The sequence below is a fragment of the Eleutherodactylus coqui genome, chromosome 8 (genome assembly GCF_035609145.1).
Source record: "Eleutherodactylus coqui strain aEleCoq1 chromosome 8, aEleCoq1.hap1, whole genome shotgun sequence".
NCBI lineage: Eukaryota > Metazoa > Chordata > Amphibia > Anura > Eleutherodactylidae > Eleutherodactylus > Eleutherodactylus coqui.
In genome coordinates, this window is record NC_089844.1 from 121640402 (window position 1) to 121712490 (window position 72089).

Here is a 72089-nt window from a genome sequence, read left to right on the forward strand (position 1 = left end):
ATTGCAGGGAAGGGCTTATATATTTAACCCCTTCCCGACAATTCACCCCGCGCACGCCGGCAGCCCATTGCTTTCAATGGAGCGGCTGTATTGCCTCTCCATTGAATTCAATGGGCAAACATCGTTCTTCTCTGCCACAGCTGTTACAGCTGTGGCAGAGAAGAATGATTTGTCTTCTATATGTTCTCAATGGGGTCGGCGCTGCTGCCGCCGGCCCCATTGAGCGCATATACAGAAGAGAACAGGAATCGCAGATCGCAGATAGGTGCGATCTGCGATTTTTTGTTCTATAATTTATCGGACGAGCGCATAAAAAGCGCTCATGTGTCCGATACCATTGCAAAGCAATGGTTTTATAAAATCGCCGGACGCATGCGCATGTGCAAATCGCGGCTAAAAACGCCCGTCTGACTAAGGCCTAAGAATTAATAGCTTTTTTGTCAATTAACAAAAACTTCTACATGAATTAACAAAAGTGGTCTAAATCAAATCAATACTTGCTGTGACCACCCTTTGCCTTCAAAACAGCATCAGTTCTTCTAGATACACTTGTACACAGTTTTGAAGGAGCTCAGCAGGGAGATTATTCCAAACATCTTGGAGAACTAACCACAGATCTTCTCTGGATGTCGGCTTGCTCAAATCCTTCTATCTCTTTATGTAATCCCAGACAGACTCCATAATATTGAGGCCAGGGGTCTGTGGGGCCATATCAACAATTCCACGTCAAGAAATCTACGTACAGGTTTGCCGATTGAAGAAGACTAAATCCTCATGCACATCTATGGCCATGCAATTGCATAGAAATCCACAGCTCAGTTGTGGATTCCTGCTATTGCTTTGGAGGCGAAATCCAACACGGATTTGGCCCGTGTGAAGATGCCCTATTGGTTGTTTATTTTTTAAGCTATTAACTATCCAAGGGCACTATTTTCTAAATGGCGGAGAAGCCCTATAATGAATCAACCACCACAACATCCATGACACTTGAAATTCAATATCAAGGATACAAAATCTAAGCAAATCTATGGTTGCTATCTCACGGGACCTTTGTAGGCCATGAGATAAATAGGAGAAGGACTCTGATGCAGTGCAAATGTTGGGGGCTTTATGAATATTTATGCATCTGTCACCAATATTACTTTGGCCACTGGGGAGACTTGTTAGATAGTGAAAGTCATTAAAATTATACATCTGACAGACTCTCGTGAATGTCAAGGGTTGACTTTTTATAAGCGACCCTTAATAATCCAGAACGTTTTTAACAAAACTATGTATTCTTATCTAAAATTAGCCAAAAATGGAACTTTAGACCAGGATTCACATTTTGACAATGGAAATGAAAAACTCACATGAAATAAAATCTTTTTTCTTAACTATCTGCCCTGTAGAATCCGAGAAAGTATACAGGCCCAATCCCTGTATAGCAAAATGGTAAATGATATTCAGGAAAGAATAAATGATCATTCAATTTCTAGTGATAGAGAAATGGTTGCCACTAAAATTAACCCCTTGTGGCCTAAACCCTTTCACAGCTAGGGGGTTTTTGAAACCTCTGATAGTCAGGACACTTTTCCCACTTTTGACATGTACAAATAACGCCTAAATTCTAAAATAAACACTTCATACTAGCCCCCATACCCATAGATTTTCTGAAAGTAGACACCTGGCACACTGTCAAAATGCCACTCAGCGTTTATATAGGCAGGCACCTTCATGTAATTTTGTGTGAAAGAGTACTTTTGATTAAAAATGCATAAAATGTCATATCTGTGGCTACAAGTCTGATGGAAATAGAAAATTAGATGCCTAACACCTGCTAAAAATAAAAGTTTAGGACGTGCGGAATTCCTATATACCACGTATGCCTATGTCTACATGCGCACCTCTTCATTCAATCACAAGAACTGATGAGACCAAAAATCTGGCTATGTTCACACTGTAGATTTTGGTGAGGATTCATGGGAAAATTCGTATGCGTTAGGGCTTGGGACGGCTTCTGATGACCGTATTTACGCGTGTTTTTGCACGTGTAAAATATACACGTGCAATGTGCAGAGATAGAACACATTGATGGCAATGGGTTCATTCTAGTGACGGTGTTTTGCACGCATGAAATGCAAAAACATAGGTCTTACTCTATCTTTCTGCTTATTGCGCAGCAAAGGGCCTCATAAAAGACGATGGGAGGTGAGCAAATGTGCGCTCAATGTACACGCAAAAGTCCAATATGCTGCGCAATTCTGTGGAAAACAGAACACATCTGGTCCTCATTAGGCTAAATAGCCTTTTAACCCTTTCCAATCCAATTTGTATTCTGGTTTTCCTAGGGGGCTTACTCTTTTTCTGCCATTATATAACGATGCTATCTGCTGGCTAAAGCCAGTACTGCATGAGGTGACACATTGGATAGGCTCCGACAGCAGAGAGGCTGGCTATATACAGTAAGAGAACCCCGACGGACGTCTTTCAACATCTGAGCTGCACAGCCTTAAATCATAATGTCTTAAGACGTCAGACAGTGGATTGGAAAGGGCTAAACCATGGTGAGGGTGTTTTGCACTTGCATTTGAACTGGACTTGCATGCACAAAAAGTACAGTTCCATGCACTGATATGTGCGCATATCAACCTCGTTTACTGTGCAAATATGTTGCCCTGAAGCTTGTGCAATTGCACATACGGTTGTCTGAAGCTGCCCTTATTCACACAAGCGATGCGTAAATAACGCACACGGATATCAAAAGAAAATCGCAGCATGTTCCATCCTTGCGTGTTCCCTGGGAATGTCTTGCCCATTGTTTTCAATGTGACCTTAAAAGCCTTCACATACCGTGCAATATGCATGTGAGTGCGATGTTTCCCATTGATGTCAATGGGAAACACGATCCTATCACGCACGTGACGATAGCAATATCACAGAAACAGAGATTTTGAATCAAAAACGCTTTGCATCGCCGTCAAAAACGCACATAAGCAAGTGCAATATTAGGCTAAGTGTCTCGGACCGATAACGTGCTTGCCCGTGTGAATGTAGCTTCACATGCAGATTTTAATGCGGATCTTTTCCCTTCCATTTGAAGAGGTGAAATCCACTTTGAAAATCCGCAACACTGGCATACTATGGATTTACAATCTGTACCATAGGTTATACTGTACTCCAGTTAGACTAACAAGAATTGGAGCTTCTGGGTCAGACCTCAGTTTCAGGTGTCAGTCTCCAGAAGGTACTTTCCTGTGCTTAGTGAGGTCTTGTCTGAGAGTTGCCCCATTTTGGAGGGATGTTCTTCACTTTATAGGCAACAACTTAAAGGCCCATTTACACGCAAAGACAATCTTTTAAAAGATAGGTTTTGAGCGATCGTTTCGTATGAAGTGCTAATGGACACAAATTCATTTGAATGGAAATGAGCTGTATGCTGAGAACAGCAGGTGGTCTGTTCTCTGCATTTAGTTCCTTTGTTCTACCACAGGCTGCCATGGGCTGTCTGCTGAATACAATGTAATCTGCAGCTCCCGTGGAGAATACAGCACCATGGACAGCAAACACAGCATGCGGTCTGTGTTATCTTCTCTCTGGCTGAACGATGGATTTTATGCTCACCTAAAAAATCATCGTTCAGCTGAAGAGTGAAGGATGGGAGCATTTATACACAACGATTATCACTCAAACGACGGCTTGTGAGCGAATTTTGAGCAATAACCGTTGCGTGTAAACGGGCCTTTAGTTTCCCTGCAATATTAACCCCGCAGGTCTATCTCCTAGGTCTCATTGATAAGGCTGTTGAAGGGTCTTATGATAGGATCTTCTCTCACTATTCTCAGCAAGGAAAATAATCATTATGGCTTGGACGTCTCCTGATAGCCCAGGGCTCGAGCACTGGATCCAATTAGTCAATAAATATCTATATATTAACTAAATTGGAAATGTTCATATAAATTTGAGGAGGTCTTGTCTTGCTGGTTTATGCTTGGAAGTACAACCTCGTAGTTTAGGGTTTGATGCCCTAGAACATTTCCTTTTGCTGGGGACTCTGTAGTTATATGGGTGTGTATCAGAATGATTTGGTGTGTGTGGTGTGGATGTATTGTTGTTCTTATGTCACTTCACTTCTGAAGTTTCTTGAGACAAGCAAGTGACATTACTGCAAAAATTACAAAAAAAGGCATAAAAAATGTATTTGTGGGTTTTCTCTGCAGCATGGCGATGAGACATACTGAAATCCTTTCCACATCAACTGAACTATAATTTGCTATTTATTTCCCACAACCAATTCTGCAGTGGAAAATCAGCACATACCCTTAAAAAAACTGTCACATCCTACGAGCTCAATGAACTAAACTTACAGGCTCACAGGAGAGGGGACTCCAAGTCTGGGGAGTGATTTTTATACTCACCTGTTCCTTCGCTGCCCACCTGCAAGGCCGCCGCTCAGCGCATTCCTTCACTTCATTTTGTGAAAATGTATGAATTACGAGGATTAATCACCTTGATAGGTGAGTCAACCTCCGAACTCTATATATTTTCTCATGCTTCGATTGGCCTGACGTGCTGTTGACAGGTAATGTCCACCTTCATATAACTTTGCGTCAAACTGACTTCTAATTTAAAAACAAAATCCATTAATTCTTACATTTGCACCTAAAACTCACCTACAAGTAAAGGTTTAGGTAAAAAAAACAATGCAAAAATCATAGATCAAGGTGTGCAAACAGGACCGGTAAGAATCAGCCATGGCACACAAACTCTAACAGCCTACACACCCCTTCCCTATATCATCGTGGTACATGACAAAGTGACAATACAGTTAGGACTCAAGCGCTCAACAGTCGTCCCATCTAAAAGTATCTTAACCCTCTCCAATCCACTGTCTGACGTCTTAAGACATTATGATTTAAGGCTGTACAGCTCTGATGTTGGAAGACGTCCGTCGGGGTTCTCTTACTGTATATTGCCAACCTCTCTGCTGTCAGAGCCTATCCAACGTGTCACCTCATGCAGTACTGGCTTTAGCCAGCAGATAGCGCCGGCAGAAAAAGAGCAAGGCCCCTAGGAAAACCAGGATACAAGTTGGATTGGAAAGGGTTAAGTTCTCTGAGAGCTTTTGTAGACAAGCATCTCCGTGTGCCCAATGGACTTCACACGGATAGCATGTAAACCCATAATAGTCAGTTGTGCTATCCATACATGTTTCATTAAATGAATCATTGGTTTATGTGAAAAAAGTCACAGCATGCACTATTCTGGTCCGTTTGCAGATGGGACAAGCCCATTCAAATCAACCAATTGGTGAAATATGGACAGTACATAGACCGCATCATAGATACATGCTACAATTTCTCTGATGTGACGTAGTGGACAGAACTTGAACTCCGTGTCGGTAAATAGTGGATCAACTATTGAAACAAGTTTGCATAAGCCCTTAGGCCAATTTTACACAAGCGTATTATGGGCTAATTTACCATTATGATACTCTGAGTTGGAGTGTGCCCATAATATGCTCATGTGATACTCGCCCTAAAGGGATATTCCCATCTTGACTTTTCATAGCCAAGATGGGAATCTGCTGCCAAAGTTATCAGCCCCTCAACCAGCAACTATGAACACAATCAACAGCTTCTGTTTGCGTAGCTCCCATTGAAGAGAGCTATGAAGTTGCGGGAACAGCATAGTTCTCTGTGCTATGCTGTTTCCATAGCTCTCGTTCTCTTCAATAAGAGTTATGCAAACAATAAAGCCTTGGTTGTTTCCGACAGAGGGTTGGGGTTTCCCATCTCGGCCATAAAATGCTGAGGTGAGAATACTCCTTTAAGGTAAACTTATTCTTCAAGATTACGGCTTCCTTCAAAAGAGCTCCTTGACCATCAGATGATTACCATTTGGTTTGACAGAAGGAATCCCAGCAATCAGATGATATTGTCAGGTCAAATTCACAGAGTAGAAGTCACTCTTGATTGTAGTCTTAGCTAAAAAAAGAGATTCATAAGCAGAGCAACCCCCTTGATGACATTCGTATGAACTCATAGGGTATATTGACATGATTTCTCTTCATCATCAATAACCTCGAAACTGCTGATGAGGAGATAAGCAATCTTAATAAGAACTTGTGTAATTCTTCTGCCTGCAATAGGCGATGATGGCAAATCTTCTCTGTATAAGGGGCCAACAGTAATATATCAACATGCAAGATATTCCATATGGGGCAATACTTTTAAATATATTGAACAATGAAGAAAAATGTTGCAGCAACCCAGTTTTTGTTACTAACCTTAATTTTATTAGTGCCATAAAAAAACTAAACTAGAGCCTATTCATATGCTAATGTATGTATTTGTTCATAGTGATTCCAGACCTGATGAAGGGCACACGGCGCTCAACATTGTGTGTTCTCTATGTTTGTGCTTTAATAGACTGGCCTCGGGGGAGAGGCAGTAAAATACTGTAGTAATGTTGTTTTAAATAGCTTGCACTGTGGTGTGTTTCCGCATCTCATTACATATAGTCAGACGGAACTCGATTTACTTGTTTTAGTTTCGATCACAATGTGCCGACAATGCAAATTTGGGGATTACATTTTTCTATTTTGGACACTTCTAATATTCAATTACATCCCCCGTTATTTCCGAATCAATAACGTTACATTAACGCGTTTGCTGTAAAATAGTGACATCTGCTGGATTGAAATAATTGGCGGTGGTGTTCATATGGAAATATCTAATGAAAAATCTATATGGACACAAGGGCCCGTTCTCTGGGGCTTGTACATTATTCTGGCGCCTGTTGTGTGGAATGCACAAATGAGCTTCTGTACAAAAGGGATCAAAGTGCAAGTCTTGTGTTTTCCCAGTCCTATTGTTCGGTGCATGTCACAGCTACAAGCGCAAAGCTGGCCATAGACAATAGAGAGGACTACGCCGCATACATGACCATTTTGCTAATGACAACCCCATGTTGCATCACACTATGTCTTGAATACCGATCACGATGCCATAAAGTTAAATATCCACAAAAAAATGTTGACCGTTTTTCAAATTTTTTAAATTCTCCATCTACTCTAATCTCTCATCCACGGTCCAAGGTAAAAGCCATGGTCAATAAGGAATAGGCAGAAAAGTTTTGCACACTTTTCATTAGTTATCTGCTTGCATCTAAAGCTCTGATGGACATTTTTCTCTCCGACTTTGGGGTTTTCAAAAATCCGTGTACATATTGCAAAGACAACCCCATGGGGATCAATAGAACTGATTTTCAGATTATCACAGAAGTTTCTACAACTCATATACCTATATAATGTTGATGGACGATTTAGAGGTTCCTATAGATGGTAGATGCATTTTGACACTTTTTTGGACTATACTAAATAATTGTAGCCAACCTAAAATGAGGTTAGGGAGCAAAAGATGCTTATTCATATTAGTTGTACTTACCAGAAGCATTTAAGGTCTGTTTAGTTGGTCATTACCATCAGTGGTGTAGAATTTTAATGGCGCAGCAGTTGCAGTAATCACCGCTTATCCCAAGTGTCTGGTACATAAGGGTACCACCTCTAGGGTACACCTCTAGGACTTGCTGCCATGGGAAAAACAGGGGGTTCCTTGACCCACATGAAGCTCAGTTAGGTGACTGCCACATTCACACAAGGAATGAATGAGGAGGTGGCCGTGAATGTGCACAACTCTTTTTATTCACTTTTATGTTGGTTAACAAAGTTGAACATCTGGAATATTGTTTAAAATTCTGTTTGTCTGCATTTGTCTCCGGGGAAAGTTGCAAGTAGCTGGTTTTGCCAAAGAGATGCTAGTAAGTCATCATTTTGTTGAAAGGGAAATTAACCACTTTTAATTGCCTATTGAAAGCATGAGGCCGGGTTCAAATCTGGGCTGGAACATCTGTTCAGAGGTTCCGTCGCAGATCTGGCACAACAACCCTAACAAGTAGCGCTGCATGCAGCCCTTTTTGTTCCGGTAGTATGCTGGGCAGTTGAGTGTAAACAAAATGGGTCCATTTGACGCTGCTCAGTTCCATCATAAGAGGGATCCATTCGGCCAGGGATTTTCCCTTTCCTGCTCCCCGAAGCGGGCACGAAAGCAGAACCCCCACAGCAGATGTGAAAGCTTGCCTAAGTCAGGACATCCAGATGGAGAATCACATTGTGTACTGGCCCTCTGCTCCAGCTGACAGATGAGGGTACTGAACAGAAGACTACCATCTATCATAGTCATATGCTTTAATAAGGCGTATAAAGGGATGTCCAAAGTATAGTATGTACTTTAAAAAAACAAAAACCCTGCTCCATAACAATTCTAATGATATATTCTCTGAATGACCACGTATTAGACACCGACGCTTCACGACTGGAGCTTCCCTAAATGGGAAATGATCCCTGTCACCCCGGAAAGCAGCACAAAATCAAGTGACAAGTTTTCTGTGGATCAGTTTCAGTGTGAATCCAAATTTCCAAATTAGAATAGAAACATTGAGTGATTGGAGTGACTTCCAACAATGCCTGACCATCAGTGCTAGACTAGCCAGGGCTAGGATTTCACTGTCAATCTTGTGGGGCCTTCTCATGAGACAGTGTGGAGACTATACAGAGAATGATGTGATTGAGGAAAAACATCCAATGAAAGTGGATATAACCAAAGTGTCAATGAAAGTGTGTCAGAGGAGGATGTCAAGAATCACTGTAATGAAGAGGTGGTGTACTGTAAAGCAAATTGTAACTGAATACAATGTTGGTGCTCCAACAGGCATGCTCAAATGCACATTTGTTGTTTCTTTGACCAAATGGGCTATAACAGCAGACAACCAGGTCGAGTGTCATTGCTGAGATAAAAAGACTAGTAATTATTAGGCTGTGCTACATGGTACATTCATTATGATCCCCACACATCACACACACACAGCTCTGCTACATCCATCCTGACCCCACACATCACAAACACAGCACATTACACACACAGCTCTACTACATCCATCCTGATTCCGAAATATTACACACACAGCTCTACTACATCCATCCTGATTCACACACATTACATACACAACACATTGCACACACAGCTCTTCTACATGGAGAATCCATTATGATCTCCACGTAGCACACGCACAGCTCTACTACATCCATCTTTATTTCCACACATCACACACACAGGTCTGCTACATGGTATATCCATTATGATCCCCACACACTACACACACAGCTCTGCTACATCAAACTTGATCCCCCCCATATTATACACACAGCACATTACACACACAGCTCTGCTACATGGTACATCGATTATGATTCCCACACATCACACACAGGTCTACTACATCCATATTGGCTCCCACACATCACACACAGCTCTACTACATCCATATTGATTCCCACACATTACACACATGGCACATTACACACACAGGTCTACTACATGCATCTTTCACACACTGCTTTGCTACATCCTGATTCCCACACAAGACAAACACAGCTTGACTTCTCCCACAGCAGTGACGCCACCGCAGGTCCTTTAGCTCACCGGATCTCTGTGGTGGTGGTAGGTCGTTGTCTTCTGTCAGGACTGCTGAGTTGTGTCTGAGATAATAATACATTAATTGTATTCTCATTTTGTTATTTTTGTCCTCCCCTTTTCAAGAGCCCTAACTTTGTTGTTCTTCTGAGAAGCACTCACATACAGACTCACTGACAAGTGGTCATTAGTAGTTTGAAAAGGCAAAAAAAGTGCAAAAACTGGATTTAGGCCACTGCAGATGGGCGGAAATTCCACGGCAGGATTTCCCGCGGAATTTCCACCCTTGGAAGCTGCCATAGGATTGCGTTAGCAAACGCAATCCTAGGCAGACGGCTGTGGTTTGTCCACGCGGCAAACAAACTGCAGCATGTACTATTCCTGTGTGGGGCTCGCAGAACCCCGCACAGAAACGTCAGCGCCTGGCCGCCGGCTCCGGTCTGTGCATGCGCCGGCTACCCGGCAAGCCGGCACATCAAACACCCGGAGCCGCGGACGCGGGTGAGTACACGCTGCTCTCTGCAGGCGCTTGGGTCAGGTCCTGCAGCGAGAATCCTCGCAGCCGAATCCGACCCGCCGGTCTGCAGGTGGCCGTAGGAGCAAAATTTTGCCTGGTCAGATGATTCTCAGATGATCTCCTCGCAGCATGATAGCGATATAATATGAATGGGCTGAAAGTAGAAGCAAGGGCATACAATAAAAAGAATTTGCCCCTCCACCCAAGGAAAAAAAAAAATTCTATAACACAAGTTTTTAAATGCGGTAAACTTAAAGATATCATACAGCGGCTCAGCTTTAGAATACCTCTAAATACTGTGTTTCCCCAAAATGTGAGACCTACCCCTAAAATAAGCCCTACCATGATTTCTTTTTTGGGGGGGGTGCTTGAAATATAAACACTACCCCGAAAATAAGCCCTATCTAGCTACGCTGCATTTAAAAAAAAGCAATACTTACCTAGCAGGCGCCATCCGGGTCCCTCCCGCTGGTCTCTGCAGTTCTGGCAGGCTTCCTTGCAGTTCTCAGCACCAAAAGAACATTGCTTTCTGGTAATGGGTTTTGCAAACTGCTAGGCAAGTATAAGACATCCTCCGAAAATAAATATAAGACAGGGTCTTATTTTCAGGGAAACACAGTAAGGAGTTACCAAATAATATATTTAAGTACCAGCTGTACACGGTGATAATGATTATAGTTCTGTTACCCCCAGTGATCACTTGTGATATAAACTCTGCTTGGTGTGGTCTGGGCAAAGACCACCACTGAGATTTCTTCCAGCAACAACTCACCTCTGCAGGTCTCCTGATCCTATTCCCACAAGCCCTAATTAACTTCTGAGTGCACCCTCCATAGTAATAATATGCCCCCTGTGGTCCTACTAAATAATAGTGCCCCTGCTGGGGTCCTAATAAGTAATTGTGCCCCCGCTGTGGTTCCACTAAGTAATAGTGCACTCCTGTGGCCCCACTAATTAATGGTGACTCCTATATTGCCTCACTAAGTAACGATAGCACCTCTGTGGCCCACTAAGTAATGGTGACTCCTCTGTGCTCCAGTATAGGATCCTCTCTTTTGCCTCCTAAAACTGCGTCAGTTAGAAAATTCATTAGATACACGCACGGACTGCTATCTACTCTACCGTTTGACACTAAAGGCATTGTTGCACAGCAGAAGCTTGCTCCTCTCCCAGCTCCAGCAGTAAAGGTACAATGCATGCCGGAGCCGGGAGGAGGAGTGAGGTCATACTGTGCGGGAGCATACGCAGCATCAGATGAGAAAGTAGATAGCAGTCAGTGCATATATGTACATGTATGAATACCTCTCTGACCCCAGATCTTAAAGGGGATGTCTGAAATAATAAAAAAAACATGTTCTCCATGATAGAAAATATTAAACAAGCTTATACTCACTGCTCCCAGGTCTTGTATCTGCAGCGTCCGAGGAGCGGGCCATGATGGGGTAGAGAGAGAGTGGGGCAGAGTTTGGGCCTTGTCACGATGGCTCTACCATCTCCCACCTGGAAGGTAACCAGTGACACGTTCAAGGGCAGGTTAGTAAAAGAGCAAAACCCAATATTGTGTTACCTTAGCCTCTTTTGTCACGGGTGATGCCACCATTTCTTCTGCCACAGGGGAATTCCTGGATGATGGAGTAAAGCCATACACAGGGGGTTCTTTTAAGACTCAGTCTCCGGAAACGGACGGGCGACTGGTGGCTTTACTTGTAATAACTTGTTGACAACTCCAAAATACACGCCAGCAGGAAAACACTGCAGACACATCAAAGTGGTGTGACAGGGAGGACTCATGGGTGAACAGGGGAAACCACAGTCTCGTTATCTGTAGGTGCTGATCCCGGCAACACCCTCTCTTTTCTCCAACACTATGCTGGTCAACACTCACATTTGATAAACAAGGGTGCGCTGCATGGCGGTTCCTCACTCTCTCTCTCACTCCTAGCACGGGAAGGTTCCATCCATATCTCCTAGGTACGGAAGTCCCAGGGCAGGGGGTAGACTTTTTTCCGCCTCTTCCATTCAGGGCCGCACAGGCTGAAGGTGCCTGTGTGGTCCTCTTGCAGAACTCTTCTCCTCTCTCTTGCAAGCCCCAAACAGAACCATCCAGAACTCAACTTGCAATCACATATATCACACAAAATCACGTGACAAAACAAACAGATACATTTTCCAGACAGTCAGCTCACATAACAGACACTTAACCCTTTCAGTGCTGCAGCTATGCAATACACATCAATCATGCAACACAAAATATACTGACATTACATAGACAAATGCATGCATACAGTTATGGAGGGACCCCGTTGACTGCAGCCTGTAAACACAGACTCGGCACGGAGGAGGGAGATAAAAGGAGATAGGAGAGGTGAGTATGGTATTAGTGTTTCTTGACGCCACTAGAAGTGTGGGTGGTGATAAGATACACTCAGGTTGACAGTCATGGAGCCGCGGCGGCACGCACCTTTCCCCGTTGACCTGGCTGTAGTCGGAAGTGGCGGCGGACATTGCAGGGAGGTGGAGGGGGGGGGGGGGGGAGGCAGAGCGCCTTCGCCGCCACCCTCCCTGCACTCTGCATTGGCGACTGAGGAAGTGCCGGCGGCACAGCGCGTTCCACGGTCATGTCGAGGTAGCTACCAGGGGGAGCTGCAGCTGAACAGTACTGTGGCTGTGTTGTGTGAGCGGGAGCAGGGCACAGCTGCGGGGGACACATCTGCCAGCGCTCCTGGCTGCTTCGCCAGCAGGGGGAGTGGGCACGGGACTATAGTGTGCCAGGGAGGGAGGGGGGCTGTCAGGCATAGGCAAAGCACTGTCCAACTATTTGTGGCAGCGATGGAGGGTTAGGGTCAGGGGTAGGTGTAACAGTTTGCCTTAGATCTATAAGACTAAGTGGTACACTTTGCCCTCATCCTAACCCTCCATCCCTCTCACAAAATTACTGCACCTGCTGCTATAGTTTAGTGGGCTGCCAAGACCTACAGCCCATCAAGCTCTGCATCCAATCAGCTACAGGGGGCGTCACCCACCCTGTCAATCTTGACTCCACCAGTTCTTCCTGGTGTCGTCAAGATACACTAATACCGGTGAGTATATGCTTGTTTATTATTTTCTCTACTGGAGAACATGTAACACTGTAAAATAGTATGTAAGGCCAAAAAAGACATATGTCCATCCAGTTCAGCCTATTACCGCCCAATGTTGATCCAGAGGAAGGCAAAAAAAAACAATGAGGTAGAAGCCAATTTCCCCCATTTAAGGGAAAAATCCCTTCCTGATTCCAATCAAGTAATCCCTGGATCAGCAATCCTTCTGAAGTAATTGGTGACTATAACATATAATATTGTAACACTCAAGAAAGGCGTCCAGGCCCTCTTGTACTCCTTTATCAAGTTTGCCATCACCACGTCCTCAGGCAACCCCTTAATCCTGCAGAGCATAAACTGCCCAGAACATGCCTGTACCTCCATCTAATTTGCAGCAACTACAAGAAACTACCCTGTCCACATAGTCCAATATTCCTGGAGAACGATTTCAACACCTAGTGGAATCTATGCCATGATAAATTGCTGCAGTTCCGAAGGCCAAAGTAGGTCTGATGTGCTTCCTCTAATAAAGTCGCCATTCTGTGTACAGTAGATTGCAGTATAACAAAAGCGTCATCTGATAACCTTAACATCGTCTAACATGGTAAATATTTTATGCAGTTTAAACAAAACAAAATTAATGATGTCGTTAGTTGTTTTGGAGAAGCTTGTTATACACATGTACACATGCAGACAATACTGTAATCTGTCTACAGCCTGACACATTATTAGGATTGTTTTGCACAGCACTTCAAATGTGCAGAATCCAAAATCAAAAAATCAGTTTGTATAAAAGTGATGAGTAAAATAGATTTAAAATATAATTCTGCATTTATTCTCAAATAATTACAGAACAGAATCGGCTCCAAATGTTCCAAAGCGAAAGGTCATAATGAGTACACTGAGATGTCACTAGAGCTAAATGCATAGACAGGGCCTAATCTGATGTGTATCTGATGGATTGGTCAGATCAAAAACATTTCCCTCTTTAACTTCTGCCATTTGTAACATTATTTTTTGTTCAATGTACAATTGCAAGAAAAAGTAAGTGAACCCCTTGGAATAACCAGGATTTCTCAATTAAAAAAATAATAAAAGGTGATTTGATTGTTATCTAAGTAACAATTACAGGCAAATACAATGTAACTAATAACACACAAACATTTGTACCGTTCTTGTCCCTTACTGACCATCCACAGTGCAGGGAGAAGATGTAAACAAACCCTGTCATTTAATAATCTGTAGATCCTCCCTTAGCGACAATCAGGTCCCCTGAATGTTTCCTGAAGCTACAAATAAGATTTGAACAATGTTGAGGTGCAATTTTTGACCATTCATCCCTGTAAATGTGTTTCAATTCGTCAATATTTCTGGGATGCCTTACATTCACAGCTGTCAGGAAATGAACATGCTGGGACTTGAACCCTGATCTTCTCTAGTGTAACTAGCAGCTTTGACCATCATGCTACCGGAAGCCTTATTGTTCATTATTTACCTATGTGCTTTGTGCATCCTGGAGGTTTTAAATGGAGATTAAATATTGTCCCGTATTTCTCCTGAGGGTGCCTTTACATGGTGCAATTATCACCTGAATGATCGATGATAACAGTGAATTTGGGTGGTTATCGTCCCGCGTACTAGTGGCCGCCAACAGGAAATTGCTCATTTGTCGGATTGCTTGGATTTTAGCAGAACTAAAAACCAAGCGACTGTTGGGCCATATAAACAGGCAATCATTCATCTATGAAAGACTGCCTGTTTACTGTGAATGCAGGCGGGTGGGACGGAATGTTCTGCGACCTACTCTGCCTCCATTCACAGAAGGACTATCGCTCCTGGTATTCTGCCCGTAGCAACAGAAACTAGGCAGGACAGAGGCTACCTAAAATTAAATGATGGAACAAAAGTCCCAATGAAGTGAATGGGGACATTACAGAAACATTTGTGTATAGCTGAGGAAACAGAATCATGCCAAAAACATGCCAGTGTAAACAGCAGCTTATTTACTGCTGGCATGATCAGCAGGGGTAACTCATAAGATCAGTATCAGCTACAGGCATTGAAAATATCAGGGGCACAATAATCAGTGGGGCAGATTTACTAAACGGTTAAGATTCAACGACTTAGGCCTCTTTCACACAACTGTATGAATTTTTACGTTCGGCCGTATGCGCCAAAAAATCAATCGCATTCATAAAGAATAGCCACAATCAAGTCTGATCTTTAGCCGCGAATCTTCTGTCATTCACACGGACGGCTGTAGTGTATTGGCAAAAAAAAAGCTGCAGCGCGGAAACCCCTCGATCAGCAGAAATCCTGGGAATGGCTGCTAATGCTTAAATAGAGCCAGCTATCTTCTTTTCCCAGCATTGGACGCAGCAAAACTCCCTCCCCCTCCATTTTTTTCAGCTTCCATAGAAGTCTATGGGAGCTGCCAGTGTATCTTGGCAAAATATAGGGCAAGACCTATGTTTAGACGCAGCATATAAAATAGCTGCGATGAAGTCCCAAACAAAATTAGCGTTGTCTTGTCCATTCACACACGCGGCTGCGGTGTATCAACGAAAATATGCTGTAGCAAGGAAATCCCTTGATCGGCAGAAATCCTCCGAATGACTTTTAATAGTTATAAGTTCTAATGGTTAAAGAGAGGCAGCTGTAACCCTATCCCGGCGTTGGACGCAGCTAAACTCACTCCCTTTTCTTTCAGCTCCCATAGGAGTCTGTGGGAGCCTTCAGCATATCTTGGCAACAGATAGGGCAAGACCTATCTTTTCTGGCAGCGTATAAAATCAGTCACCATTTCCGGTCCCCGATGTCCTATTAATCCCGGCGTGACGTTTTTTTTAAGCAGCTAAAAATCGCTCATCTGAATAAATACATTGGAAACCAATTCTTCAGATGGCTGCAATTTTTTATCGCGGCTAAATTAGCAGCGTAAAAATGCTTGCGTGAATAAGGCCTAAGGCTGCTATTGCACGGGCGCTAGCACTAGCATCTTCCTGACAATTGACAGGCTGCCCCTGCAAGCAGAGCCCGCTAGCACTCTTGTAATAGGCTGGCTTTACAGGCTACAACTATAATCTGAATAGTCACTATTAGAGATGACTGAGCGCGTTCGGTAAAGACAGATACTCGAATGTTAGAGATGAGCGAGTATACTCGCTAAGGCACATTACTCGAGCGAGTAGTGCCTTAGCCCAGTATCTCCCCGCTCGTCTCTAAAGATTCGGGGGCCGGCGCGGGCGGCGGGGGAGAGCGGGGAGGAACGGAGAGGAGATCTCAGTTACACGGCCCTGAAGTATTACAGTATACGATATTAACGATCAGTCGATCACAAGGTCAAGTTCCCTATGGGGACGATCAAAAAATGCAAAAATAAGTTTACCATAAATGTTTTAGATATTAGAATGAATACAAATATTAATAGTTCAAAAGTTCCCCATTTTCCATATAAATAAATAAACACAAATGGTACTGCCACATCCGCGCAAGTCTGATCTATTAAAATATGGCATTATTTATCCTGCATGGTGAACATGTAAGAAAACAAAAATCTGTAGCGCCAGAATTGTAGTTTTTTTTATCACTCTGGTACTAAAAAAAAGGATAAAAAGTTGCATGTGCCACACAATGGTACCAATGAAAACTACAACTTACCCTGCAATGGAAAAACAAAAAAGTGATGGGCGTCACAATGTGGCGACAATAAATACACCCACACAAAAAAAAGCATGCTCTTTTTTCCAGCACCTTTGCACACCGAAGGTTCCCATAGAAGTCAACAGGGATGCGCAAATGACCGCGTGCAATACACTATGAGAGGCGTGAAACACTGCGTAACTGCGCAGGAAGCAAAAACACATCTTGAACTCATTAGACTAAATATAGCTGGTAGCGTAAATTACACTGATGTGCGCACGAAAAAACTTTGTTCGTTCTGCAAATACGCCGCACTCATATTCGCACAAATACACATACGCTTGTGTGAATCCAGCCTTAATAACTCTTTCTAGACTAGAGATTTTTTTGTTTTTTCATCCCCGCCTTCCAAGCGCCATCATTTATTATTTTTCCATATCCGAATGAGGGCTTGTTTTTTGTAAGATAAGTTGCATTTTCACAAGGTACCACTTAACAGTCCATATAGTAGATTGGGGTGAAATGTCAAAAAAATGGGAATGGGGCTAAAATTAAAATAAAAGCAGAGCAGGAATCAGCGGGGACATAGCTATAAAGGCATGCCTGACGTTCTGCTTCTTAAAGCACATGACAGATCCTCTTTAAGGCTTGGGGTTCATGCTGACTTTGGCGGCGTACCGTCACACTGCTGCTGCACAAAATAGAATCGCAGAGCAAGTCACCGGCTGCCACGACTGGGATAGTATAGTCATAGTTTGATTTTATGTGACATCGCGGTCGTGGCAAACTGTGACTCGCTCTACAACTCCATTGAGTTCAATGGCAGTGTGAGGTTGAAGTTGCACAATGATGTTGGCCATGTGATCCCGGTCTTGGCCAAATTCACCATGTAGCGCCAGCCTAAGTTGGGGCTCACAAGAACGGATTGGATTCCACAAGTGGATATCCGCAGCATAAGACCTGCATATAATCACGGAAGTGAATTGTGTATGGTCGTGTATGCATGTGGTTTTCCGCACGGATGTACATTTAAGGGCAGCGTATCGTCTGCGCGGAACAATGAACGCAAGCATGGAATGACCTTAGAAGGTTGTCCAACTCCCTGGAAACGCCCTTCTAACATTCTCTTGTACCATCGTGGTGAGAGCGGTTCTGCCAACCATGTCTCCCCAGACTCCGTCCTGCATTGTCTGCCCACAAATTCCTACTTTCTGTATACCATTTGTTATCTGGTCTCCTAGCAACTTGCATACGAATCCGCGTCCATATGCAATGTAATTGCGTATGCACTGCAGATCGAACGCATCCATAGAGATCAGTGGAGCTCGTAGGCGCGGAATCCGCTGTAATATAGAACATGCCGTGATTTTTCTCCTGCTCACAAAATCGTATCCACAAGTGTGAGCGAACCGGCGAAAGTCAACGCACGCCTATTACCGCATATCATACGCGCGGACGGCGATTGCGGAATCCACAATTCAAATCTGTTTGGCGAGACCTGCCTAAGGCTGCTCTTACACATGAACGTGGAAAAGCGCCACGATATTACTTTCGCTTTCAGTTGCAGCTCCCTGCGGCTGACAGCGTGCTTTAGCGCACCCCATCATTGTGATGGATGATGAGGTCACTAAAGATAGAGCAGACAGCGCTTGAAAATCCCGGGGCTGGATAGCGCTGGGCAGCAACACGATCGACCGCATGTCTGCGAGGCCCCATTGGTTTAAATGGGAGCGTTACACCACGATTAATGCGGCATTCAAAACGCCGCGGTAAAAAGCGCCTGTGTGAGAGCGGCCTAAGGGATTGCTGTTGCCTATGGGAAATCTTTGGCACTTTCTTCAGTTGACTTTGGTTACCCCCTTTTTAGGGGACATTTCAGAACGGAGGGTCTTGTTCGCAGCCTAGAATAGGCTGTGAACCCCCAGCAACATGCGGGCATCAATGCAACTGCGCAGACTTCAATGAGATTGCGATATCACGGGGCTACAGTGCGATCTTTGGCCATGTGACCTGTCTTGTAGCCAAAGGCTTAAAAAAATTGGTCTAAAAACATGAACTGTGTGTTGCCCATGGCAACGGATTACACAGAGCTCTCATTTTTCATCAGCACTGTTGGAAATGAACGCTGCAGTCTGACTGATTCGTATGGGCAGTAGAAAGTTTTTCTCTTTTAAAGTTTCAGTAACAGGGGCCTTGGCAACCAATCAGAATTAAAGGGGTTGTCCCGCGCCGAAACGGGTTTTTGTTTTTTTTCAACCCCCCCCCCCCCGTTCGGCGCGAGACAACCCCGATGCAGGGGTTAAAAAAGATCACCGGACAGCGCTTACCTGAATCCCCGCGCTCAGGTGACTTCTTACTTACCCGGTGAAGATGGCCGCCGGCATCTTCTCCCTCGGTGGACCGCAGGGCTTCTGTGCGGTCCATTGCCGATTCCAGCCTCCTGATTGGCTGGAATCGGCACGTGACGGGGCGGAGCTACACGGAGCCCCATTGAGAAAAGCAGAAGACCCGGACTGCGCAAGCGCGTCTAATTTGGCCATTAGATGGCGAAAATTAGTCGGCAACCATGGAGACGAGGACGCCAGCAACGGAGCAGGTAAGTGAAAAACTTTTGATAACTTCTGTATGGCTCATAATTAATGCACAATGTACATTACAAAGTGCATTAATATGGCCATACAGAAGTGTATAGACCCACTTGCTGCCGCGGGACAACCCCTTTAAGGTTTCGGTTTTCCATGGCCAGTTCTACAATGAAAGCAGCAACCTGCTGTAAGTTCCTTTTTTTTCAATATCCCTCTCCCATCTTCTAGTCTATTAAAGACTAAGCACTGTAAATTTATTGCATTTGGCGGATAGTAGAAATATGGCGCCGGATTATATCTCCTGCAATCTAGCAGAAGCAGGTCGGGCCCTCAGCCGTCACTGAAGTTTATAACTTCTGCCTTCCCCTTTACAGGCTACACAGCACTGAATGAGCTGTATATAGGGAAAAGAGAAAGCGGATGTGTCACTTCCGCTACTTGACCCGGCGATCACGTGACCACTGGGTGCCCCCTGCCAAGACAAAGCTGCAGGGTCCTAGCAGACGAAGATCAGCTCTGTTGGCGACTGTCACCTCAGGGGGATGTTTTCCCCTTTAACTGGGGCTCCCATGGATGCCCATTACAGTCGAAAAGTGTGAAATAAAAAAAAAGACCATGTGAATGACCCCCAGAGGTCTTATATAACACCTGGGGAACATATAAATAGTTACAAAAAAAAAACTAAAAAATAATTACAGAATAAAATTTTAAAAATCTATATATAAAAAAGCAAATGATCCCCCACCGATGCTGTATACGCCCTGTAATCCAAGACTATACAAATTGTACATCAAAACGGACAAAACAAAATGAGGGACCCGTTCCTGTGCTTTATTTTAGCGTAAATGTATTAATTTTAATAAAAAATTGCTTTTTGCCACTAATAAAGGGGGGGGGGGGGTCTGTGAAAAAATATATAAAAATAGCCCTATATGTCACCGAAAAAACCTGCAAAAATAATATTGGTAGCTGAGACCACCCGCACACGGCCGGATTTGCATTGCGGAGTCCGGAGCGGGCATCCACCTCCTGATTCCGCAGCAAATACCGCCCATAGCATGCTATGGAAAAGCACATTTTTCTGTCCCCGAGCGGAAACCAATTGTGCTTTTCCGCTTGAGGGAGAAAAAACAATGGCAGCATGCTCTATATTCAGGCGGATTCCATGCAAACGGCTTCTATTTAAAAGTCAATGGAAGCCGACCGACCCGTGCCCATCCGCAATCATCATTGCGGAAAGGTTGCGGGATCTGCGTCATCGCCTAGCAACGGCGCACCATTATCTGTACTGCGCATCTGTGTCGGCCGCCACATCTGCAATACTTAATAATAGACATCTGGACAGGTCCGGGGTCACCGGCCAGCACAGGGGCGGGTTCTGCTGTGGGATCCGACCCGGTCGTGTGCAGCCGGCCTAAAGAAAATAAACTAGGGCAGTAAAATCACCATATGGGTCAAATCTCTAAAACGTATCTGGTCCTTGGGAGGTAAGCCAGGCAGATACAACGGGGTATCCCGGCGGGGCTATGCCTTTAAGAGGCGCCAGTCACGTGGCTATCACCATGGTTACACTTCGCTCTAGTCAGCAAAACAAGATCACGCTCAGACGTCATTGGGGCCGGGACAGCAGCATGACAGCGCAGTTTACAACGGGTCCGTGCGGTGTGACGTCATCGCTGTGGGACGGAGAATGACAGCGCGTTCCGCTGGAGGACTGGGGCGGTGTGGAACGTTCTGGGTCGGTGGGAGGAGAGGACGGAGTGACTTGGCAGATAGGCCCGTGAGTCAGCAGCATGAGGGACGGGTATATAACCAGCGGGGGAGCGCGGGGCTGGAAGCAGCCGGACGGCAGACAGGTAAGAGCGTATAGGGAGCTGGGGCAGTTTGGTGCAGGGTATGATGGGAGTTGTAGTTCCACAGCAGCTGGAGAGCCATTACACCGTGATATCCCTTACAGCAGTGTTCCCCAACTCCAGTCCTCAGGGACCGCCAACAGGTCATGTTTTCAGGATTTCCTCAGTGTTGCACAGGTAATGTGATTATTGTCAGTGCCTCAGACATTGCCACAGGGGTTCTTACCATAGGATATCCTGAAAACATGACCTGTTGGTGGTCCCTGAGGACTGGAGTTGGGGACCTCTGCCTTACAGTACAGTTACCAGCCCGGATTTATGGCTTATTTTATGTTTTTACTGTTTTTTTGCACAATTCTGATGCTTAAAGGTTTGTTGTGTCGCTGTACGATGAGCGGCAGAACTTTACTTCCCTGTACCCGCGCTGTGGGAGGAGGTTTTTTCATTGGCATCTTCTTGGGGTACAGAATACTTTTTTTTTTTCTTGAATTTGTTTTTTTATTTCACTTTTTATCCCATTTTTGGGAGGCATGATAAGCAAAGAAGTGGAGATTTTGACATTGAGATTTTTTTTTACTGGCATCCACTATCTAGGATCAGTGATGATATATATATAATGTGTGTGTGTGTATATGTGATCAGTTCTGGATCCAGCGGGGACTGGAACGCATGATCTTCTTCGCTGGTATAATACATTGTAGTATTTCGTGCCTCTGACTGTCCTGATAGGTGTACAAACCACTATAGACCATGGGGTCTTTATTTGCTTCCTGGCGGTCATGATAACCCAATGGTACCCTGCGATCACACTATGGGGGTCGGTTGGGGTGAGGGAGCCACCTTCCTCTATCCACTTGTGGTCATTATTAACAGTGTTTGGGGGTTTTGACATGTCAAAAGTTTGGATCAGTGGGGTCCAGCTGCTGAGACCCCTGCTGATTGCTGGGATGAAGAGGCTGCAGCGATCACCTGACTGCTGTACTGCTTTGGCTGTCTTCGCTGCCTGTTGGTTACTATCGGTAGCTGAAGAAGGACACGGAGGTTTATAGACCTCCATGCAGCCTTCTCCAGTAGCTGAGAGGAGCCGACAGCTAGTGAAGAAGCCTAAAAGGGGTTCAGCAGGTGGGAGATCGCTGCAGCCTCCTCATTCTAGCAATCAGCTGGACCCCAACTAGTCAAAACTTTTGACATGTCAGAAGTTTGAAAAAAATCAAAAAAAAAAAGTGCAGTTACTCTGAGTAGCCAGAACTGTTGTTAATGTGACCGTTGCTCCACCATGTCCGCTCCGGATTACGTGGCCTCAGCTTCTGGGCCCATGCTGCACATATACGACGGTTGCGCGAACCCCTTCCATATATAAGCAATAGAAGCTGCCAAGGACTTACATTTCATAGAACTCCTGTAGTATAGACATGTTACACCGGCTTCCCATATGTCCGCCCCTCCGCCTTTAGCGTTGTAGTGAAACTGATGCCAGCACTGATCCTATAGTTTTCCGTGGCATCCATCGCACGGGTTTTGATGCTGAATGCCTTCTTGCGCCGGGCAGAATTTTTTCGGTCTGGCTGTGCTTGCAAAAAGTGCACCAAAATGGCACTAGTTGTGTTGGCTCCGGCATGAAAACACTGTCCGGACCCAATCTTGGGGCTCACACGGCGTATGTATACTTGGGATGCAAAAAATGCAGTGTTCTTACAGCATGCAGATACGCGGATTTGGTGCGGATTTGAAGGCATGCAGTATTTTTTCCATGCGTATTGCCTGTATATGTACCATGGATTTTCTGTGCGCAAAAAAATCACCAGCGGCCCAGATGGTAAAAGTATAGCTCCCCTGCTGGATGGACGTTGTCGCTGCAGATGAATTGCACTGATTGCAGGACCGGTGGTCTAGAACACACCGTTTCCTGGCAGTCCCCATCCACTTCTCATCAGTCTGTTAGATTCCCAGATTTTCTGCACGGCAAGAATAGCGCAGTCAAAAAGTGACAAAACCGAAACCAGTGTGACTGTGATCCGAGCCGCACAGCAGATCGCTGTCACCTCTTCATTAATATTTCTTCTCTCTCCTCTTCCCCAGGATATTCTCCATTCCGAGAAGCATTTGGCGCTGTACGATGGAGCTCCCGGATTTAGGAGAACATTGCTCCGAAGTCACATGCAGGCAGCTAGGTATGGGGCGACCGTGGCGGTAAGGGAGCGTTCACACAGCGTTATTATACACGCGCGGGGGTTCCGTGACAGCTGCTGAAAACGGCGCTGTGACGGAACCCCCAAACGGGAACAAAAGGAACCATTCACTTGGACTGTGAATTAGACACCACAGGTGATGATCAGGAGGGTCAAACGCTGAGCTGCCCAGTTGCATGGGGTCCCAAGCCCCCCATCCTGAGGGCCCTCATTGGAATGGTGCTGACACATGTGCCTGCCACTCCATCCACTCTCCATGACGCTGATGAAATCAGCCAAGCCCTGCATTCTAGTACCACCAGATAAGCCAATTAAGCTGAGTTAACATTTTTTTTCAAATTTTTTTTTCTCTCCGCATTTCAGCAGACAAAACTTTTTATTTCCCCCTCTAATCCTTTTAACCCATTGATTGCCACACACTGTTTAATATATTTGGCACATTTTACTCCTCATACTGTGGTTTGAGACATTAGACTTCGTAGATTTCCCTCTTAGTGTCTCTTAAGAGCAGGGTTAGTGTAAAGAAAGCTTTGGGGTCCTTTCTGGCTCCACAATGCTGACTGCCTTATAGTAAAAGACCCCCAGTGGTTAGGTTGTCAGGTGGGAGAGGACTGCTAGAGCTCCCCCCCAATTATTTGCGGGTGAAGGGCTGGGACAGGATATACTTCTTCTGTGGGGGTCCTTGTTAGAAGACAAAAATGTAACCCTTTCACTGCCACTTCTGTTTGCAGACTTCCTCCCAATGAAGTGTGACGCTTGTGAGGATGTTTTCTGCAAGGACCACATAACCTACGAGCAACATAAGTGTTCTTCTGCCTACAAGAAGGTATGATGTCATGCGGCTGCTTCACAGAGGCAGGATCGGTACATGGTGGAGGTTATACAGCTGGTCTATGCAGAGCTGTTACCTTATATCACTAGTCTACCAACCATAGTCATTTCTCACCAGCACAAGAGCCAAAGGTTGGAGACCGCTGCCCTTATAGTCTAGGGTCTTTAGACGGGTGGTCTCATCACAGACCATCTCTTTAATCAGAGACCTGGCATGGTGCTCAGCTAACGGTTGCAGTTCCTGAAACCCCAAGTAAACCGCCAGTTTTGCTTAGGGAAGATTTAATCTGCTTTACATTTCTCTGCAGGGGAAATCTAGTATTACATAGCAGCTGTGCAATTGCAAAACTGTCCGTGTACACTGCAAGTCCCCCATTTATGATGTCCCTGTGCCCCAATAGCTAATGTGGACAGAAGTTGTTCTGATGTGCCAACCCCTTGAGATTCTACCTGTATGACCACAAGGTGGCAGCAGAAGAATTGAAATACAACAACTGTCCTCCTAGCTGATATATGTGATAGATTGGAATCATTATAGAAGATGAACACTTGCTGTCACTTTTAGGTGTGCTGATACGCTGTGCTTTTAAAGCCTTTACCCCTTTCCAATCCACTGTCTGACGTCCGAAAACATTCAGATTGAAGGCTGTACAGCTCCGATATTGGAAGACGTCCGCCAGGGTATTCTTACTGTATATTACTGGCCACTCTGTTGTCAGGGGCCTCTCCAGCATGTCCCATACCGCAGTATTGGCTCTTGCCAGCAGATGGTGCCATTGTATAATGGCAGAAAGAGAAAGCCCCCTAGGAAACCCTGAATCCAAAATTAGATTGCAAAGGGTTAATCATTGGTGTATGACCAGACCCTTTTTTTCTTATTTTATTCACGGCTGGTATAATAGCTATATTTTATTTCTTAGGCCGTCTATACGGTTTCATGATATTTTTGCTGGGGAAATATCTGATCATGGCTGTTTAACCCTGTGTGTGCGTCAATATATAGCTGGTACCATACTGATAAAGAGTAGGGCCCCCTTTGTTTCCACACTGTCAACCTTGGCTTTGCCATGACCAGTGTTGTAATAGTCCTAGGAGAGAATGTCTTAATGCCTGACCCTTTTACCATATGCTCCTGCAGTTATGTAGTAGAAGTCACATGACTGGAGGTTACATTCATCTAGTGGGACAAAACATACAGTGTTTCGTAATAAAGTTTAATTTAAAAAAAATCACAGTAGTTATTTAAAGGGTTTACCTGGTTTTAGAAATTGGTGCCGATCCTCCGGATAGCTAGTCATCTACAGTTCTGTGCAAAGGTCTTGGGCAGGTGAGGCAAAGATGCTGCAAAGTAAGGATTCTTTCAGAAATAGAAGTGTTAGTAGTTTATTTTGTTAATTAACGAAAATACAAAGTGACTGAACCAAAGAGAAATGTAAATCAGATCAGTATTTGGTGTAATCCTCTTTTTGCCTTCAAAACCACATCAGTTCTAAGTACACTTGCACACTGTTTTTGAAGGAGCTCGGCAGGGAGGTTGTTCCAAAGATTTTGAAGAACTAACTAGAGATCTTCTGTGGATGGCGGCTTTACTCAAAGCCTTCTGGCTCTTCATGTAATCCCAGACAGACTGGATGATGTTGAGATCAGGATTCTGTGGCGGCCAGATCATCACTTCCAGGACCCCCTGTTCTTTACGCTGAGGATGCCTGCCTGATGATTTTGCATGATTGTTAAGAATCTGTATGTATTTCTCAGCATTGTGGTCATTTTAATTCTGGTTAAATCCCTAACTCCATTTGCTAAGTTGTAAGGGTCCTCCATCCAGCTTCATTGTTGCCTGCAGACACTCATTACTGTGCCACTCTCCATCCAGCTTCATTGTTGCCTGCAGACACTCATTATTGTGCCACTCTCCATCCAGCTTCATTGTTGCCTGCAGACACTCATTATTGTGCCCCTCTCCATCCAGCTTCATTGTTGCCTGCAGACACTCATTATTGTACCCCTCTCCATCCAGCTTCATTGTTGCCTGCAGACACTCATTATTGTACCCCTCTCCATCCAGCTTCATTGTTGCCTGCAGACACTCATTATTGTACCGCTCTCCATCCAGCTTCATTGTTGCCTGCAGACACTCATTATTGGGCCCTTCTCCATCCAGCTTCATTGTTGCCTGCAGACACTCATTATTGTACCGCTCTCCATCCAGCTTCATTGTTGCCTGCAGACACTCATTATTGGGCCCTTCTCCATCCAGCTTCATTGTTGCCTGCAGACACTCATTATTGGGCCCTTCTCCATCCAGCTTCATTGTTGCCTGCAGACACTCATTATTGTACCGCTCTCCATCCAGCTTCATTGTTGCCTGCAGACACTCATTATTGGGCCCTTCTCCATCCAGCTTCATTGTTGCCTGCAGACACTCATTATTGGGCCCTTCTCCATCCAGCTTCATTGTTGCCTGCAGACACTCATTATTGGGCCACTCTCCATCCAGCTTCATTGTTGCCTGCAGACACTCATTATTGGGCCACTCTCCATCCAGCTTCATTGTTGCCTGCAGACACTCATTGCCTTTTGGCAAGCAAACTGCCTTCTGTTACAGCTAAATATTTCAAATATTGACTCATCAGTCCCGAGCACCCACTGCCATTTTTCTGCACCCATATGTTTTCGTGTATAGTTGAGTCACTTGGTCTTGTCTCTATATGGAAGGTACTGCTTTTTGACTACAATTCTTCCATGAAGACCACTTCTGGCCAGACTTCTCCAACTAGTATATGGGTGTACCTGGGTCCTCTGGTTTCTACCAGTTTTGAGCAGATGGCAATGATGGACATCATCTTCTGATTTAGAAGGGAAGTAAGCGTGATGTGTTTCCTTGGTCAACCGCTGCGTCTACGGTTCTCAACGTTATCTGTTTCTTTGTGCATCTTCAAAAGCTCTTGAGCAGCACATCTTGAAACCTCAGTCTGCTTTGAAATCTTTGCCTGGGAGAGACCTTGCTGATGCAGTATAACTAGCTTGTGTCTGGTTGCTGTGCTCAGTCTTGCCATGCTGAATGACTTGGGCCATAAAACTGTCTTCCACAACCTCACCTTGGTAGCAGAGTTTGGCTCTTCCTCACTCAGCTGTTTCAGTTAATGACTATATTACAACCTACATATTAAAATGAAGATTATTATCGCCTCTTTGGTATAACTGGCTAATCACACACCTGACTATAATCCTACAAAATCCCTGACTGAACAAATCTACCAAGAAGAATTGATGCTGTTTTGAAGGCAAAGAACGGTCACACCTAACATTGATTTTATTTAGATTTTCTTTTGATAATTCACATCGCATTTTGTTAATTGTCAAAAAATTAAACTAGAAACACTTTATTTTTGAAAGCATTCTTACTTTGCAGTGTTTTTTCCACAGAACCGTATATACGATTGATGGGTTTTTGCACCCAGGACACCTACTGATCAACTGATTAAAGGGGTCGCCTTGCTTGTCTAAGCACTGCAGTTGCTTCAATGTTACATCCAAGTACGATCGTGTTTGTACTCTGAACACCATACTTGTTGTTGTGGCCATTCTGAGTACTGCAGACTTGTTCTATTGAATGGCCCTACCAAAAGTACAGCTTTCTGAGTATGAACAGGATCTTACTACGGTGTGAATCTTAAGGCTAACGAATGCCGCGGTCTCTTTAATCAAGAAATTGAGAGGGTCCTGGACGGTAGACCCACGCTGATCGGATATTGATGTCTGTCCTCAGGTTAGGGCATCTGTTTCTAAAACCTGGATAACTGCTTTAAACATATAAACTATTTTCATTAAAGAGACTCCATGCCCTACTTTTAGTCCTATAAGCTTAGCTTGTAGGTGGCCCGTGGAGTCCAGGGATGTAAGTGCTATACTTGCCTCTCTTGGTGGGAGTGCTGAAAACCGCCGCTGCAGTGCATTAAGGGGCACTGCTATGTCCGCCCATTGTATAACACCTCCCCGGACTCAGCAGGTCACGTACATTCAGTTCATAAGCTTAGCTTATAGGACAAAAAGTAGGCGATAGATTCCCTTTAAAAATATATCTGGTTACATTTTCCATATATACCCAGTTTCCCTGAAAATAAGACATACCCTGAAAATAAGACAGCATGATTTTCCAGAATTTTTGAGGATGCAAAATGATTTTTCAGGCTTTTTGCGGATGCTTGAAATATAAGCCCTACTCCAAAATTAAACCCTGCTAACAGTTAATTAAAAAAGTCAATTTAAATAGTGTCCAGGCAGCTATACATGTAAAAAAGTTAAACCTTTTTGAACAAAAATTAATATAAGACACTGTCTTATTTTCGGGGACACACGGTAGTAAGAACCTCGACGCAGTGAAAGACTCGTAACCGGATGGACACTAGTAGCACTTGAAAGACCCCATTGACTTATGATTGGGTTCGCAATTTGCTATGGTAAAAAAGTGCTGTCAGTTTTTTTTTTTTTTTTTTCTTTTTATCAAATTTGACAAAATCTGCAATGGAGACAGATGTGGGCGCAGCCTTATATGCACAAACATTGAACCTAAGTAAGATTGATCCTGCAAAAATAAAATGTCCTCTAGTAACTAGAGAGCAAAAAATATTCTAACTTCAAAACGGGGAGTGTTAACTTTTCAGGCAAATCACTCGCCTGTATCAGTATTTCTATTAACTCCAGGTTTGCTGATTATGATTAGAACATTTTCTTTAGAAATGTGTACTTATTGTCTGCATGTCTTCTCGCTCTTCTAGGATGTGCAAGTCCCTGTTTGTCCACTGTGTTGCGCTCCAGTACCAGTGAAGAGAGGAGAACTGGCAGACATTGCTGTTGGGCAGCACATTGACCGAAACTGCAGTTCTAAGCGTAAGCAGAAGGTAATGTCTCTTCTCCGCTATGGACCAAATATTTCTGGGATCTGTTGCAGAATTTGAGTGCTCCTTTTTTATTACCTATATGGGAGGCTGTGTATTTACCTATCTACATATTACCTTTTAGATGTCCATTGTGGAAATACCTCAATGCTCATATAACGCCTATCCACAGGAAAGGTGATAAATATCTTATTGCTGGGACATCCATCACTAGAATGGGGGGTCCCAAGCCTCCTGCTGTATGATTACACCGAGGAGGAGTGTGAATGGAGTGGCACAGCGCATGCTCTAGTCAAAGTCTGTAGGACTGATGGGACCACAGAGTACAATGTTTGCTGTGTCCACCAGCCTCATAGTCATTGATTGGAGCAGCAGGTTGTGTGTTCGACTGCCACTTCATTCAAATCCTTCTCGCTGTGGTCATGCCGTTAGGGGTAGACAGTGGATGGGTGGATAAATGCCCATGGTGGGTAATTGCCTTTGAAACATGGATGGTGTTAATGGGAAAACCTTTTACAAATCTGATTCGCTGTGTTATCCCTAGTACAAGACGCCAGCAGGCAGTGCATGACCAAGCAGGTGTCTTATTGGTGGTCTTTGGATCCCCTTATCTTGTACTGCCCCTTTAAGCCCAGCATTATATATTAAACACTGTATAAATTGCTTGTACACTTCGTGAATAATGACCAAATTATAACTCATTTCATATTCTCTATTTTTGTTAATGATCTGAAGATTTTCACAAATCGATGCTGTAAACCAGGATGCAGGAGAAAGGAACTGATGAAGGTTGAATGCGATCAGTGTCACAGTAACTTCTGCCTCTCACACAGACATCCATTGGATCATGACTGCAAGTGGAAAGGGCATGCGCTGTCTAAACCCGGGTAATCCAGTTTTCACCTTTGTGCATGTCACATATCTTCTCACAATGACTGCAGTCTCATTAGGTGTTTTCTCCTTGCAGATTTGCCGCTTTGATGAGATCTCAGAAGACTTCAGAACAAAACAGATTGGCCATTGAGTCTCCCCTGAAGCAGCAGGAGGTGAAGCAGTCTGAGTGCTGCAGAGCTGTGGATGAAAGGTAGTGACCTGCAGCTAGTGTGCCCTAATGTTGTGCTCACATGTCTCCGGCTTCAGAGCTCACTGTACATCAGTATAGAGGGGTTTTCCATTATAGAAAGCTGGGACATGCTATCACTGTCTGATCAGTGGGGTCTGACCAACAACTAACCCCAGTGGTCCTGAAAATAAACTTTATGGTCCCTTACATTTAAAGTGCAGGATGAAGTTACATACCTGGAAGAAAGTGTAACTGTTCATGTATGGACAGGAGTACATATTCTGAAAAGAGTTTAGGAACTCTTTCAAGTGAACGGGGATGTGCTGCGGGTGGCCGGGAGCGCCAGTGATCAGGGGAAGAGAATGAAGAAACCACAGTGGGCGCTAGTTTTATATTTGTATAGAGGCTTACCTGCTATCTGTCGCATTACCTGCTATGCTGTGAAAGGTTCATCTAGGACTGGGTAAATGTGCAGAGCGCCTGTCACATCAGCTGTTTTCTTACAAGAAAACGAATGCAACCGCTGCCCAGCACGTTTAATCATCTCTAATGTATGAGCGCACTGCCTCGCCAATGGGCACACTGGTTGGGTACTGGGGCCAGGTGCCTGCGGGATCCGATGCTTATCTGTACATCTGGATGTTCTGCAGGGGGTTGCAGCTTGTGAGCCGATCTGGGAATAATTGTTGTGTTTTTATTATTGTATTTCCTATGTTCAGAGAATACAATAATGTCTCAGACTGTTTGTACTGTACAAGTCTGCACATGATCGGCTGTAACTTGCTTTTTACACAACTGTCTTCTGTCCAGTAACCATCCAGCGGCTCCTGGAGAAGCGGTTCCATGGGACTTTGGCCTGCAGAATGGATTGGTAAGCTCTAATACATACTATATACTTTGTGCTGAAGTTCTACATTTGGGGAGGGGGTTGTCAGTAAGACATTAGCTATATAGGTTCTGTCTGAACAAGCAGCACTGTTATTACACCTCAGAAGCCAGTGGCAGATCGTTCAGTGTCTTAAATACCTTCTACGCAGCCTGATTAAACAAAGGTTTGTTCATCGGCTAATTTTGTTTATGCGAGGACGAATATGTTCGTTGGTCGGCTGCTCCTCTCTCCATTTAAACAGGAATATGCCTTGCTGACCAATGGTGGCTGTATGGGGACAAACAATCCATCATTTCCATACAGCGATCTGCCCAGATAAATATTAACGAGTGCAGACTGACCTGTTCACTGTCATCTGGCGCTCTATACCATAGACAGATAATCTGCCTGTGTCAGAAGATCCTTAGGGCGCCTTCACACTGGCGAGAAAATCAGGCATTGTTCTTTTTTGTTTGTTTTTTTCCTCGCAATGTGAGAGTGACTGAAAACGCTTGATTATGAAACAATTATTTTCAATGGTTTCATTCTCATTTGCGATGTTTTCACTCCTGCAATGCTGAATGAATACAAAATCGCAGCATGTCCATTCTTTTCGCGACATCGCCCATTGTTCCCAATGGGGCCAGCGGCAGCAGTGTCGGCCCCATTGAAAGCAATGGGAGGACATCAGTCAAATCCAGGGGTTTCACATTATTTTCAATGAGGACGGTGTGGAGAACATCACTGAACGCTGTGACAGCAGCAGCAGAGTGTTCACTGGTGAGGGAATTCCCCGTGGGGATGAAGGAATCCCCTGCTGCTGCGTCAGAGGATCGCAATGTTTTCCCAGTGCTTTCAATGGCGCCGGAACTGCTGCCGCCCCATTGAAAGCAATGGGATGAAGGGATTCCCTGCAGTCATACGACACTGTTTTCACATTAAAACGCCTCACATCTGGGGGTCTCTCGTGCATTGCGAGGGCTATATTGAGCCGTGAATCAGGGCCTGATATCGCTCTCGCTAGTGTGTAGGATCCCTTAGTCAAAACATTTGTTAGATATGGGACCTGAAGCCTTGTTGTCGTCCTACTTGGGCTATATTCACATCATGTTTGTGGTGTATGTTTTGTGTGCACCCTGGGAAGGCTTCCGATGTAGACCCTAAAAGTGTCCATAGAGCTCCTTTCAACCATCAAAGACCAAATCATTATCCCTTTGACCTCCATCTACCTGGTAGATGTCAGTATACCACAAAAAAGTACTAAGTAGTAGCAGACTTCTGCATGCTGTTCCATACAATGCTAATGGGCTCTATGGGTTACTGATGCTACTCAATGACATCCATCGAAGGCATCTGCTTAATATGTAAGTTTTAGCTTGTACATTAAACAGAGGCCATAAATGTGATGTGAACAGAGCCTAAAGAATGATGGTACATTTGCAAATTTTAGGCCTGTGCCATTTTAGTTTCCTAAATTTAGCAACGATTTTTTTTTCTATACAAGTAACCTGGAAATCATACCGTCTCTTCTAGAGTGAAGAAGCAGCTCTGCAGAGGGCGCTAGAGCTGTCATTGCTGGAGGCTGGAATAAACAACCTGCTGACTCTCAGGTAAGCGGCAGCATAAGAGATGGTGAATTCTTCATCCTCCAATATTGTATTCCCTTAAAGGAGTTGTAAAGGATTAATATAACACGGCTACTCTTCTCCACTCCTGACGGTCGGTTGTGTATGGTATTGCAGCTTAGCATTACTGAAATAAATAGGGTTGAGCTGCAGTACCAGACACAACCTACAGACAAGTGTGCACTGTTTTTGGAATGCCATACAATTAATTTAAAGTGATTATAAAACAATACTATATTAGGATGTCAGGGGTTTAGAATGATATAACATGTTCTAGTGTAATATAACAGAAATGCGCAGAGAACATTAATCCACGGAGTGACTGAGGGTCGGATGCGACTGAATGGATAATCATCAGTGTAATATAAATCTGGTATAAATACAAAAGAGAATGAGAATTAGAAGCTCCTTCTCTTTTATTCCAAATGCAGCAGAGCTGTAAGTGGCAGCCCTACTTCAGTGTGCTGGAGGAGCCACAGGCAATGCCACCAGCTATACGAGAGATGTGGCTGTGTTTCCTTGAAGGAAATCCTGCCGCTTGTGTCATGTTCATTTGTTTTGTTTTTTTCCTTACAGAACTCCAACCATGAACACAATAAAGAGCGGCAGCGAGTGAGAGCTTCTTGTCAGGGCTGATAGCCAACATCAGATGCCGCTTCTACCCATCAGATGCCAGTTTGTTTAATATGAGAACTTTTTAATGACTTTATAAAAGTGTCTATAATACCTACTGACCGATCCTCACAAGATTTATATCTATGCAGCTTTATGTTCTCCCCACCTGTATATTTTAGAGCTCTGTTTTCTAGTATGTAGTGAAATCCTGGTGGGCTGCAGCCGCCACTAGTGGCTGCAATCTGTGAATAGGATCTATATACTGTGAGTACATGGATCCTACTGACCATATATAAGTATCGCCCTCTCCAGGTGTGCTGCAGAAGCCACTAGTGGCTCCAATCTGTGAATAAGATCTATATACTGTGAGTACATGGATCCTACTGACCATATAGAAGTATCGCCCTCTCCTGCTGGGCTGCAGACTACCGAGGTTGAATATATTCCGTATTTATAAAGGACATTTGGGCAAAGTATTATGAGGACAGCCTATTGCCCCTTTTACACTGGGCGATTCTCATTTAAACGAGCGGGTAATGTTACTGCTAGTGCAGAATATTTAGATGGGCAGATCGTTGATGAGAATCACTAACTTCTCGCTCAGTGCTTCACATTAGTATGTATCCACTGAGGGGGGAGCGTTTAGATGCAGCGAGAAATGAGCCCACCAGCGATGATTTTTATGCTGGTTGAAACTAAGGGACGAACCAAAAGTGCACGACGGCTTTGCGTTTAGACGCAACAATTATTGAGTACTTTCATTCGTTTGAATGCATTTTGACCAACAACTGTTATTTGTAAATGGGCCATACTGATCCGCTGACCCCAGGCAATCCGTCTAACTGTAAACAGTCCATCAATGCTGATTGACTAGGAGCGACTGATAGACGCTTGCAATTCTTTGACCATGTGTCCTGTTCAGCTGGATGCCAGGCACAGTATTTCACCCCTTGTTCTGGGCGCTGTATAGTGGAAGCTATTCACTGGCTTAACCCTTTTGTGGACCTTAATGTAGCTGCCTTTGTTGTAAATGGCTCTATGTCAGGATAAACTTACACGACTGTATAGGAACTGTGTATTACGTGGGCGCTGTATGCCTGTGTGATACGCTGTAGCTCGCAAGCAATCAATTACTTTGCCTTACGCAGTTCCGCTCACATGTCAGAATTGCATAATCCGCGAGCGCAAAATAGAATGCAGCATGTTCTATTTTCCCATGCATATACATGAGATAGAGCCCATTGTTCTCTATTGTCATGTATATACCCGCAGCCAATACGCAATTACAATGCATATGGGTTGCTGGCATACGTGTCATTGCCAAGTGATGGTGTGGGAAATGTAAGCAAACAAAACCAGGTGTACTGCGCATAAACGCCTGCGTGAGTATGTGGTCATGCGCAATACAATTTCACCGCCGTATGTGGGATCACGGCTGGGTTCACAGCATTAAAACACAGGAGCCCCGCAGCGGTTTATGCTTCTGGCCGTGTGAGCCAGGCCTCACTTTAGGAGATACCTGCAACCACTTTAGGACTGAATACACTGAACTACTTCTGTGCTGTTCTTTATGTTGATGTATGTACTGTTTGTATTCCTTTATAACTATGTGCTGTAAATATGGCTGCCGATAACAAATAAAGAATAATTTTGTAATGATGTGTCCTCTTTTCGTATGTTGACCATGTTCAGTTTTCAGGCCTGGCATACACTTACTTACAATAAGTGTTAAAATATATATTATATACGAGTACGTCCTCATACTTTAAGAGCGAGACCCTATAAAGGCCCTCAATGATGTCAATGTAACACAAATCTTAACTGGAGATAGGACCTGATGTGATGACATCACTATAGGTGGAGTTATATGTACTCTATAACGCCTATCCTGTAGCAGCAGCTTTGGGAGATGATATCCTGCATATTATAAAGTGTAAATCTACTTGTGGAATATTGATGGCAGTGATCACTCTTATCATGGTTGCTGAGCAAGGAGATGTTTAGAATTCTATTTTGTTAGAATAGCAATAAGCAAGTAATTAACCATTACCGGCCCTTTAATAAATTACACAATGATCACTCAGGTTAGAACCGGTAGAGACAACAGAACTTGCCATGATCCTTCTGACCAGTCCACCAGTGTCCTAAAATGGGAGCCGCCGAACCCAAAGATCCAGAGGAAGGCAAACCCCCCCACCCAGAGAGTTCTACCTCAGGGGGCGGGCAAAAAATTCCAGACCCCAGATCTAACAGAATAATACATATTCACCTTCATGCTTCAAGTATCAGGCCCCAGCTTGAGGCCTCCGCCCTGCCGTCTCCGGCCTCCGCCCTGCCGTCTCCGGCCTCCGCCCTGCCGTCTCCGGCCTCCGCCCTGCCGTCTCCGGCCTCCGCCCTGCCGTCTCCGGCCTCCGCCCTGCCGTCTCCGGCCTCCGCCCTGCCGTCTCCGGCCTCCGCCCTGCCGTCTCCGGCCTCCGCCCTGCCGTCTCCGGCCTCCCCGGCTTGAGGCTTTGGCCCTGCCGTCTCCGGCCTCCCCGGCTTGAGGCTTTCGCCCTGCCGTCTCCGGCCTCCCCGGCTTGAGGCTTTGGCCCTGCCGTCTCCGGCCTCCCCGGCTTGAGGCTTCGGCCCTGCCGTCTCCGGCCTCCCCGGCTTGAGGCTTCGGCCCTGCCGTCTCCGGCCTCCCCGGCTTGAGGCTTCGGCCCTGCCGTCTCCGGCCTCCCCGGCTTGAGGCTTCGGCCCTGCCGTCTCCGGCCTCCCCGGCTCGAGGCTTCGGCCCTGCCGTCTCCGGCCTCCCCGGCTCGAGGCTTCGGCCCTGCCGTCTCCGGCCTCCCCGGCTCGAGGCTTCGGCCCTGCCGTCTCCGGCCTCCCCGGCTCGAGGCTTCGGCCCTGCCGTCTCCGGCCTCCCCGGCTCGAGGCTTCGGCCCTGCCGTCTCCGGCCTCCCCGGCTCGAGGCTTCGGCCCTGCCGTCTCCGGCCTCCCCGGCTCGAGGCTTCGGCCCTGCCGTCTCCGGCCTCCCCGGCTCGAGGCTTCGGCCCTGCCGTCTCCGGCCTCCCCGGCTCGAGGCTTCGGCCCTGCCGTCTCCGGCCTCCCCGGCTCGAGGCTTCGGCCCTGCCGTCTCCGGCCTCCCCGGCTCGAGGCTTCGGCCCTGCCGTCTCCGGCCTCCCCGGCTCGAGGCTTCGGCCCTGCCGTCTCCGGCCTCCCCGGCTCGAGGCTTCGGCCCTGCCGTCTCCGGCCTCCCCGGCTCGAGGCTTCGGCCCTGCCGTCTCCGGCCTCCCCGGCTCGAGGCTTCGGCTCTGCCGTCTCCGGCCTCCCCGGCTCGAGGCTTCGGCCCTGCCGTCTTCGGCCTCCCCGGCTCGAGGCTTCGGCCCTGCCGTCTCCGGCCTCCCCGTCTCCGGCCTCCCTGGCTTGAGGCCTCGGCCCTGCCGTCTCCGGCCTCCCCGGCTTGAGGCTGCCGTCCTGCCCATTCACAAGGGATGGATTTGCCACGGGAATTCCGTGTGGAATTTCTGTGCGTCATATCTGCCCACGGCTCCTAATCCCGGGATTAGCCAGCCATGCAGATGAGATTTAGCAAAAATCTCATCCACACGGGGCGGCCAATCCATTGCGGAACCGGCGATTCGGCGCAGAATTGACAGCCGCAGCACGTCAAATTTTTTTTTTTTTTCTTTCTGTTGCAGCCTCACTCCTCTCTATGAGGGAAGAGAGCCATAATGGAATGACGGCAGCTAAACCGCTCCAAAACCTGCGGCGAAATGCCACAGGTTTTGAAGCTGCGGCCAAGCCGCGAGATTTCAATCCGATTTCCGTCCCATGGAAACCCAGCCTTACAGTAGGGTTAATGTACAGACAGCTCTAGGGTCTTACCTGGTTTTCTTGGGCCGAACGCACAAGGGCTGCCCAGTCCTTGATTTGGTCAGTGGGAAATCTGGTGACATGATAGAAGGGAGGAGCCCTCTTTGGCCATCCAGTGATCTAGCAAAGAGTTAAATGGCCTGGCTTGGAGGTTGCTTTGATCTTGGCAATTAGAGTAGAAGCTGGAGTGAGATTATCAGCTCCAGGGCGGCAGGGACTCCTATACAGGGCTTATTAAACAGTGCTGTAGAATGAGGCCCCTCAATGACCAGTAAAGCTTCAGTGGACCCCTATGTGCATGTGAGGTGATACAAGTCATGTACGCTACTTCTGGGGGTCTCTGTAATCACCCTGAAGCTCTATCTGTACAGAGACTCAGTATAGCTCTCATAATAAGAGACCCCCTAGTGATTGGGTTATCTGGTTGGAAGTTGCCGCTTGAAATCCCCCCCCCCCCCCTCATTATTTCGGGGTGAAGGGCTGGGACAGGATATACTTCCTCTGTGGGGGTCCTTGTTATAAGAAGAAAATGTAACCCTTTCACTGCCACTTCTGTTTTCAGACTTCCTTCCAATTTAGTGTGACGCTTGTGAGGAGATTTACTGCAAGGACCACATAACCTACGAGCAACATAAGTGTTCTACAGCCTACAAGAAGGTCATGACGTCATGCGGCTGCTTCACAGAGGCAGGATCAGGACACGGTGCAGGTTATACAGCAGCCTTATTACATAACTATTCAGATGAAAGGCTATTGATGTCCTCCTTTTTATAATGTCCCCATGCCTTCATAGGTAATGTGGACAGGAGTTGTTCTGCTGTGACAACCCCTTTATTTATTGCGGTTCTATGTGTATATGACCACAAGGTGGCAGCATAAGAATTGAAATACAACAAATCTAACAACTGCTATGCAGTATACACTTATTGTAAAAAATCATCAAGCCCCTTGAAGTTGTTATTTTGCAGCAACAGTCTGCATGCAGTTCCATCTCGGGCAAATATGTAAATGACTAGAGCTGTGGTGTGATTAGATGAACGGTCTTGTCACCTGAGGTCCTAAAAGTGGTTCCCCCCCCCCTTGGCCTATAAGGCGGCTCTCTCAGCGGCTCCTTGTGTGTAGTGACCTCTTCTTCCGCTTGTGTAGAGCTTGTTGACCACTAGACGCCTCTACGACGCAGAGAAGACATCTCACCCCGTTACCAGCGTCTGAGAAGGCGCATTATTGGGATGCCAGAAGTTGGATGGTCGTATCTATGAATTGCCGCCACCTGAGTGCTGCAGCCTTGTTCCATTGAAGTAAATGAGATAAACCTGCAGTACTCCGAACGGCACTAGAAAAACTGCTCTTAGCACACGCAAGACCTTACTACAATGTGGTTATTGAAGCAGTCAAGCATCTTGACCCCTCCACTTCGAGGCCTAACTTGAAGCTCCTGGGCCCTAATGCAAAACCTGTAACAGGGCCCCCAACTATAATACTTTATTCATACTACTGGGCTCCCTATATAGAGAAGAAAGGCCTTATGGGCCCCCCAAGGCTCCTGGGCCCGGGTACAACTGCATCCCCTATAGTTACGCCCCAGCCTCCAGTGAATGATTGATGAAACCCTACCGATCTAACAGTGATGTCACATCCTCGGTATAGATGAGCGAGTATACTCGCTAAAGGCAATTGCTCGAGCGAGCATTGCCTTTAGCGAGTATCTCCCCCGCTCGAGACTGCAGGTTTGGGTGTCAGCTGCGGGGGAGGGCGGAACGGAGGGGAGATCTCTCTCTCCCTCTCCCCCCCCCCCCGCTCCCTCCTGCTGACAGCCGCTACTCACTGCTCCCCCGCGCCGGCACCCGAACCTGCAGGCTCCAGCGGGGGAGATACTCGGTAAAGGCAATTGCCTTTAGCGAGTATACTCGCTCATCTCTAATCCTCAGCCATGAATTTCTAAAACCTGGATAACCCTTTTAAAAAGTTTTTATTAAATAAAATCATTTAAGACTAATATTATATATATATATATATATATATATATATATATATATATATATATAATGTACGGCTCTGATCATGTCATGTTGGGGTTTTCGTCTATAGTAGAAACCACAACATAGTGCAAGATTCCTACCAGGGTGGACACTAGCAGCGCCCGGGAGGCACCACAGACTTATATGGGGTTCCTTCGTTTTGCTGGTCGGACTAGTGCTATATGCTGCGCTACTTATTTCAATCAAATGCGGTGAAACCTGGAGGCAGATGTGGGCACAGCCTTATAGATACCCAGAAATGATGCCTTCATTAAATTGATCCTGCAAAAGAAATTGCTCCAAGTAGCAAACATAGCAAAAAAAAAAGTTATGATTGTCTGAATGGAAAGAAATTCACTGCATCCCTATAGGGTTAATATATCGCTCGGCTCGCTCTGTATCCCTTTGTTAACCCTGGGTTTGCTAATAATGACCAGAACGGTTTCTTTAGAAATGTGTACACGTGTCTGCTGTACTTATTGTCTGCATGTCTTCCTGCTCTTCTAGGATGTGCAAGTCCCTGTTTGTCCACTGTGTGGCACTGCAGTACCAGTGAAGAAAGGAGAACTGGCAGACATTGTTAGCACATTGACAGAAACTGCAGTTCTAAGTGTAATCAGCAGATAATGTTACTTCTCCACTATCGATATAATATTTCAGGGACCTGCAGTTGAGTTTGATTGCTCCTTTAATAATTTTTTTGACGGCTCTGTATGGTGCAGATATCTACATGTGAACGTTAAGATGGTTATCACACAGTGAACATTTATCTGACTGTACTATTAACATATTATATTCCCCACAGCTGCAGCTCCCATCTCCCCTGTGTTTACATGCTGCAGTCAGCTTCTGTATGGGATGTGACAGGCTGCTGCAGCAAATTATGGACTTCAACACTTGAACGCTGCAGCAACCTGTCATGTTCTGCACAGAGACTGACTGTAGCCTTTAAACACAGATCGGGGGCCGAAAAAGGAGTTGCAAGGAGCTGGTAGAGACTAGTATAAGATGTTTTATTATTTTTACATATCGGGAACAACATTTTTTACTTATATTTTTTTTAATGTAACTCAGATAACACCTTTAAAGGAAAACTGCTGGCAAAATTGATTTACTATATCTAGTACAGGATGCTAGTGGTGATTCATGACCGAGCAACTCTCTTATTGATGGTCTTTGAACTCCTGTCGCCCTCTTAAGCCGGGCACTATGCATTACACTGTGAAGAAGTTGCTTGTACACTACTTCTACTCATAGAATGGTAGAGTTGGAAGGGACCTCCAGGGTCATCAGGTCTAACCCCCTGCTCAGTGCAGGATTCACTAAATCATCCCAGACAGTTGTCTGTCCACCCTTTGTTTGAACATTTCCATTGAAGGAGAACTCACCACCTCCCATGGTAACCTGTTCCACTCATTCATCACCCTCACTCTCAAAGTTTTTTCTAATATCTATTTTGTGTCTCCTCCGTTTCAGTTTCATCCCATTGCTTCTAGCCTTTCCTTATACTAATGAGAATAGGGCTGATCCCTCTGCATTGTGACAGCCCTTCAGATAACTCCTTTGAGTTAACTCCTAGGAGCACTAGTGGGCAGGAAAAGTGTGAAAGAGCTGCAGTGTGCAAAAAGCTCTTTCACTCCCTCTACTTGCAGCTAAGGGCGGTCATCATGGTATTTTTTTCAAGTTGTTGGTGACATCCCTTGTACATATATGCCACTGGCGCTATGCAGTATCTTTTACTTTTATCTCTGTACAGTCATTTATATTGAATATGTTGGGTTCACAAATATATGCCTGTTCGTATAGATGCATAGGTAATTCTCAGGAAGAGACCCTTGTTCGTCTAAGGCTCTATCCTGAGTGGAGGCACTGACTAGAGAAAACTCACTATTACGCCCATTCTTCCAATTAGCGTAGGTGCCAGGTCTCCGTGTGCCATACAGGTTAGCGCCAGGGCCTGTTGGAAAGGGTCACTACATATACCATCCCCCAAACAGGGTTACACTTATAAACAGTTTTTATTAAATCAAGTTATATAAGTTTAAAAGGGTTATCCATGTTTTAGAAATTTATGGCCGAGGATGGGACATCAATATCAGACCTGTGGGGGTTCACCAATCATTGACTATCATCCATCCCAACACAAATTGAGATTGTGTAATTTACCTTATAGAATGACATTTTTCCAAAGTTAGACAGTACTAATTGGGCCTGTTTCAAAGAGAAAATAGGGTCTGTTATTGCCAAGATGATGATATCAGCAAAGAGCCCTATTTTGTATGTCTGATATCCAAGTTTAATTCCTTTGATGTTTTTATTAATTTCTAGTATGTTCAGCTAAATGTACCTTAAGGAGGGCAAAGATGAAAGGCGAGAGGTGGCATCCCTACCAAGTGCCGTTGGAGATTTTGAATAAAGGGAAAATGTACCTAGAAGTAAACACCTGTGCAGACTGTGTTGATTGTGTTGAAATTGAGATTTAATGGGGCCTGAAAAAGCAAAATTTTCTAAAGTAGCTTCTAAATATCCCAGGTGAATTCAATTGAACGCTTTCTCTACATCCAAAGCTAAAAACAAAGATGATACTTGACCAAGCTCAGCCACTCTAATAGGATTTAGGAATTGACGGATTCCGATGGAGGCCTGTCTCCGTGGGACAAACTCTACTTGATCTGCAGCAACCAAGAGTGGAAGGATAGAGAAAAGTCGATTACTGAGAATTTAGCATAAATTTTAACATCAGTATTGTAGCAGGGCAGTGTCAGACTGACCTACAGAGGGGGCTAGATAGGCAGTCTGGTACCTGGAGAAAGGAAAAGTAAATGTTAACAGCTGATGGGTGTAGCAGGAAGCTACAAAAGAGCCAGTTCCTCGCAGAAACAGGGAGACGTTGGCTGAGAGAGCCAGAGAGGTGGTGAAGGCAGCCACATCAGGCACTTAAAGCCTGAGGTCCGGTGCGGACCAGTTTGGCCTGTCACCCTGTCTGACGGAGGAAGATGCCCTCCAGACGCCCCAGACGGGGTTAGTGACAGGACCCTGTGGGTTGTGAACCCCAAAGCTATATGGACTGTTTAGAATTTGTGATGTGCTGTGAATAAAGGCTGGCAGGAGCCAGATTTAAAGAAATTTCAGACTGTTGGAGCAAATTTTCATGTGAGGTGAGCCACTTCCTAACCGCGTGGACAGCGATCCAGAGGCGAGTGAACCCCGACTTGTTACAGTATGCATTAAAGAAACGGGATGGAAATTAGCTGGAGATATGGTTTCTTTGGCGGGTTTGGGCAAGGTACCAATAGAAGCTTCTAACATTTCTTGTTGGAGTGCACCATCATTCATCACTGCAATAAACACTGATACCTGATAGTGGGCCAGAAGGGAAGAGAATTTTTTATAATAGCCATTCGAAAAACCATCCATTTGAGGGGTTTTAATTTTTTAATGACCTCTATGACTTCAGATATAGAAATTAGGGTAGGGTTACCTTTATTTACGGATTCAATGGTGTTCATTTAAAAGGGTCAGAAGGGTAAACTCCTCCTGTTTTTTTTCTTCCACTTGAACAGTATTTTATAAACAGGCCTCTAATATATGTTTTGTGGGCATTCCACACTGAAAAGACATTAGGGACTGACGAAGAGTTCATGTAAAATACATTTCTAGTTCGGTTTTCAGATTAGATTCGTATTTCGGGTGTGAAAGAATATATTCATTAAGTCTGCAAGGGAAAGAGGGAAAAGGAGATCTCACATATAATTACATAGTTACTGGGGCATGAAACGACCAATCTCAGTCCATATAACTTCCCTCAAGCCCCTAACATCCAGGAAAAAGAAAGCAATTTTTGAATAAGGGGAATGAGTTAGAAATAGAAAAGTATAATCTCTTTCAGAAGCATGAAGACATCATATAGTTCCTCATTTTGTAAAAGCAGAACAAAAGAGGAGGGTAATCTACATCCAGAAGAGAGATCCATAACTGAAATAAAATCATCCCAAATATCAAACTGCCCTTTCGGATTTTAGTTGTTTCCTTCAAAACATGTGTAAAAAAATCTAGCTTGAAGAATGTATTTACTCAAGTAAAAAAGGGCATTATTTATCTTGCAGATGAGGATCATAAAACAATCCGAAGGCTCTGCAAGGAAATTCTACTGCAAATCCGCCCCATGTGAAACCCACCTTAGTCTAATAAATGTGGATTTGGGCTAGCACGTCCCATGGAGCGTCCTCTGGTGCAAATCGGGCTTTAGGGATCCTATGTGCTTTATGTATAGCATATTCCAATGGCGATGGAAGCAGCAACTGGAAGATCCGGAGTAGGTAGTGGAAGGGGTCAGCAGGAGACACAGACTCTGGAATTCCTCAGAATTTGATGTTGTTTCTACGTGACCTATCTTCAAGGTTTATGACTTTTTCGTTTAGACAGGAGATTGTTTCTTGCAGGACATTGTGAGCGTTCACTAGCTGATTATGTGCAGTGAAGAATTCGCCCATTTTGTGTTCATCCTGGCCTGTATATGTATCAACTTGATCAATATTAGATTGTAGTTGACAAGAAATCTTTTGCATATCTCGAGTAATGTCTTGCTGAAAAGACAAAAGCATCTTTTTCAATGTGTTAGTGGTTAAGGGGTTTGTCTGTGCCTGGATAAGACTGAAGATTGCAAGAAAGGTTCCCATGTTTAGGTCATCTGCAATAACAGCATGAGATCCTCTTTTAGATGAAGGTCCCTCGGAACTAGCGGAAGCTTGTGGGGAGCCCTTGGCGTCTCCTTTAGTGACCTCTCTGGAGAATATGTGGTTTTCCGCTGTCTCAGGTAAAAAAGAGCTAGTAGAAGATCTCCGTGAAGAGGAGCCACGTTACTGAGATGTTGTTACTTCCTGCTCTGGTCTGTGATCAAAGGAATCCATGAATCCGTGGGAACCAGGAGTATAAAAATCTGTGAGTTTCCTAGGGGCTGTAGATTTAGTGACCATTTTAGCTGGAAATTACAAGCTCTACATGAAATGGTAGTGCTCCCAATGTCAAAAATAGAAAGCTATTGGTCTCCAGCAAATTACTTTTGTGATCCACAAATAAATGAGTCAAGAATGTCCATCAAGCATAATGCAAACTGACTTGAATGTTCATGATGTGAGCCGCTTTGGAGCCATAGATGATCAAGAATGCAGATGTCAATCGACCATCGCTTTCTGCAGGTTCATAGTACTGAAAACAAGTCATAGTAAGCCCAGACATCCACGTCTGTAGTGCAATATAAGGACCATGTATATAATACCCACTTGCTGGTCGTATTGTATAAGATTATAGTGCCTAAGTCCTCAGAAAGTTCACGATGGCTCCTGGTCGTACAGAAATAGAGATGCAGATGAGAATTAAAATAAAAATTAAAAAAACAAAGTGATAAAGCTGTCGAAGTACTTGTAGTTGTCAAATGTAACTCTCCAATTCCTAGCAGGACCAGGTGAATAAATCATATTTAGGCATTCAGGCACCTCTCACTTAAAATTTTAACATTTCTAGGCTCAGTGTGGAATGGTTGTGAGAACATCGGGCACTGCAGCTGCAGTACACATGGGTCCTCTTCCCTTCACAGGACCTGCCTATTCACTTCCCTGCCAGGTATACACTGAGGTCCAGCCAAGATCCAGTGGTCCCTCCACATTCCCCCTGGACCGCAGCTGGAGTTGGTTCCCACCAGAGGAGCTGAGCTCAGATCAGCACTGCGCTTCCCAGCCCGGGAGCGGCATGAGTGAAGAGGAGCTTCACCCACCTAAGACACGATTTGTGGGTAAGTAGAGCACAGGACTTTTGGGTGTTGCTGTGAGGACTTCTCCCCATGAAGATCCAGGCGTCCCCACTAGCACTCACAGCAGTAGGCCACCAGTAGAAGTATCGGAGCGGAAGTCCAACCAACTGGCCAGAAATTAAGTCCGCACTTCAGTCCCACGACTAGGCCATGATTCTCCAGATACCCTGGGGATGTCTGGTAAAGGAGTCCACTGGTAGTCCTGACTCCAGCAGCCATGTATATATTGTCCATGGGGCCCAATATATGCTGTATGTAAAAATTTATGCTGAATTCTCCTCAGCGCTGAGGAGCTTCATTCATGTCCAACTTTCCTCTTTGCCTGTAGTGATTTCAGGCACTAGATCAGGGCCTGAGGTGTAGTAGCCGCAGGTTTGGAGAGTAGTCAGGGAAGAGATAGGAGTCAGCAATGGGAGGTCTCAGTTCACAGTACAGATGGAGGATGCAGGTAGCGTAGTCAGATGGAAAGCCAGGGGTCATCAATGGAAGGTCTCAGTTGAATAGCAGAAGAGCAGGCAGAAGCAAAGCTTGATCAAGGCTTGGAGAACAATAATCACGCACTGCATGAAGTGACAGGTTTATATAGAGGGCTTAATCAGGAGCAGGGCAAAGCAAGGACAGGGAGGCAGGAACTAGGTAAACAGGGTCATGAAACAAGGCTAGGGTATGCAGGGGATTTGTCCAAAGGCCTGGATGGCTCAAGGGAGAGAGCTGCCGGCTGGAGCACAAGAGGTCCTGGGTTTGAGTCTTGACATTGCCATGCAAAGAACGCCCCCTTTTAAAGCTTTTGAGATACCATAGGAACATGTCATGCATTTTGATCGCTGGGGATCCAGCTGCTGAGATCCCTACAATCGTTAGAACAAGCCAAGCACTCGCCTGAGTGCTGTCACTTCTTGCCAGTTGAAAACTAGTTCAATAAAAAGTCTATGGGACCATCTTCAGTTAGCGAGCAGTGACAGCATTTGGGTAAATGCTTCAGCAGAGTCTTTTTGGCAATTGGTGGCAGTCTCAGCAATTAACTTTTGACATGTTCTTATGACATGTCAAAAGTTTTTACATAGAGCATTTAACCTTTTAAGCCCACCATCTTGGAATAATTGAGACATATGGACTAGACCCTTACTAATCCACCCATAACATTGTTTATTTCAGGTAGAGAGCATTTGGCCAGATCAGTGTATTTTCGGTGTATCCCTAATAAATATCGTACTTTCCACCATCATTTATGAATGGCCTTCACAGTTGGGTAGTTATAAGATAAAGTATTAGGAGCTTCTGCTTCTAAAGCTGAAATTTTACCATTTAGGATCACTAATCTGCAATTTTGCAATTTTTGTCTGTTGTTTTTAAATAAAGAGGAGAATCGGAGTGGATTTTATCTGCAGATTCCAAAAATGACCCTCAAAATTTCGTATCATATTAGGTTTTTCCACAAATCATAAAAATGGGAAAATTTAAAAAAAAACCACGATTTTCTAATGACATTGATATAAGACAATGTTTAAAACGTGAAAATATTCTCTGGAGAGATGGGATGAATGTGCAAGGAACAGATAAGCATAAATATATAGCTAATTACGAAAATGAAATTGATTTATCTGTGTCACGTCAAGATTTGCCACACTCACAAAGCCTAAACAGGAGAGAAAGTAATCTTGGGACGCCAGTATGACTCGTACCTCACGCCACCGCTGCCTTCTTTCTTTATAGTGACCATTCGGTTGTTTCTTCATGGCGCGTACAATGGCTTCACGTGGTTGTGTCAATCCAGATATATTTTGCTACATATATGGCAAAACAGAGGCAAAATATTATGCCTTTCATGAAAAATTCTTATTTTCAATTCTTCCGGGATTAAACTAGCAGATCAGAACAAAGCGTGGGCTCCTCACAAAGTGTGCCGTGCATGTGTGGAGGGGTTGAGGAACTGGAAAAGTGGGAAAAGGTAATCAATGGCGTTCGGTGTACACATGGTGTGGCGTGAGCCAAGAAATCACAGTGACGACTGCTACTTCTGCACAGTGAAGATCGTGGGCCATACCAGTACCAGTGAGTGTAACATTGTGTGTCCCAATATGCCATCTGCCATGAGACCAGTGTCCCATGGTGAATCAATCCCTGTGCCATCCCCGTCCAATGTCAAGCCACCAAGAGACACCAATTTAGACAGTGATACAAGTGATGAGATGTACCCACCTGACAGTTTGGAGGATGAAACCCAAATGCCATTTACCCAGCATCAACTAAATGATTTGGTTCGCGATCTGAATTTACTTAAAGATGCATCAGAGTTGTTAAGATCACAACTTCACGAAAATAATTTACTGTGTCCTAATAAGAGCTTCTCCTGGTATGGACACTGAAAAGTAGAATTGCTTCCGTTTTTTGCTGTGGAAGGCGGTTTGGTATATTGTCGAGACATTTTGGCAATCATGAAATACTTCAACATTAACTACAATTCAGGAGAGTGGAGGTTGTTCTTAGATGCCAGCAAATCCAGTTTAAAAGGTGTTTTATTACACAATACTAAAATCCATCCATCCATTCCAGTAGCACATTCTGTGATTATGAAAGAGACATACGAAAACCTTACATTTCTGCTGCAAAGTGTGCAGTACAAGCTTCATGATTGGTCTGTGTGCGGGGATTTCAATGTGATTGCAATATTGCTCGGCCAACAAGCAGGCTACACCGAATTTTCTTGCTTTTTATGTGAATGGGACTCAGGGAAAGGACTGAACATTGGGTTTGGAAGCAGTGGCCAGTCAGAAGTACCTTCACACCTTGCAAAAAAAACATTGTTTCACTCCCACTGGTTGATCCCTCGAAAATATTGTTGCCACCAATACACATAAAACTAGGCTTAATGAAGCAATTCGTCACAGCTTTAGGCAGGAACAGTAAATGCTTTCAGTACCTTGCTGTTAAGTTTCCATCAATCACTTCTGAAAAAATCAAAGCTGGATTTTTATAGGCCCACAAATACGAAAATTAATGGTGGACAACATATTCGAGAAAACCATGAGTGAGTGGGAATTGCAAGCATGGACTACATTCAGAAATGTGGTACAAAACTTTATGGGAACACGAAGGCTGCAAATTATTCAATTTTAGTCGCCGGGATGTTGGAATCCTATAAACTGCTTGGTTGCAACATTCACTTTCTTCATGCTCATCTAAATTACTTTCCTGACAATCTTGGTGATTTTACGGAAGAACATGGCGAGCGCTTTCATCAGGATATTAAAGTGATGGAAAAGAGATATCAGTGGACTGTACATATGATGGCTGACTATTCTTGGATGTTGAAAAGAGACTGTGCGGATGAACACCGAAGAAAATCCAAAAAGAGGAAATTTCAAGGGGAGCCAAGTGGTAAATATTAAGTAGGTTTGAATTTTCACACATTACAAACGTTGTAATATATGAATGTCATTAAAAAATTATTTTTTTTTGTAATTTTCACATTTTCGTGATTTGTGAAAAAACCTGACGTGATGCAGAATTTTGAAGGTCATTTTCAGAATCTGTGGAAAAAATACACCTCCTCATTTCAAAACAACAAAACCTTGCATATCTGTAATTATAATCTTACCTAAAGTATGCATGATGCATCCTTCTCCTCTCACCCACACAACTATTAGAGTTTTGCAGCTACTTAATTATAAGCATGGATCGGATATGGTTAGATATTGGATTTCACACATTTTACACCTCAGATACCTTAGTCAAAATGGCCTCCCTCCGGTTATGATGAAAGCCAGGGGCCTAAAGAAGGCCCCAGATCTGCTGTCTATTTATGACTATTAAACCTTACAAGGAACACGGCCTAATAGGCTGCCTGTCAATGTATCGTTGAAGCAATAACATAATCTAGTCTCCTAGTGGGATGTAAAAAAGTTAAATAATGTCTTCACAGTGTGAAGGAAGCGGTCAAGGGTCAGTCAGTGACACAGAACGCCGGCGGTGAAGGTTGCAGTAGTAGTAAGCATGGCGGGCTTTGATTCGGACCTAGACTTGTCTGGGGTTGGAGGCCAGTCCTGCAGAGATGGCAGAGCTGCAGAGGATGCTGGCCGTGGAGCAGCAGAAGGCGCAGTTCACAGCGCAGGTTCACAAATTCATGAACGTGTGCTGGGACAAGTGTGTGGACAGACTTAGCACCAAACTAGATTCAAGGACGGAAGGCTGCCTGGTCAACTGCGTGGAGCGCTTCACATCTGTAACGACTTGCAATAAAACAAATTTGCATGGTGTTCGCCATGTAAAAAAAAATGTTATTCTTTTCATCCACTATTGAAATAACTGTTATTCCTTAACAAGATCCATACATTTCAAAATGATATAGATGAGAACTAGTGCCTGTCTTATTAACCCTTTCCAATCCACTGTCTGACATCTGAAGACATTCTGAATGAAGCCTGTACAGCTCCGATGTTGGAAGACGTCCAACAGGGTACTCTTACTGTATATTACTGGCCGCTCTGTTGTCGGGGGCCTCTCCAGCATGTCCCATACCGCAGTACTGGCTCTAGCCAGCAGGTGGCGCCATTGCATAATGGCAGAAAGAGAAAGTCCCCCTGGGAAATCCTGAATCCAAAATTGGATTGCAAAGGGCTAAAGAATAAGTCCTTATACAGCTCAGTCAATGGAAAAATAAAATTACGGCTTTCAGAATATGGCGATGCAGAAAAGTTGTTTAAGGGTTTCTTCACATGGGGATGTCTCAGTCCCATTATGTGGCTGTGGTAATCACGGCCAAGTAACGGGACAAGGTTGAACCATTGATTTGAATGGTTTTGTTTTCATTAGCGGTTTTGTCGTGTGTTAATAGTATGGGCGAGAAAAGATAGGAACCGCCCTATCTCTTCCGCAAATAGTATTAACAATGTGCGTGAAAATTAGGGCAGGCTGTGGGGCGCAGTTTGACTACTCCAAGAAAAAAAAACATTTATGCGCAACTATGCTCCGCTTGTTTTTGCCCTCATAAAGTGCTTTTATAGTCCAAAAGTAGTGAAACTTGTATCACTGTAGTCATACTGACCCACAGGTAAAGGTAATGTTACTTACACCATAAAAGCAAACTCTCCAAAAAGGAATGGCTAACTTGCTGTACATTGTAGTACGTGCTGTAAAAAATAAGCTGTCGTATGGCCATGTGGAAGGTAAAAGTAAAAAGCTATGTCTCCCAGAATGCATTAGGAACACCTACTAAATAACTGGTTAGTCCACCTTTTTTTCGGCAGTCATGGCTTTTAAATGTAGGGGAACAGATTTAACTCAGTTCGACCCATGCCCACTGCAGCAGCTCAATCAGTTGGTACATATTTTGCCAATAAGTGGGAGCAGATCTCACAGCCCTTTCCAGTATATATCGCAAACATATTCAATGGGCTACAGTCTGGTAAGTTAGTGGTGTGGAGAATTCATTGTTGTGTTCTCCCAACCACTCCCTATTGATGCCAGCTCGAGACTTCCTGAAAGTATTGATGCAGATAGTCATCTAACAGATCCCTGTAGCATTCACCATTTAAGGGTTGTGGTATGATGACTAGAGATGAGCGAGCACCAAAATGCTCGGGTGCTCGTTACTCGAGTCGAACTTTCCGCGATGCTCGAGTGTTCGTTTCGAGTAACGAACCCCATTGAAGTCAATGGGCGACTCGAGCATTTTTGTATATCGCCGATGCTCGCTAAGGTTTTCATTTGTGAAAATCTGGGAAATTCAAGAAAGTGATGGGAACGACACAGCAACGGACAGGGCAGGCGAGGGGCTACATGTTGGGCTGCATCTCAAGTTCACAGGTCCCACTATTAAGCCACAATAGCGGCAAGAGTGCCCCCCCCCCTCCCAACAATTTTTACTTCTGAAAAACCCTCATTAGCAATGCATACCTTAGCTAAGCACCACACTACCTCCAACAAAGCACAATCACTGCCTGCATGACACTCCGCTGCCACTTCTCCTGGGTTACATGCTGACCAACCCCTCCCCCCCCCCCGCACTACCCAGTGTCCACAGCGCACACCAAAGTGTCCCTGCGCAGCCTTCAGCTGCCCTCATGCCACACGCTGGCCTCATAGCCACACCACCCTCATGTCTATTTATAAGTGCGTCAGTAATGAGGAGGAACCGGAGGCACACACTGCAGAGGGTTGGCAGGGCCAGGCAGCGACCCTCATTAAAAGGGGCAGGGCGATAGCCCACAATGCTGTACAGAAGCAATGAGACATCCAATCCTGTGCCACCTCCATGAGGAGCTGCACACGTGGGCATAGCAATGGGGAATCCATGTGCCACACACTATTCATTCTGTCAAGGTGTCGCATAGCTCAATCGACACTGCAAGGGGAAAGCTGTCTGCGCTCTGCCCCCTACCCAAGTCAGTCAGTGTCTTTGTGCCAGACAGGTCAAACACTGCGATGGGAGCTAGGTTTGCACCAACAGCATAGGTGGGTCCTAGGAAACCCAAGACATGAACCAAAAATTAATCTGACTGGCCAAACATGGCAGACTTGCACCGCGCCCACAACACAGCTTCAGCAATCCTAGGCAGGAAGCGGACTTTCACTGCACCCAGGACATAGGCCTCTGCACAAACCCTCAGCAATTGCGGGCCTACAGCGGACTCCAATGCTAGCGTAGCTGTGCACGTCTCATTAGCGCTGTATTGCTCCTGTAGTTTGTCCCAATGCAGTGCCCCGGATAGTAGAGCTAACGTCAGATTAAATACAGGTGGGCTTCGGCCCACACTGCATGCCCCAGTCTGACCGGGGTTTTTTATAAGTTGACACAGGCAGGTACAACTCCTTAATGTGAAGTCCGTGTGGACCCAAAGCATGGGTGGCTCCCTGGAACCCACCGGCGGTACATAAATAAATCCCATTGCAGTGCCCAGCACAGCTGAGGTAACGTCAGATTAAATGCAGGTGGGCTTCGGCCCACACTGCATGCCCCAGTCAGACTGGGGTTCTTTATAAGTAGACACATGCAGTTACAACTCCGTGTGGACCGACAGCATAGGTGGGTCCCAGGAAGCCACCGGCGGTACATAAATAAATCCCATTGCATTGCCCAGCACAGTTAGGTAACGTCAGATTAAATGCAGGTGGGCTTCGGCCCACACTGCATGCCCCAGTCTGACCGGGGGTTTTTAATACATAGACACTGGCAGGTACAAATCCCTAATGTGAAGTCCCTGTGGACCCACAGCATGGGTGGCTCCCTGGAACCCATCGGCGGTACATAAATGTATCCCATTGCAGAGCCCTCCTCAGCAGAGCTAGTGTCAGATACAATACAGGTGGGCCACAGTGCATGCCCCAGTCAGACTGGTAATATGTACCTTAACAGTAACCGCGTTGGTGGGACTGTGGTGGCGACTGCGGACCTAGTAGCGCAGTTTTATTTAGTTGTTTTTCGGAATGTGGCCAGGATTAAGTGGGCCGTGGCGGGGGGATGGTGGGGGGGCTCTCTTGTTGTGTCGTTAAAGGTGAAATTCTTGGACTGCCATCAGACGGACCAATGCAAAGGTATTTGCCAAGAATGTTTTCATTGTTGGAGGAGGAGGGGGATGTTTTTGAGGCACTACGTGTCCTCTCCACGTGTCCGTGGTTATATGCACCTTAACAGTAACCGCGTTGATGGGAAATGGCCTTGCCGCCATCATGTCTTTGGGAAGCCTCTGTTTCCACACCCCAGTGACATAGCAGCGGTATAGGCAGAGCCCAGAATTAGTAACATTTCAGCGGTAGCATTAGGGACAGGCCCCAGTAACATATCACTAGCAGCATTATAGGGGGAGCACAGTATTAGTTCCATTTCAGTAATAGTAGCACTCAAGACAGGCCCCAGTAACAATTCCGAAGCAGCAGTATAGGGGGAGCACAGTCTTAGTTCCATTACAGTAATAGTAGCACTCAAGACAGGCCCCAGTAACAATTCGAAGCAGCAGTATAGGGGGAGCACAGTCTTAGTTCCATTTCAGTAGTAGTAGCAGTCAAGACAGGCCACAGTAACATTCCCGTTGCAGCAGTTTAGGGAGATAACAGTCTCTTTCACATTTCAGTAGTTGCAGTATAGACAAGGCCCCAGTTACATTTATGTAGCAAAAGTGTAGGCCAACCCCACACACCTTGCTGTAGCATGAGTGCAGGTGAAGCCCATAAAAATTACTAGGATTACACTGTAGGCGAGGGCCCAAAAAAATTGGTGTACCAACAGTACTAATGTACCTCAGAAAAATTGCCCATGCCCAACCAAGAGGGCAGGTGAAACCCATTAATCGCTTTGGTTACTGTGGCTTAATTTGTAACTAGGCCTGGGGGCAGCCCAGTTAAAATAAAAATTGGTTCAGGTGCAAGTTTCAACGCTTTAATGAGCATTGAAACGTATAAACCTTGTTTACAAGAGTTATATGACTGAGCCTTGTGGGCCTAAGAAAAATTGCCCGTTCGGCGTGATTACGTGAGGTTTCAGGAGGAGGAGCAGGAGGAGGAGAATGAATATAATACACAGATTGATGAAGCTAAAAGGTCCCCGTTTTTTATGGTGATAGAGAACGATGCTTCCATCTGCGGGTGCAGCCTACGTATTGTTTAGGTACCGCTGCTGTCCGCTGGTGGAGAAGAGAAGTCTGGGGAAATCCAGGCTTTGTTCATCTTTATGAGTGTAAGCCTGTCGGCACTGTCGGTTGACAGGCGGGTACGTTTATCTGTGATGATTCCCCCAGCCACACTAAACACCCTCTCTGACAAAACGCTAGCCGCAGGACAAGCAAGCACCTCCAGGGCATACAGCGCGAGTTCAGGCCACGTGTCCAGCTTCGACACCCAGTAGTTGTAGGGAGCAGAGGCGTCACGGAAGACGGCCGTGCGATCGGCTACGTACTCCCTCACCATCCTTTTACAGTGCTCCCACCGACTCAGCCTTGACTGGGGAGCGGTGACACAGTCTTGCTGGGGAGCCATAAAGCTGTCAAAGGCCTTGGAGAGTGTTCCCCTGCTGCGCTGTACATGCTGCCTGATCTTCGCACCTCCCCTGCTACCTGGCCCTCGGAACTGCGCCTTCTGCCACTAGCGCTGTCGGATGGGAATTTTACCATCAGTTTGTCTGCCAGGGTCCTGTGGTATAGCATCACTCTCGAACCCCTTTCCTCTTCGGGTATGAGAGTGGAAAGGTTCTCCTTATACCGTGGGTCGAGCAGTGTGTACACCCAGTAATCCGTAGTGGCCAGAATGTGTGTAACGCGAGGGTCACGAGAAAGGCATCCTAACATGAAGTCCGCCATGTGTGCCAGGGTACCTGTACGCAACACATGGCTGTCCTCACTAGGAAGATCACTTTCAGGAGCCTCCTCCTCCTCCTCAGGCCATACACGCTGAAAGGATGACAGGCAAGCAGCATGGGTACCCTCAGCAGTGGGCCCGGCTGTCTCTTCCCCCTCCTCCTCATGCTCCTCCCCCCCTCCTCCTCCAAAATGCGCTGAGATATAGACATGAGGGTGCTCTGACTATCCAGCGACATACTGTCTTCCCCCGCCTCCGTTTCCGAGCGCAAAGCATCTGCCTTTATGCTTTGCAGGGAACTTCTCAAGAGGCATAGCAGAGGAATGGTGACGCTAATGATTGCAGCATCGCCGCTCACCATCTGGTTAGACTCCTCAAAGTTTCCAAGGACCTGGCAGATGTCTGCCAACCAGGCCCACTCTTCTGTAAAGAATTGAGGAGGCTGACTCCCACTACACCGCCCATGTTGGAGTTGGTATTCCACTATAGCTCTACGCTGCTCATAGAGCCTGGCCAACATGTGGAGTGTAGAGTTCCACTGTGTGGGCACGTCGCACAGCAGTCGGTGCACTGGCAGATTAAACTGATGTTGCAGGGTCCACAGGGTGGCAGCGTCCGTGTTGGACTTGCGGAAATGTGCGCTGACCCGGCGCACCTTTCCGAGCAGGTCTGACAAGGGTGGGTAGCTTTTCAGAAACCGCTGAACCACCAAATTAAAGACGTGGGCCAGGCATGGCACGTGCGTGAGGCTGCCGAGCTGCAGAGCCGCCACCAGGTTACAGCCATTGTCACACACGACCATGCCCGGTTGGAGGCTCAGCGGCGCAAGCCAGCGGTCGGTCTGCTCTGTCAGACCATGCAGCAGTTTGTGGGCCGTGTACCTCTTCTCTCCTAAGCTGAGTAGTTTCAGCACGGCCTTCTGACGCTTGGCCACCGCTGTGCTGCCACACTGCGCGACACCGACTGCTGGCGATGTGCTGCTGCTGACACATCTTGATTGCGAGACAGAGGAGGAGGAGGAGGAGGGTGGTTTAGTGGAGGAAGCATACACCGCCGCAGATACCAGCACCGAGCTGGGGCCCGCAATTCTGGGGGTGGGTAGGTCGTGAGCGGTCCCAGGCTCTAACTCAGTCCCAGCCTCCACTAAATTAACCCAATGTGCCATCACGGAGATATAGTGGCCCTGCCCGCCTATGCTTGTCCACGTGTCCGTTGTTAAGTGGACCTTGGCAGTAACCGCGTTGGTGAGGGCGCGTACAATGTTGCGGGAGACGTGGTCGTGCAGGGTTGGGACGGCACATCGAGAACAGTAGTGGCGACTGGGAACTGAGTAGCGCGGGGCCGCCGCCGTCATCATGTTTTTGAAAGCCTCCCTTTCCACAAGTCTATACGGCAGCATCTCCAGGCTGATCATTTTGGCTATGTGCACGTTCAACGCTTGAGCGTGCGGGTGCGTGGCGGCGTACTTGCACTTGCGCTCAAACAGTTGCGCTAGCGACGGCTGGACACTGCGCTGAGAGACATTGCTGGATGGGGCTGAGGACAGCGGAGGTGAGCGTGTGGGTGCAGGCCGGGAGACGGTCATGCCTGTGTCCTGAGATGGGCCTTGGATCTCAGTGGCAGGTTGGGGCACAGGGGGAGAGGCAGTGGTGCAAACCGGAGGCGGTGAACGGCCTTCGTCCCACCTTGTAGGGTGCTTGGCCATCATATGCCTGCGCATGCTGGTGGTGGTGAGGCTGGTGGTGGTGGCTCCCCGGCTGATCTTGGCTCGACAAACATTGCACACCACAGTTCGTCGGTCGTCTGCACTCTCAGTGAAAAACTGCCACACCTTTGAGCACCTCGGCCTCTGCAGGGTGGCATGGCGCGAGGGGGCGCTTTGGGAAACAGTTGGTGGATTATTCGGTCTGGCCCTGCCTCTACCCCTGGCCACCGCACTGCCTCTTCCAACCTGCCCTGCTGCTGCACTTGCCTTCCCCTCTGAAGACCTGTCCTCAGTAGGCTTAGCAAACCAGGTGGGGTCAGTCACCTCATCGTCCAGCTGCTCTTCCTCCGAATCCTCTGTGCGCTCCTCCGTTGGACTTACTGAAATTACTACTACCTGACTGATAGACAACTGTGTCTCATCGTCATCGTCCTCCTCACCCACTGAAAGCTCTTGAGACAGTTGCCGGAAGTTCCCAGCATCATCCCCCGGACCCCGGGAACTTTCCAAAGGTTGGGCATCGGTCACGACAAACTCCTCTGGTGGGAGAGGAACCATTGCTGCCCAATCTCGGCAGGGGCCCGAGAACAGTTCCTGGGAGTCTGCCTGCTCCTCAGAATGTGTCATTTTCATGGAGTGAGGAGGCTGGGAGGAAGGAGGAGCAGCAGCCAGAGGATTCAGAGTTGCAGCTGTGGACGGCGTAGAAGACTGTGTGGTTGATAGATTGCTGGATATACTTTCTGCCATCCACGACAGGACCTGCTCACACTGCTCAGTTTCTAATAAAGGTCTACCGCGTGGACCCATTAATTGTGAGATGAATCTGGGGACCCCAGAAACTTGCCCCTCTCCTAATCCCGCAGCAGTCGGCTGCGATACACCTGGACCAGGAGCTCGGCCTGTGCCCACACCCTGACTTGGGCCTCCACGTCCTCGCCCCCGTCCACGTCCTCTAGGCCTACCCCTACCCCTCAGCATGGTGTATTACGAGTAGAGCAGAAACAGAACGCTGTAATTAAATGTGCCGCTTATTGGCCTGTGGTTGGAGGCTGACTTCGCTTACGGAGCGCACAGCAGAGCCAGAAAACAATTATGCGCAAGCCTGTCGTGAGACCTAGGTGCGTATGACTGAGCTACTGTAATTCACAGCGCAGAACCAGTCAAGTGGCCAAAGGCCAGTGGTAGGCCTTAAGTATTTTGCTACAATTTTTTAAAATGGTGAGGTGAAAAAGCAGACAGACACCGTATGCAGCGTATATTATGTATACTGTTTCACTGTGGCGGGATGACGGCGATCATGTAACGGACACAGCAGAGCCAGGAAACAATTATGCGCAAGCCTGCTGTAACGCTTAGCTGGGTATTAATTAGCGACTACTACCCCCAGCAGAAACGCAGGAAACTGAAGACGGTCACAGGCAGCCCAAATATAGTATTTTTCCCCATTTTTTTTTAAAAAGCCCACTGCCTATATAGACAGTATATCTCTTTCCCTGTACCACTGTCCCTGCCTCACCAGTACTGCCCCTATACTCTGTAAAATGACAGCAGACGGAGGACGCTATGGTCTACATTCCCTGATCTCTGTCAGCATGCATCTGTGGCGAGCCGCGGGTGGGGCAGATTTTCATACTCGGGTGTCACCTGATCTCCCCAGCCACTCACTGCAGGGGGGTGGTATAGGGCTGGAATGTCACAGGAGGAAGTTGTAATGCCTTCCCTGTCTTTCTATTGGCCAGAAAAGCGCGCAAATTTCTCAGGGAAGAAAATGAAAGTGACTCGAACATCGCGTGGTACTCGTCTCGAGTAACGAGCATCTCGAGTACCCTAATACTCGAACGAGTATCAAGCTCGGACGAGTATGCTCGCTCATCTCTAATGATGACCAATCGTTCTAGGCCATGGCAGAAAACGCTCCCCAGACCATGACACCATCACAAGCACTGGCCTTTCGAAGCCTAATTGTGCACCCACTGCATATGGCTTCATGCTATTTACACCAGATGCAGACCCAACCATCCATATGGTTCAGCAGGAAATGATACTCAACACTCCAGATGGCTTTCTGCCATGTATCCAAGGTCCATTGACGTCTTTCCTGAGCCCATGCAAGGCATTGTTAACCATGATGCAGGGTCATTAGAGCCACCTTCTTTGGTCTTCAGCTATTGAATCCCAGTTGATGCAAAGTATTCTGTATGGTCATTGCGGAAATTTGTCTAACTTCCTGGTGTTGTTCTGCTAGATCAGTTGGTCCACTGCGGTACATAGTTGCTGAAATATCAGATGTGCCACCTGATACTAGCCTCGATCTTCTGTCGGATGTCTATCCATGATTCAACCAGTCTTGGTACACACTTGATACCAGGGTTCGGGAACAGCCAACAAGTGTGACTCTTTCAGAAATACGAACACCACACCTTCGGGCACCAACAATCTATATGCTGTCAAAGTCGCTCAAGTCGCTACTTTTGCCCATGACTGTCAATTGTTATCTTTTTCTGTACAAAGAAGACATCGGCACATTATCTAAGAGTAGATTATGATGTTGCCATCCCGTGGTACCAACTTACTAATCACAAGTTGTTCAGTGTATATTGGTGGGCCAGAAAACATAGTAAAGTAGAAAAATAAGCTGCACTCTGCTCCCTAATTGGTCCAGCGCACAGGGGTGTAAGTGTGGCTTATTTTTCTATTTTATCACATTTTTTGTCGTCCCAGAAAACGCCTTTAAGGGGTTAAATCTGTGTCTGTTCAGAGGAAACTGTTCAGTAATAAGGAGTATGACTCACCTCTCTATAATAATTTGGCTCGTGGCCAATGTGTCCACAGAGGAAGGAAAGACATTAACACAAGTGCTTTTGTTAGAAAGTGAGAGCAGTTTAGTTACTTCTCTCGTGAGCATTTTATAGGTATTTGTACATAATCCCCCGCACGGAGCAGCGGGGTAGACCTTCCCTCAGCGCCCTCCCTGCCCTTATACTCCACACCAGCAGCATTTATTATTAATCGCTATATAGCGCCAACATATTCTGCAGCACAGGGTCCTCGTATAGACAAAATCAGACATTACAGGAGTGAGGACCTGGCTCACAAAACCTTACAATCTATGAGGAAGTGGAGGTAGCAGTGCTTGTTCTATACAATAGTCCAGCCAGGGCTGTATACACAAAAGCTGGTATCTGTGTATGTACATGTAGAAAGTATATGGGGTGAGGTGGATACAGTGATCAGGCTCCGAGGGAGAATGTGGAAGAGTTAACCCCTTAGTGACCAAGCCTTTTTGCGCCTTAATGACAAAGCCAAATTTTGGAAATCTGACATGTGTCACTTTAACATAGAATAACTCCGTTAAGGTTTTGCATATCCAAGTGATTCTGTCATTGTTTTTTCACCACATGTTGTACTTCATTTAGGTGGTAAAAATAGACAGATAAAATTTGTGTATGTTTATTAAAAGCGCCAAAGTTGGAAAAATATTGAAAAAATTGTCTTTTTTTCACATTTTCAATTGCAATATCTCAAGTATGTGCAAACATACTGTACAAATTTTTGATAACATATATATTTTCATCTGTTTACTTTATTCTGGAAGCACAATTGAAAAACTATCTTTTTTTTTTAACCACTTAGGAGGCGTACAAATTTAACATTGATTATCAACATTTGTCTGCACCAAGCCAAGATTGCAAAGGCTCATAGGTGTCAGAATGATAGATACCCCCACAAATGACCCATTTAAAAAAAACTACACCCCTTAATATATTCACTGAGGAGTGTAATGAGTATTTTGACCCCACAGTTTTTTTCGGGAGTTAATGTAATTTACGGTAGAGTAGAAAAAATAAAATGTCATATTTTTGCAAACACGTCATTTTAAATGCAGTTTTTTTTCTATAGTGCACATGAAAATGAGAATTTACACGCCAAAATGGATACCCCTGGTTGTACTGTGTTCAGAAACATACCAATTGTGGCACTAATATTCTGTCTGTATGCACAATGGGGCCCAAAATGAAAGGAGCAGCCGGTGGCTTTCAGAAAAGACATTTTGCTTGAAGGTGATTTAGGCCCCATTGCCCACTTGTAGAGTTCTTGAGTTGCCACAACTATAGAGAACCCCAACAAATGACCCCATTTTGAAAAATAGACCCCTTAATGAACTCATCTAGGGGTGTACTGCACATTTTGACCCCACCGTTTTTGAATGAATCTGAGCAAAGCAGAAGGAAAAAATTATGATTTTCATTTTTTTGTCAATTGTGTCATTTTAAAAAGGTGTGTTTGTACAGCACACATGAATGAAGAATTGCACCCCAAAATGAATACCCCTGTTTGTCCTGTGTGCAGAAATATACGCATTGTGGCCCTAATATTATGTCTCTGTGCACAACGGGGCCCAAACCGAAAGGAGCAGCTGGTGGCTTTCAGAACAGACATTTTGCGTGAAGGTGATTTGGGCCCCATCACCTACTTGTAGAGCCCTTGAGCTTCTTGGGTGTACTGCATATTGTGACCCCACAGTTCATGAATGAATCTGAGCAAAGCAGAAGGAAAGAAATTACGATTTTCATTTTTTTTTGGCAATTGTGTCCCTTTAAAAACAGTTTTTTTTGTACAGCATACATATGAATGAAGACGTTCACCCCAAAATGGATCCCCTGTTTGTCCCGTTTTCAGAAACATACCCATTGTAGCCCCATTCTTCTTATAGTACACATGGCTCGGCCTATAACGGAGGGAGCACCCATTGTATTTCAGGGCACAACTGAATACATTCCATGCCCCATTGCACACTGGTGCGGAAAAAAAATTGACTCCCTAAAAATAATCCACCCCCCTCGTTTTTTCCCCAAATCTTAGATAAAGGTAATAATGAAAACTGTATGGTATGTCCGAAGACAGGGGTAATTACGGAGACTGGATGGGATGGACACATGGGACAATAAAATCGGGTATCCCTCTTCCTCTCAGGCTTTTTAGGAGGTATTTCTTGACCCCAGCGGCAGGAATGGGGTGTAGAAAGTGGCGCTCTGTGAATCTCCGTAAGCTTGCTGCGGTGCGACAGTCTCACACAGAAGGCGCTCAACAAGCTGCTCCTGGAACTGCAGGAAGGCGAGCGTTCCTGGGGCTTCTTGTAAATTACGTATTACAGGTAGTGCTCTGAATAGCGCTGGGCTCACACGGCCACATGTGGAATAAGCTTGCTGAGGCCCGCAGCGGATCCCAGCTATGAGCCGGTCGTGGCCTTGTGTATGACCGCGTAATGTACTGCGTATAACTGCCTACTCACACAGGCGGTCATGTGCAGTACACCTTTATTTGTTTTTATTTCCCGCACCATCGCTTAGCGATGACGTGGGTACCTGCCACCCGTATACAATGTAGTTGCGTATGGGCAGCAGGAATACCCGCGACCATGGAGCACAATAGGCTTTATGAGGCGGATATTTGCAGTAAAATAGAACATACTGCGTTCTGTTTTCTGTGAGTGGGTTAAGTAATTCCGACCCGCTAATGTGAGCATAATTGCGTAACGCAGTACATTTGATTGATCCGCGTATTACCACGAATCAAACTCATGCAGAATCTGCAATTTCTATCCAGTCATGTGAGACCGGCCTAAGGTAGATCGCTACCTTTTTTGTTATGTGACCAGGGACCGCTCAACGAGGCCACCGGTAACTGCTCCAGGCTCTCGGTAACCTTTTGGTAGCCGGGAGTAAGGAGATTTTAAATTTCCTGGGCTCCCCGGCTCCTGCGAATGTGTCTGGCAGTTTGCCGGCGGTAGCATGTGCAGAAACCGGGGAAAGTCCGTGGAAGAGGATCGCGTCAGGGTTCAAATGCAGAGGCCTCCGGTAAGACGTTTCATCTCCTTTCACCAATCACATCAGTGATGGGAGATGAAATTTCAACTTTTTTTGAACTTTTACATGATTGCCATTATCCATTTGATAATGGCGATCACGTGACCTGGGACCGCTCAGCGCGGCCGCCCGTGAAATCTCCATGCTCTCAGCTACCTTTGGTAGCCAGGAGCAGGGAGATTTAAAATTTCCTGGGCAATCCTCGTCTTTTGCGCATGCATCTGCCATTTTGCTGATGGGCGCATGCGCAGAAGCTGGGGTAAGGTCTGCGACTAAAGATCCCATCCGGGATTCTAACATTGCAATTTTCGATAGCTATCTGCTCTATTTTCATGTGTTTAAGCACTTTTAAACACACCTCATCACCCATTATAATGATGAGGTGCGTAAAAAACGCTGTGTAGTGCTGTACAATGTGTTCTTAAACACCACTCAAAATCATGGAAGAACGCTGCGTTTGAAATGCGGCATTTTACTGATGGAGTGTGCGACAGTGGCTTTAGGCCACTCTCACACAAGCTGTCGACAAAACACTGCAATTTCGATTGCAGTGTTTTACTGCGATTTTACTTTCGTTTTTGGTCCATACTGGGTTTTTGCGCATGCCATCATTGATGAGGTGCGCTGAAACCAGCAAAATAGAGCAAACAGCTTTCAAAATCGATGACCATTATACCCGGTTCTTCTTTGATTAATCAATTTACAAACAGCCAATATAATACGTTTTGGGGATACACACCTTCCTTTGATAAAACAGATTTTTCAGCAGTGGAGCAAAATAAAATGAAGGAATACACGGGGAGAGATACAATGTATCATATAGCAGCAGAGCTATACTGTGACTCATAGCAATGCAGTACTATAGAGCAGGGGTCCCCAACCTTTTTTCCTCCAGGGATCGGCCTCAAGCAAGATGATTTTTTCATGGCCCGGCAGGGCGGGGTGGGGGTGGGGCTTTGGTCATATGGGGGCGGGTTTATGCAGCGCTGTACACCAAACAGCGCTGTAGACCGGGGGGTGCTGCTGGGACCACTCTGCTGCCCTGCTACACTACCTGGCACCCTCAGATATGCGCTCACCGGATCCGAAGCACTGTCCGTGTGGCTATGTCCCTGAGGTCCCCGCTATGCTCTCCGCTCCCGCGTGCTCACTGCTATGCTGGCGAGCCCCCGCCACCAGTAGCAGACAGCAGCACACGATGGAGCGTGTCCTCCCTGCCGCAGTACTAGCCAATCGGAAGCTAGGGGGCGTTCACTCCAAAGTCCGCTCAGCCCCTAGCTTCCAGTGACGTGACATCAAGGTACAACAGTACCGTGCTGGTCTGCAGTGCCACGGACCGGCAAAGAAACCCGGCCCGATCCTGGTCCGCGGACCGGTGGTTGGGGACCCCTGCTATAGAGCATGCTGACACTGATAACCTATGTAGCTTGCACTGCACAATACCGGCTGCAGAGAAAACAATATACTAAAACCCATTGTGAAGGAAAAGATTTGTTCTTTAAAGGAAGACCCTATGAAGGCCATCCAAGTTGTCAATATAATGCAATTTTTTGTGTCTCCAGTGCATCGAAAATAAAGAATAAGGCAACTTGGCCTTGATTAAAAAAATATGCTACTGTTTTATTTCTACAACTTTGAAGCAAACTTGTGTCTTTGGTTACCGACTGCCAAGGAATCCCGAATCACGTGTTATACCGCTCTCCTACTGCGTCTATATTTAAGGCCTTATTCATATGACCATATATATATATATATACGGCTATTTAGCGCTGTCCAAACATCGCCTAAAAATTGCGACCATCTGAAGCATTGGAATCCATTGTATTAATTCAGTCGAATCAATTTTGGGCTGGGAAAAATTGGTCTTGAGTCTTGACCTATCTTTGGCCGAGATACACAGGAAGCTCCTATGGGGGATGAAAAAAGAAGGAGGGAGTTTCGCTGCGTCCAACGCTGGGAAAAGAAGACAGTTGGCTCTATTTAAACATTAGCAGTCATTCCGAGGATTTCTGATGATCGAGGGTTTTTCATGCTGCAGTGTATTTTTTCCCATATGCAATAGCCGCCTGTGTGAACGGCAGAAAATATGCAGCTAATATTCGGGACTCGATCGTGGCTATTCTTCATTCATGCGATTTTACGACGCGTACGGGCAAAGGTAAAACAGTCGTGTGAAATAGGCTAGGATGCATTGCGTCAGCAAAAAATAGTTTTAAGAGGTAGACGTGCCCTTTATGCTGGATTCATAGAGCTTTATTGCGCCTTTGAAACTTGGGCGCAACTCGCATTGGACATCACATGAACAGCAGTCAGTGTCATGTGCGATTTCACGTGAAAATGGACGAGAATAAGATATGCAGCGATTCCTCATCAGTCTTGCAAGCGCTTCCTATCCAGAACCCCTCACGTCTCAATTATCACACTGGATTATTAAATTGATCATATTTCCACCTGAATTGATCTGTGTCTGGTATCATTTTGAGGAACATATGAGGTTTTCATTACTTTTTATTTGTAATGAATGACATGGTAATTTTACATTAGGTCGTTATGGATGTGGCAATACTAATTATGTGGTACTTGGATACATCAGTTTAATCAACAGTGAATGAAGTTATAGGGCGCATGTGTGACCACCACTCTATTCACATAGGGGACTCAAAACCCTCTATCATTTGATTAGTTGTGGTCCCAGCAATCATAAATTTATCATCTATCCTGTGTGAATGTGATAAATAGAGTTGGTGGGGCAAACTCCTTTACCAAGCAAGCAAGAGGTACAAGGAAAAGGGGTGATAGCAGTTAACCAATGTTAACAATCAAAATTATTTATTCCCCATTGTAAATTAGGTTATTTACCAAATTTACAAATTTTCAGCTTTTCGCAAAAAAAACAAACAAACAATGAAGGAGAACCATTTAAATAGATCAACACAACTAATAACAATATAACTAGTGATTCTCCAAAATTCATCACAAAATGCCACTGTTAATGATTACTGCAGTCTCAGAATTTTTCAACCCCCTGTAAACAATCCCTCATAACAAGCCATTTTTGCAAGCTGCTTTAAGGCCTAATGCACACGGCCAGATTCCGCCGCGTTTCACTGCAGCTATTAGGTTCTATTGAACCTAATAGCTTAATGTTGACACTGCGGAATTCCATTGCGGAATTCTGCAGCATGAAATAACCTGTGGCATGTCCTATTTGCCGCCGTCACACTATACTTCCGCTGTAGCACACGAGGGCCTGCTGATAAGTCTTCGGCTTTACCCAGAAAAAAATTAGATAGGAAGATTACATTTTACATTTATTCCACATAGTCTCCACTGATGTCAACACACTTCTTGCATTAGTATTCCAAGTTCTATAAGCCTTGCAAAAAGGATTTCGGTTGTGCCTCAAACCAGTCATCTGTAGCAGCCATGGCATCAGAAATGGTGTGAAATTTGGTACCCTTGAGGTGTTTCTTCAGGTTTGGAAACAGATGATAGTCGGAGGGAGCTAGATCTGGTGAATAAGGTGGTTGGTCAACCAGCTGGAAGCCTAGCTCCACCAGTTTTGCCGTAGTCGCTTGTGCAGTGTGAGCGAGGGCGTTGTCTTGCAGGAACAAGATTCCTTTGGACAGCTTGCCGCACCTTTTGGCCTTCAGAGCTGCCTTCAATTGGTCCAAAAGTTCAATGTTATACCTTGCATTGATGGTGGAACCATTTTGAAGGTAGTCCACTAGCAGCACGCCCTCTTTATCCCAGAACACAGACGTCATCACCTTAGTGGCTGATTTTTGCATCCTGAACTTCTTTGGGCAAGGAGAACCCCTGTGCCTCCACTCTTTTGACTGCTCCTTGGCTTCAGGGCCATACAAATAAATCCAGGTCTCATCCATAGTGACCAGTCGATCCAGGAAGTTCTTATCAGTCCGGAAACGCTGGCAAATGGACTGAGAAGTTTTCACTTCATGCTTTTCTGATCTGTTGTCAAACATTTGGGGACCCACTTTGCAGATAGCTTCTTCATGTTCAAATGTTCATGGATAATGACACAAACACGTTCACCAGAAATCCCCATGATGTCTGCTATTCCTTTAGCTGAAATTGGCCAATTCTCCAGTATGAGGTTGTGCGCAGCATCGACGATCTCCGGAGGAACAACCTCTCTCAGTCGTCCGGGACGTTCCTCATCGTTGGTGCTGAAGTGGCCCGTTTTAAATTTGGCAACCCAGTTCTTAACTGTAGAATATGAAGGGCATTGATCCCCCAATGTCTGCCACATATCACCATGAATATCCTTTGTGGATTTTCATTGCAGAAACAAGAATTTTATCACTCCTCTGCTCTCATTGGCTGTGAATATCGCCTTAGACTCTGCCATTTTGTTTTCCCGTTTGCCTAGATCACTGTTGCCATAAGCTACAAACACAACATTTTGAAAACATATATTAGACACATAAGGCTTTCATGTGATGTAACATTCGTTACCATAAAAACAAAAAAGAATACAAAGACAAAGACTTATCAGCACCCCCTCGTATAGCGTGAATACACGCCCTGCCTACCGCCGGCCGTGTCATATGACACTACTTGCGTGCCATGCAGGAGCTGCACAGCCGATCTGGAGGTGGGTATGGGGTCCTGGGGGGGGGGGGGGCACCGTGATGGACTCCACTGCAATATTTCGCTTGCGGAGCCCGTCACGGCTTGAGCATGAGCCCTAAGTTATACACCTCCCTGTATATAGTGATAAGAAGCATGCTGGTATAACCTGGGTATCTTCTGTATAAAATTATATAAGTACAGCTGATATACGTTATACATCTCCTGTATATAGTGATATGAATCATGCTGGTATAACCTGGGTATCTCCTATATATAATTATATATGTACAACTGGTATAAGTTATACATCTCCTATATATAGTGATATGGAGCATGCTGGTATAATCTGGGTATCTTCTGTATATAATGATATATGTGCAGATGGTATAATTAATAAATCCTGTATATAGTGATATAGACCATGCTGGTATACCCTGGGTATATCTGGTATATAATTATATATGTACAGTTTGTATAAGTTATACATCCTTTACATAGTGATATGGACCATGCTGGTATACCTGGGGTATCTTCTGTATTTAATAATATATGTACAGCTGGTATACATTATATAACTTGTATATAGTGATTTGGAGCATGCTGGTATAACCTGGGTATCAGCAGTGATATGTCTGTCTTAGGTATCTGTCAAGTAGATTGTCAGAAACTTACATTTTATCAGCAGAAACACACACATAGTGGACTACAGGAAGTAGTCCTCAATATTCAAATGCTAGGGTTTAGTCTCAACCATCAGCCACTGACTGACAGCTGTCTCTCTATGCACAGTAATAAGCAGACAGCTGTCAATTACTGCCTGGAGGGTCGGCAGGGCTAGTCTGCAGCTCATGAAAATAGAGAACTAATAATTATTAGGAAATTATAGCACCAGTGCTTCTGGTGGCACAATACGCCACACAGCTCTGGTACATGCACGTCACACACACAGCTCTGCTACATGCACATCCCACATACAGCTCTGCTACATGCACATCACACATTCAGCTCTAGTACATGCACATCACACACACAGCTCTGCTATATGCACATCACAAACACACAGCCACACAGCTCTGCTACATGCATGTCACACCTAAAGCTCTGCTACATGCACATCACACATACAGCTCCAGTACATGCACATCACACACACAGCTCTGCTACATGCACATCACAAACACACAGCTCCGCTACATGCACATCACACACACATGGCTCTGCTACATGCACGGCACACACACATAGCTCTGCTACATGTACATGAGATACAGCTCTACTACATACATTTTTCATCCCATACAACAGGGATCATAACTAGCACAGCAGAGTTCTGCACACACTGATCACCTGCTGGTCATGTGACCCCCCCAGACTCCTCCCACACAGGTGACTGATCATATGACAGTGACGTGACATCATCACAGGTCCGATAAGCACACTGCTGCTGTCTGGCTTTGCAGGTTTTTAATAAAGTGAAGGACATGTGATGACGTCACTGTGATGTGATCATGGGCAGAGCTCAGTCCCTCGGTGCTTGATCACATGATGATGGCATCATCCCATGTAACTCAGACAATCATTCACTTACAGACAGGTGGTCATTAGTAACTGAACTGAGACCACGGGGGTTTGTAGGGAATGTAGTCCGCCCATAATATGCACAGGGATTAAGGACCTGTGTTGTCGTCATTGTCACGTGATAATGGGTGGAACATGTAACTCACTCAGTTGCTCATGGACACAGTGCCCAGATGACTGATCACGTCAGTGACATCATCACAGGTCCTGTAAGCACATGGCTGCTTTCAGGCTCTGCATCTTTTATGTTTGAGGACCTTCGATGATGTCACCATCATGTGGTCGGGGCGGAGCATGTAACTCACTCACTCATGGACTGACAGGTGACTGTTAGTATTTTGATTACTTTCTGTAGTCCTCTGTGTGCGGCTTCTACTGATATGTATGTTTCTGACTAACTACTTCACAGCTATATAAGACAGACATATTGCTGCAATCTGCGTGCAAAGGTGGTGACAAATTTAGTTTAAGAGGTTACATATGTGCTACCTGCTATCACCACCAAACGGAGCTCAGGAGCATACTGTTTTATTATGGAGTTCAGTATATGCAGTATGTCCTTGAGCTCCCCCTGAGAACAGCTGCAGAAAGTCAGCAGGTTAGCTTTTAAATGTAATTCTATGCTGTGGATTTGGAGTATCATATTAACCCTTTCCAATCCACTGTCTGACGTCTGAAGACATTCTGATTGAAGGCTGTACAGCTCCAATGTCGGAAGACGTCCGGCAGGGTATTCTTACTGTATATTACTGGCCGCTCTGTTGTTGGGGGGGCCTCTCCAGCATGTCCAATACTGCAGTACTGGCTCTAGCCAGCAGGTGGCACCATTGTATAATGGCAGAAAGAAAGAACCCCGTAGGAAATCCCGACTCCAAAATTGGATTGCAAAAGGTTGGAAGAAAAAAAACTCATCGGTTGATAAGTCTTATTGGTCATAATTCTGTCGCAGATTTTCCAATTGGTAATGAATACATACATAGTAACATAATACTATGGCATTAAATATTGTGTGTAAAAAGCATTGAGAAATCCCACCAATAGGTTTCAGAAATAATACACTTTTACCTTTATCGCTAACAATAAAAGTTGTCTGAGCCACAAATTTTCCTTGTGATAGAACCTGTACTTTACATTATTCCCCAATGACGAATGTCTCAACACTGATGATACATTTACATTTATTACACAGGATAGAGTCATCATTCTGTATAGCACCACTCGCATTGTTGCAGATCTTAGCACTGAAATAACAAATTACCTAGATTAAAGCATGTACAATCTTTAATTAATACCTTATCTTCATTAAACTACAACCTTTATATGTATAATAAATAGGAAATCCTTCTCCTGTTATCATTTCACTCCATATTAGCAATTCTCCTTGATCGGTCACTCTCTCTCCTTGCTGGCTCTCCTTTATTTCCAAATGCAGAAACATGTGGACACTAGATATTGCAAAGTTGGACGATCTGCAGATTAAAGCTAAATGTTTCGACTGTTTCTTGGAGTTCCAGGTGTCTCAAATGGCAAATGGTACAACTACTGTCAGGAATGTGATCGTCTGACATGTGGGCCCCTTGGAGCCCTTTTTACATGGGCTGGCTTCTGATCCCAATCTAACACATGCTGATTGAAAAGCATGTCTAATGGTGTTTGTTTACTGTTCATTTACATGGGCTGAGATCCATTACGTGGACAAACAATCATAAATACGATTGTCCCCGTAGGCCGGCTGTACATCTCCTTGATCATATGATTAGATGTACAGTCAATCAGTGAGCAATTTTATTCTTGCTGAAAATCAATGATTAGATGATCAATGAGTTAACTGATTGTTGTCTCTTACACGGAACGATTATTGGGCGAACAACCATTTGAATGAACCTCCATGCCCGATATCCAGGCCGTGTAAAAGGGCCTTTACAAGGAATATACTGGATTCTGCAGCATGCAGTCTATAGATCCCAGTAAACTGAAGAGGGGAGTTGTCACTCCAGCTATACAGGAGCCGATTGTTGTCTCTTACACGGAACGATTATTGGGCGAACAACCATTTGAATGAACCTCCATGCCCGATATCCAGGCCGTGTAAAAGGGCCTTTACAAGGAATATACTGGATTCTGCAGCATGCAGTCTATAGATCCCAGTAAACTGAAGAGGGGAGTTGTCACTCCAGCTATACAGGAGCCGAATGTATTATTAATAAAGTGTAATAGGTTTATGATAGACTCCAAATTCGCCTCCAAATGGGGTTGTTTTGTGCTGGATTATTGGGGCCCTATATTGCATGAGAGTCTGCTGGAGCATTCTCTGCCACTCTAGTAGGCAAGTCTGATCCTAGCTCAGGCCTCCATGCACTCATAAAGTGGGGTGGGCTTGTGCTTATATAAATCCAGCTCTGGACTAGTCCACCAGAGGATCAGATGATTCTCCAGTGGGCCCTAGGCAGCTGCTTTGGGGCCCATGAACCTGGCACCTAATGGTCTTGCTCCCATGTCCCACTCGTTAGGCCTCTGCTCTTGAAACTCTGGCTGGCAGTACATTTATCTTACTCAGTACTGCCCTGCCACAAACTCTGTGCTATCTGACTCTTCCCCGTCTCCTGCTCCCTCAGTACAGTAAGTGCCAGAGATGGGGAAGGAGTTGAGTAGCAAAGAGTACATGGTGTCAGGCAGTACTGAGTCTGTAAAGATAGCTGCACTGCTGACCAGGTGGCACACTATTACTAATTGGGGCACAAAGAGAGCACTATTGTTAAGTGGCGCCTGAAAGGACAGTATTACTGAGTGGGGTCACAGATGGGATACTATTACTAATTGGGAGCACAAAGGCAGCACTATTGCTAAATGGAGCCATTGAGAAGGCATTGTTACTATGTAGGGCCATAGAAGAAGCACAATGACCAGGTGGGGTCACAGAGGGAGCCCTATTACAAAGTGGGGCCACGGAGAGGGTAACTATTACTGAATGGGACCATTATTATTATGGAGGGGCACTGAGAGGAGAGGTTTGCAGCAGGTTTGGGAGCATGTGCAGGCATGAGTCGTAGCTGGAAGAAGTTTTCATGGTGGCCTGGCTCTGGATAGATAAGAAAAGGAAACGTGAACAACACAAATCTGAGAAAAAGTCACCTGTGATCACTAAAGGAGAGTGCAATATCGGTCAAAGTAATTCGGACCAATATCGCGCTTGCAAATTTGCGATTTCCTATGCGAGTCATTTGCATATATGATGTCATTTCCTGTGTCGATTTATAGACATAATGATCATTTATCAGATATGCTATGACTAAGGCAGACGTTCTGCTAAAACTTGTCAGCAATTTTGAGGTACCAGTGTTTACACGGACTGAGGTTTTTATAACATGATAGAATAAATTTCGAGTTTTATCTTTTTTGTGGATGCTCGATACTAGAGGGGAAACAATGAAAATGTGATGATGAGAAATATTCTGGAAGTTCAGTTTATATTAACCCCTTAAAAGGAACCTGTCACCTCACTATAGCACCATAAACTAAGTTTTGGTGCTGTTTGAGGAGGAGAGAGGGAGCTGGGGGATGTATTTTCTATACCCACCTGCTCCTTGGTTTCCACATTGCCCCCAGTGAAAATTGGGTGGTCTGAAAATCTGACTCTTTTCAGACCACCGTGCGCACACTCACTCCCACAGAAGTCTATGTCTTCCTATCGCAGAGAGCAGCACTGGATCGGGGGGCAAGTGAGTATAAAAAATACATCCCTAACTCCCCATCACCTACCTAACAGTGCCATAACTTAGTTTATGATGCTGTCCTGAAGTGACGGCTTCCCTTTAATGACTAGCAACTTTTCGAATTTTAGTTCGAGTTTTTTTCAGCCCCAGGTTCTAAGAGCTAGGACCTTTAAGTTTTTATTATATATTTTGCAACTTTTAAAAAAATACTTAAAAAACATTCTGACCACCATAACCTTTTTATTTTTCTGATGATGGAGCTGTATAATGACTTTTCTTCTGGGGAGAGCTGTAGTTTTATTGTTACCATTGTAGGATACTCATGATTTTTTTCATCGCTTTACATTCAATTTTGTCTTATTGGAGCGTGACAACCCCCCCC

The 72089-nt window shown here is 45.4% G+C and overlaps 1 protein-coding gene across 1 annotated transcript; it reads left to right on the forward strand.

The window, feature by feature from the left end:
* Positions 1-20995: 20995 nt before the first annotated feature.
* Positions 20996-34934, forward strand: ZFAND2A (zinc finger AN1-type containing 2A). The gene is made up of 9 exons (XM_066576324.1): positions 20996-21192; positions 23269-23360; positions 24110-24204; positions 28988-29110; positions 29843-29994; positions 30075-30191; positions 30981-31041; positions 32572-32648; positions 33240-34934. Exons 2-9 carry the CDS (start codon positions 23306-23308, stop codon positions 33277-33279), a joined length of 720 nt encoding a protein of 239 aa, XP_066432421.1. The 5' UTR covers positions 20996-21192; positions 23269-23305; the 3' UTR covers positions 33280-34934.
* The last annotated feature ends 37155 nt before the right edge of the window (positions 34935-72089 follow it).

What these genes read in the sequence shown, in the direction of transcription:
- ZFAND2A (XM_066576324.1), top strand. Translation starts at nt 23,306, where the DNA reads ATGGAGCTCCCGGATTTAGGAGAACATTGCTCCGAAGTCACATGCAGG. An exon ending in AGTCACATGCAGGCAGCTAG is followed by an intron (nt 23,361 to 24,109) that starts GTATGGGGCGAC and finishes TTCTGTTTGCAG; the next exon opens with ACTTCCTCCCAATGAAGTGT. An exon ending in CATGCGCTGTCTAAACCCGG is followed by an intron (nt 29,995 to 30,074) that starts GTAATCCAGTTT and finishes TTCTCCTTGCAG; the next exon opens with ATTTGCCGCTTTGATGAGAT.